Source organism: Antechinus flavipes, chromosome 5, assembly GCF_016432865.1.
Source record: "Antechinus flavipes isolate AdamAnt ecotype Samford, QLD, Australia chromosome 5, AdamAnt_v2, whole genome shotgun sequence".
Classification (NCBI taxonomy): Eukaryota; Metazoa; Chordata; class Mammalia; order Dasyuromorphia; family Dasyuridae; genus Antechinus; species Antechinus flavipes.
Window position 1 is genome coordinate 228,054,719 of NC_067402.1, and position 72,089 is coordinate 228,126,807.

The 72,089-nt window shown below is 36.6% G+C and overlaps 2 protein-coding genes across 3 annotated transcripts; one reads left to right on the top strand and one right to left on the bottom strand.

Annotated features, from left to right (window-relative positions):
* The first annotated feature begins 5,587 nt into the window (after positions 1-5,587).
* Positions 5,588-45,088, top strand: RACGAP1 (Rac GTPase activating protein 1). Of its 2 annotated transcripts, none has more exons than XM_052000744.1 (17): positions 5,588-5,704; positions 15,093-15,181; positions 30,052-30,254; positions 31,145-31,281; positions 32,125-32,194; positions 34,469-34,522; positions 35,215-35,295; positions 35,723-35,840; positions 36,203-36,333; positions 37,115-37,279; positions 38,465-38,560; positions 38,643-38,841; positions 39,244-39,349; positions 39,528-39,660; positions 39,895-40,030; positions 40,489-40,597; positions 43,947-45,088. In XM_052000744.1, exons 2-17 carry the CDS (start codon positions 15,097-15,099, stop codon positions 44,020-44,022), a joined length of 1,899 nt encoding a protein of 632 aa, XP_051856704.1. In that variant the 5' UTR covers positions 5,588-5,704; positions 15,093-15,096; the 3' UTR covers positions 44,023-45,088. The 2 variants fall into 2 exon arrangements, with proteins under 2 accessions (XP_051856704.1, XP_051856705.1); XM_052000745.1 differs by having other exon boundaries at positions 5,589-5,704; positions 15,097-15,181.
* A 17,342-nt stretch (positions 45,089-62,430) lies between these two features.
* On the bottom strand, positions 62,431-68,017 carry AQP6 (aquaporin 6). Its single transcript, XM_052000201.1, has 4 exons — positions 67,407-68,017; positions 65,985-66,143; positions 65,290-65,370; positions 62,431-64,575 (listed from the first exon to the last, which is right to left on the bottom strand). Exons 1-4 carry the CDS (start codon positions 67,767-67,769, stop codon positions 64,381-64,383), a joined length of 798 nt encoding a protein of 265 aa, XP_051856161.1. The 5' UTR covers positions 67,770-68,017; the 3' UTR covers positions 62,431-64,380.
* Between the last annotated feature and the right edge of the window lie 4,072 nt (positions 68,018-72,089).

Here is a 72,089-nt window from a genome sequence, read left to right on the forward strand (position 1 = left end):
CAAATTTCAGAGTTGAGGATTGAAAAGTGGAAGCTGTATATAAGGCTTCCCTCCCTCCCCCATTTTTATAATAGCTTTTTATTTTTCAAAATACATGCAAAGATAGTTTTTTTAATATTCTCCCTCCCTCTACACCTCTCTCTTTCCCTAAATAGCAAGTAATCCAATATAGGTTAAACATGTACAATTCTAGAAGGATTTTTTGAAGAGTTTAGCTGGTCAAGGAAGACAATAATCTGAGGGGATGGTGATGCAGGATCTTTAATTAGTATGGGATAGATTTATGTGTATTTGAAGATAGCCAGAAAGAAATAAGTAGATAGGGAGAGGATGAAGCTTTGAAAGGCTGAGAAATAGAGGTTGGAGAAGGGCATGTTGTGATAAGACAATGAATGAGTTTTGCACTTGGTTAGATTTGAATAGTTAGTAGGATATTCTAATGCAAGCATCTGTCATTTAGTCAGAAATACAAGATTAGAGGTGAAGTTAAAGATTTGAGAGTTATCTACATTAGGTATATTGAAGCCTATTCCACAGCACTAGCACACTGAATAGATTACTTGTTTTCCATTTCCCTAAATTGCTCTTGTAGGACTTATCTGTCTTCATGTAGTAGGCAACCTATGTTATCTCACATTGCTATTTATCTTTTTATGTATCTGCCTTATCTCCTCCAACTGGAACTATGAGTTCTTCTAGGACAGGGTTGTGACCTATATTTTACACTTCTTTGTCTCTTACACACTCTGCCACGTATATAATCATTCAATTCATATTTGTTTTTTGATGATGATAATCAGATTCTAGTCCTGACTATGAGTTTAAGCAGGTCACTTCTCTTTCCTGGGCCTCAGTTTCCATAACTAAGCAATGAAGATATTGAACCAATCTCTACCAAAAATTTTTTTTCTAGCTTTCAAATTCCATTATTTAAAAAGGAGACAACAAAGCCAGAATATTATTCTCTGTACAAAAGCACCTTCTGGATTTTAGGTTCCTTCTACAATCATTTGGCTAAATAAGATTTATTTCCAGTTTATTTTCTGAGATTGAGTTTGAAAGCTCTGCCAAAAATGTTGTTTCAATCTCAGCCTCACTGGATATTCAAGAGTTTAAAGAGGGAGGAAGTTCATAGAATCAAAGGATTTAAAGCTCGATGACATTGTCTGGTTCAACCCTCTCATTTTACAGATGAGGGTACTGTGACTCAGGCAGTTTATACAGGTGTTAAGTAGGAGGGCTGGGATGTAAACCCAGGTCCCCAGCTGCCCAAACTGGTGCTCTTTCCATTACAGCACATGGGAGAGCAAGGGATAACAGGGGGAAGGGCCATCCCTAGGCTGGTGCAGGACCATGACAGATCACATTGTACGGGTCATTATGTATGCAGTTTAGCCTTTTTATTTAGGCTAAGATGAACTTCAAGGATAGCTTTAAATGAATTTCTTCTGAACAAGCAATCAACCAACATTTGCTGCATGTGCCTACTGTGCCATATTTTATTATCAATGAAATACAAACAGACTCCGTTCATTTGGCTCTTACGTTGAAAATATTTCTAGGAGATTCACAGATAGTTTTGCTGGGAGATAGGAAGAACTGGTATCTGAGGCTGAAGAGTGAATGCTATGGTAAATAGAGCATTACGCTTAGAGACAGGAAGCCCTGGATTCAAATTCTGCCTCAGACTCTAATTGTGTGATTCTGGGTAACGAGCTTGTTTTCTTATCTGTAAAATGGAAGAGTTAGGGTTGATGGCCAGTAGAGTCTCTTCCAGCTCTAAATTTATGATCCTATAATCCTGGGAAATGAGGGAAGGCAGGAGAAAGACATAAGAAGCCAGAAAAATATCAACAAAGAAAAGAAAGACAATGAAAGGACAGCAAAAGTCAGTAAGCAAGAAAGAAACTGGAAGACAGAGGAGGAACAGGTGAGTCCACAGAACAAATGAAATTTGACCCCGTTCTGGGCCAGGAAATCTCTGGGTTCTAATTGTCATCTTTTCCTTCAAGGAAGGGGTAGATCCAGTTTGTCATTTCATGTCACAAGGTGAAACCTGAGGCTGCTGGCAAACCAGGAAAACCCAGCAGACTAAGGTTTAGGAGGCCCAGGGAGCAGCCAGGCAGAGCCGCAGCTACTGGCACACTCAAGCAATCACCTGTATCAGCCCTATTAGCATAAATCCCATTAGCAGTTTCCTGGCAGAAGCTCAGAGTCTGGGTAAGGGGGAGGAGATGGGTGGGGGCACGAGTCTGACAAATGATGACTACAATAATGGGACAGAGGCCAACGTCCAAGGTTTTCTCCCCTCATCCTGCCAAGCTCATCCTGGAAATGTTGGGAGATTTGTACCTCTGGATCCCATCCCATCAATCTGGAGGCTTGCAGAAAAAGATTTTTAAAAACCTCCCACCCTTGCTTTTATTATTTCTTTCCTTCAAAGACTGAATGGTTGATATAGAAAGTTAAATGAGACTTGCCTGGGATAGTTGTTTATCAAGAGATCTCCCTTTACTATTCCCATAATTTCCTCCAAAAGAAAGTGTTGGTCTTGCTGGTTTGTTTTTTGGGGGAGACAGAAGGGGATACAGAGTGTTGGTAGAAAATTTCTCTTTGGATTTATTATTAAATTGGCATTTCTAAACTACCCATTCATACAAGTATGCACATACATATGTATATACATTCACCCACTTCATCCCTAATTTCCTGACACTCTACTATCAAATTATGTCTTTACTAGCACCCAACATTTTCCTCAAGATTCATTCCTTCCAGAAAACCCATTATTAGAGGGTTTCTCCTTACTCCATTAATCTTTTATTATAGTAATGTCCACTCTCCTTTACTTCTTTCTTTCCAGTTCCTTTATTTCTGTCCATTTGTAACTTGTGTTTCTAATTTTTGTTTCTTGTATTTCACTGTCAATGTTGGGGTTGTTTTATCTTCTCCTTTAGACTGAGTAATCCCTAGATGAGGAGGCCCCAGAATCTTAGGATGGGATTCTCTGAGATTGGTCTGGAATGGGAACTGAATAAGTGTATGTAGGAATGAATTTCACATTAGACAAGCACTGAAACCTAGAATGTTAAAACTGGGAGGAGACTTAGGGCTGGATGCTTTAATTGAATTTCCTTATTTTTGTTACAGTCATGTTTGTTCAGTCAGGAACAGTTTCAATCATGAACATTCTTGGCAAAGATACTGAAGTGGTTTGCTGTTTCCTTCTCCAGTTAATTTTATAGATGAGAAAACTGAAGCAAATTGGGTTATGTGACTCTCACACACGAAGTGTTAGAGGCTAGATTTGAACATGTCTTCCTGATTATCTAGTTGCCCCTTTCTTTGAGGTCAATTGATCTTACCAAAGTCTGAGCAAGGCAGTATATAGGGAGGATTACTATATCCCTTGGTCTGAACATCATGCTTCTTTTAACACAAGATTAGAGTTTAAAAATTATTTTTTGTTGTTGTTGTTTGTTAGCAACAGTATTATATTTTGACTCATACTGAATTTGCCGTCAACTAAGAATCCTGTTCTTCTTTTTAAATGATCATTGTCAATTTCTTGAAACTAGAGCAGGACTTTGTTTTAGTTTCATTTGGTTAATTTTAGCCCCAGATTTCTGGCCTGTTCGATTCTTGAATTTTGATTTTGTCATTCAACTTAGCTATTCTTTACAGTTTTGTGCCATTCATGAGTATGATGAACATACCTGCTATGTCTTTTTCAAGTTAAACATTTATTAAGTCCTACTATGTAGTAGTCACTCTGCTAAGCTTTGGAGATACAAAGGAAAACAAAGGATAGTGTTGGTATATCTAGTAGTTCACAGCCTAAAGGGGAAGACAACATGAAAACAACAATGTTCAAACAAGTTATATACAGTATGTTGAAGGGAGGTACTAGAATTAAGGGAGATCAGGAAAGGCTTTCTGTAGATAATTGGGACTTCAAGAAAGCTAGAAGGTGGAGATGAGGTGGGAGATCAACAGCCAGTGAAAATTACTGGAGTTGGGAGATGGAGTCTTAAGTGAGGAATATCAAGGAAGACTGTGTCACATGGAATGTAGGGTAACGGAGGGTTTGGAAAGGAAGGCAAAGTATAGGAAGGCTGGAAAGGTGGGGGGACAGTTTATGAAGGGCTTTGAACATCAGACAATTTTATATTTGATCCTGGAAATGATGGGAACCATTGTTATATACTGAATAACATGGTCAGACCTGCACTTTAGGAAGATCATGCTATCCCTGAGTGGCAGACGGACCATCAGGTTATTGCAATAGTGATATTATAAAGGAGAAATTGATAGATTTTGGTAACAGATTGGAAATGAATGAGAGAGAGAAGTTGAAGATAACATCTACATTGGGAGACTGGGTGACTTAAAGGTTGGTCATAGGGAACAGTAATAGGGAAGCCACAAAGTGAGGACTGAGTTTTAGGGGAAAAGATAATGAGTTAAGTTTTGGTCATGTTGAGTTTAAGATGTCTGTGGGATAAGCGAGTTTGAGATGCAATTGTTGATATTGAACTGGAGCTCAGAAGAAAGGTTAAGACTAGATAATAAATCTGAGAATCATCTGAAAAGCCACGATAATTTAATCCATGGGTATTGATGAAGTCACCAAGTGAAATAGCACAGATGGAGAAGAGAAGAGGGCCCAAGGCAGAAACATGGGATATTCATGATTAATGGAAATGATCTGAATGAAGATCTAGCAAAAGAGACTGGGAAGTGTTCAGAGAGGAGGAGAACCAGAAGAACCATGTCTCAAAAACTTAGGGAGAAGAGAATATCAAGAAGAGGATCATCAGTAGTGCCAAAAAGAAAGAGGATTAATAAAAGGTCGCATGTGGCAATTAAAAAATTATTAGTAACTTGGGGGGGGGGAAGGAAAGGGGAGACAGCTAAGAGGTGCAGGGAATAGAGTTCAGTCCTGGAATCAGGCAAGATCTGATGTTCAGATTCACTTATTAGCTGTATTACCTTGGGCAGTTTCCTGATCTGTAAAATGAGCTGGGGAAGGAAATGGCAAACCTCTCTAGTAACATGATGGTGCAGAAGTCCGTGCTGGTGTGTGTCAACGTAGGCAAAACATGCCAGAGGTTGGTTCTTGGCAAGGGAAATAGTTCATGAAATGCAATTTGTGAAGGATGGACCATACTTGTCTTTTCCCCCATTTTATTGATGGAGCAGCCCAACGTGAGTTCGAATCCAGCTTCAGATACGTAACTGCGTAACCTTGAGTAAGTTATTTAATCATTCCAAGCTTCTCTTTCCTCATCTGCAAAACGAAGCTCTGGGAAGTAATGTCTTGTAAAGGACCCTATAGCTTTTAAGTCTATGTTCTACGATCCTCTCAAAACCAGAAGTGCGCAGGTCGGACTTGCCCTTAATCAAGATGGCACCTGGACGGCTTTATAAGGAAAGACCTTAGCCAAAATGGCTGCCAGATTGGCTTCGTAGAAGCATTGTGCGCAGGCTCCACACGATTCTTAGTCACTATGCGTGCGTGCATGCGTACGCACAAGCCAGCAGCGTGTGCGAGGAATATGCCGCCCTCTGATTGGCCGTTAGAGGATTTCAAATCAGAGCGGGTGCTGCGGTGGCCTGCTGCCGTTGGGTGAAGCGCGGGTGGGAAGATAGAAAGACTGCAGACTCGGGGGCCCGCAGACCACCCAGCTGCCTCCGTTTTCAGGTGGGTTGCGGAGTTGTTTGGAAGGGCCGCTCTATGCGGGGTTTGTGATAAGAGGTGGGATTTTTAGAGTTCGACCCACACCCCCCCATATGTGTCTGTATATACACACGAAGGCCGATGTCTGCAGAGGGTGCCACCCCTCTGGGAGATCTGGGCCTGAGGAGCAAGAGGCGAAGGTAACTAGGTGGGATAAGGGAGGACTAAATCACTGGGCAAATGAGGAGGGGTCGACATGAAAGTGAGGGGTAAGGTGAGGTGTATTCTGGAGCAGCCGTACAACAGGGTGGTCAGAAATGGTGGTCCCCACTCACCCCCTGCCCACATATTTCCCTTACCCCCACTAGCTTTAGGAGGCAAACATGCATGCATGCATGACTCCGGGGCGCCTGCGCGGCACACGCTTAGTCGTATTGGTGGGTAGTCCTGGCCCCATTTCACAGATTGGAGCAACTGAGGCCCTGAGAAGTTCAGAGGTTTATATGAGCCTGTACTCTGCCCTAGAAGTGGCAGAGCTGAAATTTAGACACAGGTTTTCGGCTTTCTCGTCTAGGATTCATTCTGCTATGCCATTGCTGCCTTCTTGGTGGAGGGTTGCCTACTGTAGTAATGATAATTATATAGGAATAGTTAGCATTGATATAGCACTCTAAGAAACAAAACGCCTTAAGAATGTGACTCATTTGGTTCTCGAAACAACCTTGAGAGTTGGGTGCATAATAGGTGCAGTAGAATTGCATAATAACATTGTAAATGGGGTAGCAGTGTTGTGTTTGTAGGGAGGTACTGTATCATAGAGGGTTCTGTTGGGGCTTTTAAAGGATGTTTTTCTCTCAACTTGGGGAAAAGGAAAGCTCTCCAAATTACTGAAGGACATTTGGAGAATGCTTAGAACAAAGTCACTTTGATTTCCCAAATGTTCAGACGGTTACATAATTTGATTGCCAACTAATAGCATAGTTCTGAAGAAAGTTGGATTTGAATCCATAGGACACAAATTCAAATTCTGACTCTGCCATTTATTTATTTTCTCTGTGATCCTGAATGTCTAAAAGATTTTGGCAGGGCGGAGAGAGAGTGTAAGACAAATAATACAAGATAGTGGTGGGATGTTAGAAGAAGGATTTTTGTTACTCTTGTGGTCAAGGAAGCTTCACAGAAGAGTTGGGGCTTGGTTGGGACCTTAAGGAGTGGAAGAATAGGAGGAGCTTTCTTTAAAAAAGGGTAATAAGTTTTTCTAAACAATGGTAATTTTGTTCACTTTATCCTTTAATAGACCGAAGTGATTTTCCTCTTGCATATCTGTGCAGCTGATAGCATTGGTATATATTGGGGTCATTGGTTATGGTGGGATGAAATAAGAAATGTGAATTTTGTGGGGAGAAACCATATTTTGAAATGCTTGATTTTCTTTTGGTTATTTTCACCCCAGTCAATTACATTTCATTTCTCAGCCATACCCTCCCCCAATATATACAATATTATTTCCAAGATGTTTATGTGAAAGGAAACAAAAACAAAAATCAGAAAGTTTTGCAAGCATAGTACCTTTGTACTATGAATTATTTTTCTGACTACAGATGGTTCTCCTACGAATCTACTGCCCCCCTTAGCAACACAGGAGCTCTGTCAGTAATTTTTAGAAAAATTTCTAGGGATTTTTAATACTTCTTTTTGTGAGAAGTCTTCTCATATTTATAAACTATCCCTCCCCCACCAATCAAACAAGCAACCAACCTGTATATTGGTATATCTAGTAATATGGCCACCTTATGCATATTAAAAAAAAAAAAACTAATTTATGAGTCTCTTAATAATGTTGGGGCTGGAGGAGGTTAGAAACTGAAAAGGGTGGAGGATAAAAACCTTATCTAGTATACCCTGCAGTTAGATCTATAATAGTCTGTTATTCTGAAGGAGGATGTCTGTCTCTTGGCTGGATGATTGAAATTAAATTGGGACCTCAGAGCAATCACATCAAGCTGATACTCTTGCATCTTGATGCTAAATTGCTCCCTTAGGGACATTCACAGATTGAGAATCTATGAAATAGTGACTTCTGCACTGCTAAGGCCTCCCATCAATAACAGCTGAGATCCTCTAGCAGCATTTTGTGAAAAGTGCTTCACAAACTGATTTTGCAGCTACACAAAGGTATTATTTCATCCACTCTGAAAGGCATCCACATCTATAGTGAAAGGGATGGCTTGTTTTATAGCGACATGATATTGCATTATGATGTGATTTTGTTTTTGTTTCCTTTCACATAAACACCTTGGAAATAATATTGTGTATATTGGTAGGGAATGGCTGAGAAATGAAATACTATTGACTGGGGTGAAAATAATAAGCAACAAGAGAGTGAAGACCATTTCAGCTGATACTGCAGGAAGAAGATAAGTTTGAGTTTTTCTGAGTTAGAATTTGGCTTTAATATCAGGGTTAATGCTGATGCAGAAATAAGCTATAAATAATTCCTGAGTTACTTCTGTAGAATCTTAATTTTAAAGCTGAGAGTTTCTTGACAAAGAGTAAAGAATATTATTTTGCTGGTATAGTTTTGGGATTACTTTAAACCTTTGTGAGATGAAGAGCTAAATTTATTGATGCTTTTCCTCTCAGAGACTTAAGTCTTATCTTGTCCAGCTTGTCTGAGGGCCTTGCCAGGGCAGATGTGACTATCTGTTCCTTTCTTCTAGCACAATGTAGTTTGGGGTTAGTGTAGAATCCTGTTGTTTTTGTTGTGTGTTTCTTCTTTTCAAAAATATTCTGTGGGGATTGAGAGACTTGTATATATTGGGACAGAATGAACTTAGTAGAATCAGAAAAACATTTTTATACAATGGCTATGATAATATAAACAAAAGGAACATCCAAAAGAAGCTCAACACTAATTGTCATAACTTTAGCCCCAAGCTTTACTTGGAGAGTTGTGGGACTGGGTTAAATGATTTAATTTTCTGTCTGAAGTGTATCAGATAGATTAGCTTACCTGTTTTTAATTGTTAACAAAGGGTGGCTCATTGAGTTGGGAGTAGGACATATACAAAAATGAAGTTGATAGTGAAACAAAAGCTATCAATAAAATATTAATCTTTTGTTTTTATATACCCTTCATTCGCAAATCTATATACCATGCTATCTTCCCCCAACAAGTTATTCATTTTTAACAAAGATTCTGGAAAATGTGTAAGGAGTGATTCAATAAAAACCAACCAGTGTGTATAATATGTATTTTATAGACACCTCCCTCCCCCCCCCCCTATAAACAAGCGATGGAGGCATATTTTTCTCAGTTCTTCTCCAGAACTAGACTTGGTTATTTTAATTTATATGTACTAATTTTTTTAAGTGAGTTAAAACTTTACTTGGAAGGTTCTGGTAACTTGACACATCCTCAAAGAGCAGCATAGCATTGACAGTCATTGTTTAAAGTATAAGTACTGTTTGTAAAGATGCAACGTTTATCACATTTACCATTACTAATAAGTAATATGCCACCAAATTAGAAACTGTTAGTGTTAACATGCAAATAAATAATGCACAAATACATTTTGTGGGTCTCTGGCAGATAACATAAAGTTTGTGAGCTTCTTGAGAATTGAAAGATATTGTTAGACAAGATATCCTTGAGACTTTAAAAAGTTAAGTCACACATACACAAAAGATGCAAATAAGAAAGCAAAACAAAATCAAGATTTAGTAAAATTACTTTGATATATGTGCAGGATGGATTAGAATTGGCAGAGACCACAGGTGAGATGATTTTGGCTATATAACAGGAGACAGATAATGAAAAACATTTGAAAAAAATCAAGAAAACTTGGAAGGAACCAGTCAATTTTGAACCTAGAATAATTGTGGCTCCAATTGATTCAGGAGCTACCAATTATATAATGTTTTCACATTTACAATGCATTCTATGAATATTATTTCATTTGATCATGTGAGGTAAGGGCTATTAGTATCCCCATTTTTACACATGAGGTAACTAAAGCTTAGGAAGGTTGAGTGCTTTGCTTAAATATCTAAGGCAGCATTTGATGTCAAGACTTTGAGAATCTAATTATCTAAAATTTCCTCTTGACTTCGAATACTATGATTTTTATTAGAAATGGAGAAGTCAGTAGGGAGACTACTTAGAAATATAGTAGTGAGGAAGGGATGCTTCAAACTAGATTAAGATTGACTTGGAAATGACAGCTGAACATCAAATGGAAATACTTAGTGTCCCTTTAGAAATTGGAAGTTGAACACAGACTGGAAGTGATTTGCAAAGAAGGGACAGCTGAACATAACAGTTGAATGAGTTCATTAAGGGGGTAGAGGTAGTAGAGAATAATTATAGCTCATATCTGTGTGGGTTTAGAGAGTGCTTTGCAAGTACAGTTATATCATTTGACTTTCTCAACAACCCTGTGAGATAGAAGCTATTATCCTTATTTTAGAGGTTAGAAACTGAACTTTAGAGATTACATGATTTTCCCAGGGACACACTGGTAGTATTTGAGATGAAGTTTTGAACCTATCTTGACTACTACATCCATTCAAACCAGAAGCTTGTGTTTGAACCTTTGAGAACATCTTATGTTGGGGGAGTATCAATAGAAAGAAAGAGCAATAAGTCAATCTCTTGTGTTTATGACCTATGTGCGCTATACTTTCAAGAATGATTTGAATGTTGTAGCTTAACAAAGCTGGGGGTTCCATCTTTGTCTTCTTTTGAAAGAGCATTATGGACATGAGTTGATAATAGAAATAGATAATAGAAAAAATATGGACAGTTTTGGCTGTGAATAGTTTGATCTCTTATTTTGTGGATGAGAGGATGCCCTGGAGAAAGAGAGATACATAAAGAAAATATGTAAGGAAGAAGAAATGATGGGATAGAAGAGGAATTTTAAATTTAATTTTATTGATGCCTTTTACTGTACCACTCCCTTACCTAGTGAACCATTATTTGGAATAAAGATTTTAAAAGAGAGAAAAGATGCAGTTCAGCAAAACCAACAATTCTGGCACATAGTAAACATTTAAATGCTTACTGACTTGACATATGAGAATACACAACCTTCCATATCTGTAATGTAGAAGAATCCCCCACCTGTGGTAGTAGTTGGACCATATGGGGAAACATAGTTACTCACCACTGCAGTGAATGGAGGTGCAGTTTTTCCCCCAGCTTCTCCAGGACCAAACTTACTATAATTATGCAGTATTCAATATGTTTTTGTTTGTTTATTCCATTTACTTTTTGTAGTTATTGTCTATATATTTTTTCCTAGTTCTTTTCATTTACCACAACTTGGTTAATCATTTCCTTAGTCAGTAGGCAAAAACTTTTGTTTCTCATCGTTTGCTTCTTCAAAAAGTCCTGGAATGAATATTTTTATGTAAGTATATATTAGATTGTATGTGAGTGTGTGTGTGTGTGCGCGCGTGCGTGCGTGCACACTACTAGACATAGGAATCTTTAGGATCAAAGAATGGAGAGTTTTTAGGAACTCTTAGCAATATTCCAAATTGCATTTCAGAAAAGTTGGACTAATTCACAATTTGACTAAGAGTGGGCTAATATGCCTGTCTTCTTGTAGTCAAGAAGGGGGTATTTGAAAAGTGATGAAGAATCAAGTAATTTTATTGTCAATTAAAAAATTTGTCATAAGAAAGAAGTATTGTAAACCAATTGGGAGATTGCTTCTCCCACTTAAAATGATATACTAAGTCAATAACCCTTGTCTTTAATATAAAATTTATTTTTTTGTAAATTGGGTTCTCACTGCCTTATGTCCTTAGTACTCAAAATGATAGACTTTCATATTTCACATCAAAGCTACTGAGCAATGATTTCCATTTTTAGTGGGACCCAAAAGAAATCTAATGATTTGAATTTGCTGCTGAGCTTCATGCCTATGTTTATGCTACATTTTACATTATCTTGCTCTGTCTTGTCATATTGGGGATTGTAGGATTGTTTATTGATTTAACAAAATTACCACTTGTAATGCTATTCTGCTTTTAGTTTTGTTTTTTATAACGAATATCTTTATAATCTGTTAGCTTAGTTGCTCAGTAGTTTGTTGTCAACATACAGCACAAAATGGGTAGTTTTCCATTTGAAAAATCTCAGTTGCTGACCCTGAATTACATAGATTACTAAATATACATTTAAAATAGCTACTTCTTCTGTATTAGAATAATCATTGTGCAAGTACAAGTGAATACTTTTATTGCATTTACTGGACCACATCTTCTATTTAGTGGAGTTCCCTATCATTCCCACTGCCAAATCTTTTTCGTCCCTGTCCTTGCCAAGATGTTGGAAATACCTATCAAACCAGTAGACTTTCATTACTTTAAGAGAGTCTTTAAGAGTAACTACATATTGTTTCTGTTGTTTTTCCTTTATTTTCCTTGTAAGTACATTTGTTGAAAATGGGGCTTCAGTTTATTGTTTCTCCATTTGAGGATTTTCAGTAGCCAGTTGAAATCTTTGTTGTTTGTTAAACAAATTTTTTTAGTGCAATTCTCTTTGGCTAAGACTTATTTGAAGCAGAACTACTTATAAAAACAATGTTTTTAATGTGGTATCAGCAGGTCTTTGAGGAAAATAGAAAGCCTGAGATTCTTTATATAGAACACAGTAGCAAATGATTTTTCCTTTGCCCTTCTCACTGTGAAGGTGGTGTATTGTCTCTCTGATGCCAGGATGTGGTACAACATAATCCTTTGCCTATACTTAGTATAAATTTATTAACCATAGTCCCCATATGCAGTCCAGCAGAGAGACCTGCATTACAGAAATAATTCTTGCACTGCTGAGATGGCAATTTCCCATTTAAACACTCCTGTGACGTCATTGGCACTGTTGGTAGGAAATATGCTGACCATGTCCTGTATTTTAAAAGCTAGTTACTACAGGGGCACTAACTAAAAAGAAATTTAAAGCTTTCAGAGAATGTTAAAGGTCTCCAAAGTCTAGAAAGATAAAATAGTAAATATATATAACATATATGAAAGACCTGATTTTAAAAACTACATTTTGAAGCTACCAATCAACTAGTACAGTATCTCTGATTATGTTCTGAGGTCTGGGAGTCTGGTGTATGATTGTTTGTCAAAAGGTTTTCTGATAATTATTAAGTCACTCTTGAAAATATATAATAAATCATGTATTAGTTTCATAACTGTCCTGTTTGTTTCCCTTTGAACTTTTGTGTTCTATGTATGTTAAAAAATATTTCATTGGTTCTTTTTATTTTTTGACATCACTATGAACAGCCTCTCTATCATAAATCTCTACCTAACCTTCCAAGAAAACATCAGCCTTTCCTTGTAACAAAGTTAAACAAATACATGATTGATCTTATATGAAATACGTACACACATCTTTCCATACCTCTACTCTTCCTCTCCAACAATAGATGGAATGTAAAACTTCATCAGTTTTTTGGAGTTGTGTGATTGGTTATTAAATTGATGAAATTGATGAATGTTGTCCATTCAACAAGCATTTTTAAATCCTCTGTTATGTGCTAGAATGTGCCAACAAAGAACAAAGGCAAAAACAGAGTATTCTTTGAAGTAGTTCATAGTCAGATGTTAACTATCAAGTACAAACAAGCTATATATACAGGATAAATTACAGATAATCTCAGAGAGAAGGCAAAGTATTAATGGGGAAAAGGAAAGACTTCTTGCAGAAAGAAGGTGGGGTTTTAGCTGAGACTTGAAGGAAGCAGAGATGAGGAATGAGAATTCTATACATGAGGAATAGCCAGTGATTGGAGATTCAGTATTTTGTGGGTGGAATAAATAGGTCAGTGTCACTGAACTGTAGAATATATGGAGGGGGAATAAGAAACCTGAAAAGGTATAAAGTAGCAAAGTGGACCTCAAAAATCAAACAGAAGATTTCATATTTAATTCTACTGGCAATAGGGAGCCTTTGGAGTTTTATCTAATAGGTAGGAGGGTTGACATGGTCAGACCTACACTTTAGGAAGATCAATTTTGACAGCTCATTGGAAAATGGATTGGAGTATGAAGATAACTTGACACAGAGAGATCACTGTTATGTAATAACTATGCCAAGAAGTGTTGAGAGCCATCACCACCAAGATGGTGGCAGTGTCAGAGGAGAGAAGAGGACATAATTTATGAGCGACGTTACGGAGATAGAAATGATAAGCTTTGGAAGCTGATTGGATATGGGGAGACGGCAATAGTGAAGATTTGAGAATGTGTCATACTAAGACTTGTTGAGTCAGTGGGCAATCTGATTAGTTTTCAGTTCTTTGATACAACAGAAAGTGCTACTTTAAACATTTTTACACATACAGGAGTCCTTTCCCTCCTTTTTTGATTCCTTTGTGGTAAATGTCTCATTCAGACAATAAGCATCTATTAACTATTTACATATGCTAAGCATGGGGACACTAGAAAGAATAGAATAGTTTCTTACCTCACATTGAAATGGGAGGGACAAAAGATGAAAATGACTGCATATAAAATATATACAGAATAGATGGAAGATAATCTCAGAAAGGGAAGGTACTAACATGTGAGCAGACAAGGAAGTGGCTTCCTATTATAGTTGGGCTTTGAGCTGAAACAGGGAGAGCATTCCATGCATGGAGTTCAGGTAGAGCAAAGGCAGGGAGTTTGGAGATTGAGTGTTATGTTTAAGGAACAGCAAGTGTGACATGATTGCAGAGTGGGTTTGCACAATCTTCTTATCCCTCAACCCCCTTTCAGATAGGATGGTTAGCCTCTTTTTTTGATTCTAATTTCAGTTTCTAGGTTTTTGGTGCTGGCATTTTTCTGCCTTCCCTCTTGCCATTTCCTGGATTAGGACACTACAGTTTCAGGATCTCCCTTGGTGTATCTTCAGTCAGAGGGCTACTAGCTTTTGAACTTCTCTCCTGTACCACGCAGTTTTACAGTTACACTTATAAGTCTTTTGGTTAGAGGGGCTGGGCTATTGTGCTTGTCTTGTCTGGTGGGATCCCTTTCTTTATACCTGAATGCATATTTGTGGCTGGCCCTTTTTTGCAATCTTGGACTGATGGAGATGCTTTTTTTTGAATTATTGATCATCATTCAGTCTAATATCCTTTTTAGCTCTTTGATAGAGTTTATATGAGTACTGAATTTTTCTCAGATTTTTTTTTCTGACATATTTGCCATCTTTGCTGTCAAGTACCTCTAGTTTTTTGATTTTATATATAAGGATCATGTAAAGTACTACTTGTATTCTTGGGATTCTTGTAGTTCTGGCTTCACCAGGTATATCTAGATGTTTGAGCCACTGGAAACTGTCCAGGGCTACCACTGAATTCATGTGTGAGAATGAAGCAAGACCTCTAACATATTTTTTATTTCTTGGCAGAAAGATGGAGACTGTGATGCTGAATCTGCGGAATCCATTTGAGCAGATTGTACGCCAGGCGGAGATTCTCAATGAAGGAAATGAACTCCGTAAGTCATTCTGAGCTGGTCTGTGTAAAGAGGAAAACAGATTTTTAGAATTGGTTTTTTGACAGAGCTAAAATGTGTTCTAGTCCTAGAACAGTTTTTAATAGAGTAGCCTAAAAGAACTAGATTTTTTCCTCTTTTTTCCATGTTTAAAGCTTAACATGAATGTGCTTATTCTGAGCTTCACATTCTTTTCTTTAAAATGGATTTTCTTATGGTAGTTCAGTTCTGTTAAGAACTTGGTTTAAGTTGCTAGTTCTATATTCACAATATGGATTGAAAAAGACCTACAGAATTTCTAAGAAGGATGCTACCTGCTTAGAGCTTAGAATAGTGTGTCTTTAATATTTCATTTTGGACATACCCATGTAATACTTCTACTCCAAAAAATAATGTGATAGAATTTTTCTATCTTTGAGAAAAAGGAATGCTTATTTTCTTTATTTCAAGTTGGATAGAAGGGCTAGGGATGTCATTAGGAAGATGTAAGAAGACAAGGTGCTAAGATAAAAGATAAGAGGACATAGATTAGTAAGAAAGGAATAAAGGTTTAGTAGCATTAATGTATTAAAAGGAAATTGTCCTAAATCAGTCATATACTTTCATTATCTTTACTGTTTTATTTACTATTTTCTATCTTACTTTCCCCCCTTCCCCCCCCATTATTCCAGCAGTATACAATTTTGTAAGTTATACTCTGAAGGCACATATATAAGTATCCCATTTTGTTCAGTTCAACATGCAAAGGTAAGTAAAGATAGTGTATTCAGCTTCTACTTTTAAATATTTCATCTTGAACTTCTTTTCTAGGCTTTTGAAAACAACCATACCTGCCTTGGAGGTATGCTCTAAATCCATCTTTTTTTTTCTAAGCACAATTTTTTTTTCCTTGGTTCAACCAAGACAAGGGTGGAATTTTTCTGTTTTTAAAAATAAAATTTTTAAGCATTATCTTTATTTCTTAATAGACCTCTTCTTTTTTCCTACCCAGCAATCCATACCTTATTACAAGGAATAAAAAAGGGGAGAAACTGTTAAGTGAGGTACATCTAGCAAAGCAACAAAAACATATATGCATTGTTTTGAATTCATAGTCTTCCTCCTAGTCAAGCTTGGTCCTTATAAATACATTTAGGGTTTTATTGTTTCCATTCACATTTTTTATTTTGTATATTATTATTCTGGTTCTGCTACTTATCTTTTCATCAGTTCATATAAATTTTCATATGCTTCTGTTTTTGTTGTTGTTGTTTTTTGTTTTGTATTGTTCCTTTTAACACAGTAGTATTCCATCATTTATGTGACATAATTTGTTTGATTATTCCCTATCAGTGAGCATCTACTTTGTTTCTAATTTTTTTCCTTCTTGCAGAAAATGGTACTGAAAATGTTTTGCACTACGTGGGATCTTTCTTTTTATATTTGATCTTGTTAGAGTATACTTAGCAGCATGATGGCTGGGTTAAAAGGACATTTTAAAACATTGCTTCAATATGATTTCAGATTGCCTTCCAGAGTCGTGGGTTTCTTCACTACTACAGCAATAGCGTATGGGTGTGCTCTTTTCTACAAGCCTTTCCCAGCTTTGTCATCTTTGCCAGTTTACTGCGGATGAACATGTATCAAGAACATGTATGAGTAGAAAGAAGCAAGGGTGAATGAAAAGCTTGAGGACTACATGCTACCCTTAAGATAATGAAAGAACCAGGGGATAGGGAGAAGTGTACAAATGGGAAAGTAAAAATGGGTTGTTCTGTGAAGCTTATGGTAAGAGAATCAGTACAAATAGAATCACAGATGCACCTGGACACATAAGTAGATCTTACTTACCTTTACTTTGACTTCAAAAACTTATAAATAATAATTTTTAATATTATAACAATTTTGTTACATAATACATAAAAGGGTTAGGATTCTTACAAGGTGCTAAGTAAGTGGAATTGAGGAGACAGTGGTTAAATCTAGTTTAGCATTGATTTAATTCTACAACTAATAATGGTTTCCTAGTGATGTAATGATTTGTGTATACTTAGTATGGAACATTCTTTTTTTTTTTTATTATAGCTTTTTATTTACAAGATAATATGTATAGGGAATTTTTCAGCATTGGCAGTTGCAAATTTTTTTGTTCCAAATTTTTCCCTCCTTCCCCCAGATGGCAGGTTAACCAATACATGTTAAATATGTTAAAGTGTAAATTAAATGCAATATATGTATACATGTCCAAACAGTTATTTTGCCGTACAAAAAGAGTCGGACTTTGAAATAGTGTACAGTTAGCCTGTGAAGGCAATAAAAAATGCAGGCGGACAAAAATAGAGGTATTGGGAATTCTATGTAATAGTTCATAGTCATCTCCCAGAGTTGTTTCTCTGGGTATAGCTGATTTAGTTTATTACTGCTCTATTGGAATTGATTTGGTTCATCTCATTGTTGAAGATGGCCATGTCCATCAGAATTGATCATCATATAGTATTGTTGTTGAAGTATATAATGATCTCCTGGTCCTGCTCATTTCACTCAGCATTAGTTCGTGTAAGTCTCTCTAGGCTCTTCTGAAATTATCCTGCTGGTCATTTCTTACAGAACAATAATATTCCATAACATTCATATACCACAATTTATTCAGCCATTCTCCAATTGGTGGACATACAGTCAGTTTCCAGTTTCTGGCCACTACAAAGAGGGCTGCCAACAATGTGGAACATATAAGGAGGAGCTGTCAGGGCCAGAAAGGACAAGCACACTAGAAGCTTTCTGAGGCTGAGACAGATTCATTCCATCTTCCACCTTTGTTGTGGCTGGAGGCTGAAGTACAAACCTTTGGATTCAGAGACATTCAGAGGCAGGATAGGCCTCTAAGAAAGCTAACTGGACCCCAGGAAAAAAGGCTTTGAAGGAGACAATAAAGGATTTGGACTTCAATCCCTGGCTGCACTTGTGATTACTGAACTGAAAGGAAGACTGCTTCAGAAGCCCTGCAAGAAATCTGCTCTCAGAGAACATTACATTTTAGAGATGAATATTACATAAAAGCTTTATCGTGTGGTTTTTTTGTTGTTGTTTTTAAAGACTAAGAGGTTATGTTGGACATGTTCAGGGTCCCACAGCCAATATGTCATATGTAGTGTCGGACATCAAAATGGGCTCTATATTTACTACTGCAGGATGTCTTATGAGATTTTTGTTTTTCTCTTGTTATTAGTGATATGGAGCTGTCTTTCATATGGCTGCTAAATGTTTTTCATTCTTCATTTGAGAACTGTTTTTTTCCTTTGATCACTTAGATGTTAGGGAATGGCTCTTGGTCTTATATATTTGTTTGGATTATTTATCTATCTTTGATATCAGACCAAATCATAGAGATTTGATGCAAGTGTTTTTTTCCCCCTCCCGGTTGATTCTCTTATTCTGGTTGATTTTTTGGAGCCTAAATAATTTCTTCTCTGGCCATAGCAGTTAAAAGTATTTGATTTGATCTAGTTAAGATTTTAAAGGTATGATCTTGAATATTCCAGTTGCCTGTACATTTTGACCTGATTATGATATGAGGCATATAATGCTGGTCTAGCTCTTATTCATTCCAACCTACTTTTCCATTTTCTTACCAGTTGTTAAATATCCTTGAGAAGGTGGGTATTTTCTTCAAGAGGAAAAAAAAAAAGAAACAAAGATATAAAAATACATTATATCCATGTTTGCAACTATCCAAGTCTGAATATTATATCTTTCTTGCAATTCCTATGAGAGTGAGTCTTCAGGTCAACCCTTTTGGACATATAGGAGCCTTGCCACTTCTCTCATTAGAGGTGGGGGTTGTTTAAGAGAACAATGAGATTATTTTGTCCCTGGAAATGCATTTGAAGATTTTGAACAGGAGAATAACATGATGCTATATATAGTTCTGCCAAAGGCATTTGGATGGATTGAAGGAGGGAGGAAATCAAGCAGGTCACTTGAGAGTTATTGCTTTGAAATAAAAGGTTATAAAGCTCTAAATGAAATAAAATAATAATGGTGGTAGAAATGGAAAGGAATAAATGCAAGAGATTTTAGAACTGCATACCATTGACACAAAGATTTGGTGAGGAGATCATAATAAAAAGAAAAGCACTACATACACCAAAATATTATGGTAGCAAAAACTGGACACAAAGTAGATGTTAATTGATTGGACAGTGGCCAGCAAATGTAATGCAATATAATTGTACTGTAAGAAATGACAAATATGATGAATATGGATATAAATGGCAACTTATATGAACTGCTTGAGAGTAAAGCATATCCAAGAAAAAATATATAAAAAAAGAACTACCACAAAACAATTGAAAGTGAATGTTTCAAAATTACAAAAAACAACTATGGCCTCAAAAAAGAGAATTAAAAAAATGATGCTTCCCCTATTCCTTTGCCAAAAGTGAGAGGATCACAGGTATAATACATTGTTGTTTTGTTTTTTCAGTTTTTTGTTAAATTCATTCTTTCTGCTGATTTTTCTTCCTTTCTTTTAAAAAATATTTTATTTTTTTGAATGGGATGGCTCACTGGGAAGGAAAGGGGCAATGGGGGAAATTTAGACAATATAAACAAAAGTCAATAATATTTTAAAAATAGAATTTAGTTACAAGGTATAGTAGCTAAGGGAGAAATAACAGTGAAAAATGCCCAGTATGATAAGTTTTGGTTGATACTAACTTGTGTAATTTCTATCTTTTCTGTTAATCAATTTTCCCAGTCTGTAATAACAATACAAAAAGGCCTTTTATTTACTTTTCTAAGGTTCTAGTTTTTAAAACACTTTAGTAACAAATGCAAAGTAGTTTGTCTTCAGAGGCCTCCTTTATTTGAATGTTTATATTACATAAAACAAAGTTAGGCTATAAAATGGAATTTTTGTGAGCCATATAAATTCTATCGATATATTATGTAGTGATTAGAGTGTTTTGAATATGTGGAGATAATGTTTCCTACCCCACCTTAGACGCCAGTTGGGGACCATGGACAAGCAAGTTGATTAATGTCTCTGGACCTTACTTTCATCATCTCTGAAATAAGGGATGGATTTGTTAGAGCTCCTAAGGACCCTTCCAGCTCTATAGCTGTGATAATAGAATTGTATTCTTTAGGAAAAAAATCCCTAGAATTAAAACTTTAAACTCTTGGGGAAGAATTATTGAAGTGAGGTATACCTAGCAGTATTGTGTACTTTGTGTCTTAGGCTGTTCTCCTGACTCCAGTATTTTGGTACTATTAGTACCATCAATCAGTAAACATTTATTAAGCATCAACTATGTACCAGGTACTGTGCTAAATGCTGGAAATAAGAAAAAGCAAGACAGTCATTGCCTTCAAGGAAGCTTACAGCTCATCTGACTTTCTGTTAGAACATAGGAATGTGTTTATGGACATCCCCTCAACTTTATTAGCCATTCCTGAAACTTCAGAAGAATGGATGTTAAATTAGGAGGCAGAAGATCTACGTTTAAATTCCTGTTTTACTATTGACTAACGAGAAGTCATTTGCCAAAGTAACCTAGGTCTTAGTTTCTCTAAAGTGGTAGATAAATCTGGAAGGAACCATAGAGTTTATGAATTGATGAATTTATCATTTCCTTTCTTTGTTAAGAGTATTTACAAGTATAGCTCATCGTGTATTTAAGCTCTTAAAAACACTACACAAGATACTGTGGAATGTACAAAAGTGTGGGACACACTCCCTCCCTCAGGAAGATTATGTGATTAAACAAGACTTATACCTACAAAACAATAGGAAATATTAGTCTGTAAGTATGAATTACATGCTAGTGAGATGTCTGTCAACATTTATTAGCATCTGCTATTGCCAGGCACTGTTTAGGTGCTGGAACTTCAAAGACAAAAAGGGAAAGAAGAGGCATGGGGAAGGTAACAAGAATTTGCATAGTGCCTCCTACGTGCTAAGCACAGCAAAAAAAAAATTTTTTTTGGTATCTCACAACAACCCTGCTAGGTAGGTATCCTCATTTTACAGTAGGCAAAGGTTAAATAATTGGCCCCAAAGTCACATGGCTTAGTAAAATGTCTGAGGGTAGATTTGAATGCAGGTTTTCCCGAGTCCAGGCCCAGTGCTGTATCTGATGTGTCATCAGTCGCCTCACAAAAGTGAGTCTTTCCTCTCAAAGAATGTAAGAAAAATCTACTGAGAAGGAGGCATGTATATGCATAGATATAAACCCAGTAGGTAAATATAATTTGGATAGCTTTCCTAGAGGGTTAGGAAAGGCTTTGAAATGGAAAGAGTACATTGTGGGTTCTTAGTTGGGAAAAAGTTTTGTGAAAGGGATAGAATATGTGACTGGATAGGTAAGGTACATTTCAGAGTTTTCAGAGAAGGGTTGGACAGCAGAGCACAATATGAACACAGTTCTGGAAATAGGAATACATATAGCTTGTTTAGGGAAAACTAAGGAACCTATCTTGACTAAATTAGAGCATTTGAGCAAAGAGAGATATATTAGCTATGAATACCTAAAGTTTTTTTCATTTGAACTGAATAGTGAGATCTGTGATCTCAGTTGTATTTGTCTTTCTTCATTGGTACAGAACAAAATGCATCCATATTTTCTCATCCTTTGTAATTTTTGTTGATGTCTTTCCATAAATGATTAAACTGAACTAAAAACTGGAACTGCTTAGTTTGCTGAAACATATCTATTCAAACAAAGATTTTCTTTGAAAATATGCCTGATACCTAGTAAGTGCTTTAAAAATACTTACTGACTTTTTTTTTGGGGGGCTGGATTTTGTTCACAATGTATATGGAGGAAGATACATATTGCGATTTTCTTAATTGTTCCCTTGAATTCCTTCTTCCCTCCTTCCTTCCCTCCTTTCCTTTCTCTCTTTCTCCCTTCTTTCCTTTCTCCTTTGTTCCTTTCCCTATTTAAATGTCAAGTGTTTGAGGCCAGTTTTTAACTTAGGTCTCCTGACTCCAGGGTTGGTGGTCTATCCATTGCCTTAGCTTCCCCCTTTCTGAACTTTTTAGGTTCATCTCTTAACAGTTCGCTCAGTAGACCATCACTGTATCATTTACAAAAATCAATTATTGTCTCTTCTTTATCTATGCTTATTCCTTGTTTCTTTTTCTTGTTTTCTGTTATTGCTAGAAAATGGTGGTAACAATAGATACTTGACCATTTTCTATTGATGATACTGAAAAAAATCTTTGATTTTCGGCATTATGGATGATATCTTTAATGTTTTTAAGATATAAGTAATGTATTTTGTAAAAACAAAACAAAAAACTTGTACATTGATAGAATAATGTGATTTTTATTACTTTTATTATTCACTAATATCTGTTATGTTTACTCTTTTCCTTATTTTTTGTATAAATCCAACCTGGTTATAATATACAATTTTATAAATATGTTTCTATGGCCTCTTTGCTAATGTATCATTCATTATTTTTGTACTAATGTCCATTAGGAATACTGGTCTATAGTTTTCTTTATTTGTTTTATCTTTCCCTGGTTCATACTCTTTTGGTAGGATCTGTTCATGTCTTTCCCTTGCTCATTAAACTTTAGTGTCTTCCTTTTATCTTCAGGAACAAATACAAAATTCTCTATTCCATATTCATATTCCTAACTTAGCTTTCTCCTAGCTTCCTAGTCTTTTTACACCTTTTCATAGACAGGTCCTCTTCTGTCTAGTGACATTGGCCCGTTGGCTATAAGTTCTCCTCCATGTCTCTTCCCTCTTCTGCCCTACTCTGTTCTTGACTTCCTTTAAGTCCCAACCAAAATTCCAAAAATCAAAAATTATATGGGAAACCTTCCTTTATGCTTCTTTTAATTCTAGTTCTTTTCCTTTTTAATTATTTCTTATTTATCCTATATATAATTCACTTTGAATATGCTTATTTGCATGTTGTCTCATTGGATTGTAAATTCCTTGAGAGCAGATACTGTTTTTTTGCCTCTTTTTGTATTCTCAGCACTTAGCACAGTGCCTAGAATATAGTAGGAATTTTAAAAATGTTTATTGAGTTGAATTGTGTGTTTGCTTTCTTCTGGATTTGCTTCTTAATTTGCTCTTAACTCTTGGTATTTTTTAAACATTGTGTTTGATTTCTTCTCTAGTTTTCAGTGTTAGTATGGACTTGAAGTTTTATATTCAAGTCAATCCCCTCTAGACCTCTTTGATGGGTTCAGTAGGCTTTGTTTGGTCCTGTGTCCTTTGTACCATGGACAGGTTTTCTGGAATTATTCTCCATGTTCTGCCTCAGTTGCTAATTTCTGTATCAGTCTCCTGGTAGTTCACTGCAAATTCTGGCTTGACTAATTTTTTTTATATTTCTTTTTGCATGAGCCTTAGTTATTTGTTGTCTGTTTTCTCCTGTGTTGCCTTAACATTGCTGCTTTTTAGATGTTTGGAATTTTCACTAGTCTCTGGCCTTCTTGTAAAATTCTCCCTGGCACAGGCTCTGAATTGGCTCTGTTTCCTAGTTCACTGAGGGGGTTGGTGCAAGCCAGGCCATCTCTTTTTGTGCAGTATTCTATTCCTGGTTTTTGCTCTCCCAAGATCTGGCATCAAGCCCTACCAGTTCATTAGAGTTGGCATTGGTTTGCCTTATTCCAGCTGAGAGCATAGGCTCGCTTTAGATCTCTTTGGGAGGATAACTTCTCTAACTGTACTCGTCACTGCCTATGAGAACTTGTTTGCCCAAGCTTTCTCTGGTTTCCCTGATGAAACATCCTTTTATCTGCATTTGCTTCAGATATCTTTTGTGAAGTTTTGGATTGGCTGGAGGATTTTATGCTTCTCCCCCTTTCCCCAGATTCCTTTTTCATTCATCTTTTTGTGTCCTTTTGCAGATATTTGATGGAATTTATATAGGAAAGATGGACTTCTCATTTTTTCCAAGTTATCTTAATTGAAAATGTCATGTTTTTTAATTAAAGTAATTGATTGATTTTTTTTCCCTCCCCTTAAAAAACAACATTTTTTAACAGTAATAAACAATATAAAAACTTCAAGACAAGCAACTATAGTGTAATCAAGAAAGAACTAACTGGCTTTGGAGTGAAGACTAGCATAACAATTGTGTAATTGAGCAGGTTTATATATCCTTTTCAGTATTCCCCAAATAACTTTTTGAGAGTTAACTTTCATGGACTTCTTGGTGATCTGGTAATACCTGTGAACTCTCTTTTTAAAAAATTCATAATTAAAAGAAATGATAAATTTTATTTATAGTTTAGTGAAAATAAAGATTTTGGGGGGCAGATAGGTGGTGCAGTGATACAGCAGCAGCTCTGAAGTCAGGAGAACCTGAATTCAAATCTGGCCTCAGACACTTAACATTCATGGCTTTGTCACCCTGGGCAAGTCATTAATCCCAATTGCCTCTGCAAAAGAAAAGAAAAGATTTTCCCCTCTTAATCAAGTTTATAGGATTCCCTGAAAGCTATCTGCTGACCTTGTAGAAATTTGTGAATCCTAAATTCCTTTGCTCTAAAACCTTAAAATTGCAGAGAGATTTTAGTCTATGGTGGCAAACAAAATTTTTAACCAAGTTCCCTTAAATTAAGGAAATCGTAGGTCTGGTTCAGCACTCATTATCCATCCCAAAAGAAAAAAAAAATTTTTTTTTATTCTGGATTCTTGAAGGTCGTACTAGTAAAATAGGGTCTCCTAAATTGGATAGACAATAGAACACAGACCTAGTGATGGCACCATATATATTTGTCCAGAGGATCAGCATAGGTAAAATTCATCATGGGACTGGCAATAGCAGAGTGAGGTTTTAGGATACTATGACCTTTTTTTTAAAGCTTTTACAAAGAAATATTTACTTCAAAAGCTGAAATCAAAAATATGTAATCTTATTTTCCCGATTAGTAGCAGTTATAATCTACCTACTTTATCCTTATATCACTCTAGTCTCGGGGGAGAAGGACCTTAATTTTATTCTGACTCCAAAGTCACTATGACTTCCCAGTCCAACGTGGATCACTTCTGACTGAAAAATAAAAATAATACACAATAGAAACAGAAACCTTGGAGCCAAACAAGGAAAGAGGGGAGGGAACAAAGGAAAGAAGGCATTCCCCCTTTCACCAATTTAGTTCATGAAACTTGTGCAGTGGGTGGATGATGATCTTCATCTGGACAAATCAGGAAATAGTAAAGGGAAAAATGGCCTCCTCAATTCTTGGAGAGGTCTTATCTACAGTAGTGGATAGCCTTACACATTTATCTAAATTACCAATTCCTTGAGATGATAAATAAAGAAGAATATAGGATAGTTTATCTCTCAAACGTGTGGAGGAGGAAGGAATTTGTGACCAAAGAACAAGAGCATTATTGATCACAAAATAGAAAATTTTGATTATATTAAGTTTAAAAGTTTTTGTATAAACAAAACTTATACAGACAAGATTAGAAGGGAAGCAATAAACTGGGGAAACATTTTTACAGCCAAAGGTTCTGATAAAGGCCTCATTTCCAAAATATATAGAAAATTGACTCAAATTTATAAGAAATCAAGCCATTCTCCAATTGGTCAAAGGATATGAACAGACAATTTTTCAGATGAAGAAATTGAAAGTATTTCTAGTCATATGAAAAGGTGCTCCAAATCATTATTGATCAGAAAAATGCAAATTAAGACAACTCTTGAGATACACACTCTCAGATTGGCTAAGATTACAGGAAAAAATGACCAATGTTGGAGGGAATGTGGGAAAATTGGGACACTGATACATTGTTGATGGAATTGTGAACAGATCTAACCATTCTGGAGAGCAATTTGGAACTATGTTCAAAAAGTTATTAAACTGTGCATATACCCTTTGATCCAGCAGTGTTACTACTGGGCTTATATTCCAAAGAGATATTAAAGAAGGGAAAGGGACCCTTATGTGCAAAAATGTTTGTGGAAGCCCTTTTTGTAGTGGCTAGAAACTGGAAATTGAACGGTTGTCCATCAATTGGAGAATGGCTGAATAAATTGTGGTATGTGAATGTTATGGTATATTATTGTTCTGTAAGTGACCAGCAAGATGATTTCAGAGAGGGCTAGAGAGACTTAAGTGAATTGATGCTAAGTGAAATGAGCAGAACCAGGAGATAATTATCCACTTAAACAATAATACTCTATGATGCTCATTTCTGATGCGTGTGGCTCTCTTCAACAATGAGAGGATCTAAACGAGTTCCAGTTGTTCAGTAATGAAGAGAATCAACTACATCCAGAGAGAGAATTTATGGGAAATGAGTGTGGACCACCACATAGCATTTCCACTCTTTCTGTTATTGTTTGCTTGCATTTTTGTTTTCCTTCTCAGGTTTTTTTTAACCTTCTTTCTAGATCCTATCTTTCTTATACAGCAAGATAACTATAAATATGTAAACATATATTTTAACATATTTAACATGTATTGGACTACTTGCCATCTAGGGGAAGGGTGGGAGAAAGTTGGAACAGAAGGTTTCGCAAGAGTCAATGTTGAAAAATTACCCATGCACATATATATATATATATTTTTTTCTTTTCTTTTTGATTTGTTTTTCTTAAAGTTTTTTATTTACAAAACATATGCATGGATAATTTTTCTTTTCTTTTTTTTTTAAATAACTTTTTATTGATAGAATGCATGCCAGGGTAATTTTTTACAGCATTATCCCTTGCATTCACTTCTGTTCCAATTTTTCCCCTCCCTCCCTCCACCCCTTCCCCCAGATGGCAAGCAGTCCTTTATATGTTGAATGGGTTACATTATATCCTAGATACAATATATGTGTGCAGAACCGAACAGTTTTCTTGTTGCACAGGGAGAATTGAATTCAGAAGGTATAAATAACCCGGGAAGAAAAACAAAAATGCAAGCAGTTTATATTCATTTCCCAGTGTTCTTTCTCTGGGTGTAGCTGCTTCTGTCCATCTTTGATCAATTAAAGCTCTCTTTATTGAAGAGATCCACTTCCTTCAGAATACATCCTCAAACAGTATCATTGTTGAGGTAACTAATGATCTCCTGGTTCTGCTCATTTCACTTAGCATCAGTTCATGTAAGTCTTGCCAGTCTTCTCTGTATTCATCCTGCTGGTCATTCCTTACAGAACAATAATATTCCATAACATTCATATACCACAATTTACTCAACCATTCTCCAATTGATGGACATCCTTTCATTTTCCAGCTTCTAGCCACTACAAACAGGGCTGCCACAAACATTTTGGCACATACAGGTCCCTTTCCTTTCTTTAGTATCTCTTTGGGGTATAAGCCCAGTAGAAACACTGCTGGATCAAAGGGTATGCACAGTTTGATAACTTTTTGAGCATAGTTCCAAATTGCTCTCCAGAATGGCTGGATGTGTTCACAATTCTACCAACAATGTATCAGTGTCCCCATGCATATATTTTTGTAAATAAAAAAGTATAATTAAAGAATACCAATTCTTGAAATAAAAATCAAACTTAGTAGATAATTTTTGAATTTAATTTGAATAATTAGTGAAATGACAATAACATAATTTTTCCATTAATTTTTGCTTTTATTCTTGGAATGAATCAAGGACTGAACCTATGATTTTGATTGTATAGAGAACTCAGGTGAGGATTCTCCATTTATGGAGGCAGGTTGACATGTTCTTAGTCTTGAGAGTTGCCTAGAATGCTGAGATTAAATAGACTTGTTCTTTTTATCAGTGGTAGGACTTGAACCTAGGACTTTAATTCCTCTCCCCTCCTTCCCTTTTTTTTTTTTTTTCTTTTTTTAAATTTTTATTTAATAATAACTATATTGACAATCCATGCCAGGGTAATTTTTTCCTCCTTCCCTTTTTTTGAAATTACCTTTCATTTACATTATATGTCTCTGGTATGTAACTAGTTGGTTACATTCCTTTCCATTAGAATGTAAGCTCTTTGAAAGCAAAGACTTTTGTTTGGTTTTTATTCCTTTGTACTTTGCACAAGGCTTGACACAAGTATGCATTGTTGCTGTTATTTGTTTCATCATATCTGACTCTTCACGACTTTATTTGGGGTTTTCTTGGCAAAGATGTTGGAGGATTTGCCATTTTCTTTTCCAGCTCATTTTACAGATGAGGAACTGAGAAAAACAGTGTTTCTTGACTTGCTTAAGGTCACACAGTTAGGAAGTGTTTGAAACTGGATTTGAAATTAATTCTTCTTGAATCCAGGCCCAACACTCATCCTTTGTGTAAATACTTAACAAATACTTAACCTGTTTTCAGGGTTAGATTTCTATCCATTGTCCTAGGGTTTAGAAATGTGCCCTGGTTTGTCATTTTTTTAGAAATTTGACTTTGTGAAATATTGCCAAATGAATGTGTTTAAAATTAAGGGGTTATTTAAATTTCTTTAGGCTTCTTAGATTTAAAAAAAATATTTTGTTAATCCTGCTTTCCCATTTCTGTTACTTTCTAATAATTTATTCAGTACTGTCCTACCAGAATCTTTATAACAATGAAATAATGCAGTTAATCCAAACACACATAACACTGATAACATGAGCTTCATTCTATACCTTTAGTCTACAGTTACAGTACTACTACTTTGCTGAGAGAAGGGAAATATGTTTTACCTTCATTCCTCTGAAGATTAGTCTTTACCTTGATAAGAGTTCTGATGTCCTATATAGCCTGTTTTTCTTTGTTTTTGTGATTATTTTATTCTTGCTTTTGTTTGTCATGCTATCATTAGCATTTTACAAGTCTTCCCAACTTTCTTTTTTGTATAAGTGTGCCATTTGTTATGGGGTGATAATCTGTTATATTCATATACCACATACATATTCATGTAACACAATTTGCTCAGCCATTCTCCAGTTAATGAATAACCATTGTGCCAGGTTTTTTTCTATTACATAAACCTACATACTTTAAGTTCAATTTGGCTTAAAGTGTTTCTGAGAACATGCTATTAGTCTGTAATATGGCTTAATTTCAATCATAAAATTTCACACATTGACAAGTTGACCAATGCCAGAACTGCATGCTTGAATTTTTATCATAAAGTAGTGATTCAATGTAGGTTTGAGATTAACTATATGACAAATATTTCAAGTGAGAAGTATAGATGAATAGTTCTTAACTGTAAAGTAACCAAAAAGTGATGCATTAGTCTTTTGGCCACATAGGTAGTTACTATCGCCTAAATTTAGGTACTTCCTTCTTGCAGGCTTTCAGAGAAACTCCATGTCCTCCCATCCATGATTTACCAAAAATAGGTAGAATCTTCTGTAACTTTGCAATTGACTGTTTATATACCCTTCAGGGTAGTGTTAAACAGCTAAAGCAAATTGGCTTTTACTTACAAATCAATATTTGTATAATTATCTAGCTAAGTGGAATTACAGGTCTAGACATATATAACAATCTATATTTACTGGAGCATATTACAGCAGTTACATTTGAATGTGCTGTTCAGTGTCTGGTGTAGCAATGCATGACTGTAAAAGAGTGTTTTTGTTTTATAGCTGTAACTGTCCTGGTATATGACAGATGCCCCAAAGGTGTTTCTTTTTGATTGCATTCTCTTCAAGAGCTTTAGTGTCACATCTGGAGCCAGATGACTGATGAGTAGCTTATTCTGTAACAGATGTCACTGGCCAAAGAAAAAGTGGCCTATCAAAACAGGAACCTCTCCCTATGAAATATGTAAGACCCTCAAATATGGAAGAGTGTGGAGCAAAGAGTTTCCGTCCAAAATCTATAGTTGGAACTAGATTGTTTTCAGCTGGATTTGCTCATGGTTCAGCTGGTCTTTTAATGATTCATTTAGAATAAATCTAATTGTTGGACTTGTTTATTAGAGTTTATTCTCTTTGAATTATTGATGTTTTTCCTTTTCCTCAGAATTTATCCAGTTGGCAAAGAATTTTGAAGACTTTCGCAAGAAATGGCAAAGGACAGAGCATGAATTGGGAAGATATAAGGATCTTTTAATGAAAGCAGAGACAGAACGTAGTGCTCTGGATGTGAAACTGAAGCATGCACGAAATCAGGTAGATGTGGAGATCAAACGGAGACAACGAGCAGAAGCTGACTGTGAAAAGCTGGTATGTATTGTTTTTGAGTTATAACTCTTACTAGCAACCAAGACAGGATCTTTTCCAATGCATCTTGTGATGGACTGGAAATGTCAGCCTTTTGCATGGGAGGTCTCCAAGCTTTCTGCAAAGGATATTTTCGATTTACATAGTCTGGCATGAGATATTGGCTCTCCCTTGATATGCCTTAAACATTGTAGACGCCTCCTGTGGTTATCTCTCTTTCTAATTATTTGGTCACTGTAATAGAGAAGATTATACTACAAGGCTTTCTGTATCACTATTCTCTGTTCCAGAACAAAGAATTAGGATTATTCAAGCAATTGAACAGTGTGATTGACAGAGCACTAGCATTTTAATATACTAGGATGGGTTATTATACAGTAGTGCAGTGTCAGGTTTCAGGTAGGAAGCCCTAATCCATGTTGGTGCAGTGCTTGAGATGCCTGGGTAAATTTAAATTGTTTGGTTCCACTATGTTACAGGTTAGTATCCATTTTAAATGAATCTTGCTCCACCATTTAGAAAGGTAGATAGGTGCCTGTGTTGACCTGTAGGAAAAAACCAACAATTGTCCCATAAGATGCTGCTGAAATGTTTGCTATGACAAATCTACTTTAAGGCCCTCATTTTAAAATACTTCTTTCATATTAGCAGTGTAATCTAGAAGTCTTGTAGCAGAAACCCCACTATTTTAAATAGAGTTTGTTTTAATACTCAGGAACTGAAAACAATCTAGGCTTGATGTGAATTAATATGCTATTGGTGTAGTAACCTTCCCGAAAGCCTATTTGCATAATGCTGTATTTTAATGTCTTCTGCTCTGCCTGGCCCATAAATCTGAGGTGAAGCTTTCTCCCCTGGCTAGTTATGATGTTTTACTCTGCTGTGGTCTGTAGGAACGACAGATTCAGCTGATTCGGGAGCTGCTCATGTGTGATGCATCTGGCAGTATTCAACTAAGCGAGGAACAAAAATCAGCTCTGGCTTTCCTCAACAGGGGCCAGCAATCCAGCGGCAATGCTGGGAACAAAAGGTGGGGGAACAGCATCTGTTGTTGTTTGATCAGGAACAACACAGCTGTCCGAAGTTCTTATTATCTGAATTTGTGAATATTCTGCTTCTGGAGTGTGTGCTGAATAAAGCAGGAAAAATGAGGAGAAGGAGGGTGGGAAACGAAGGTTTGGGGGCCAGCCTTTTATCTCTTTGTATGACTTTGTCTTGCCACTGATAAGATTTCGATGTTGGGACTAAATTGCACATCAATAAGTAATTCTGCACATTGTTAAGAAGCCTATAGTGGAAGTGGCAATTCAGGAATCCTTTGTGTTTATTCTCCAAAGATTTATTGTAGCTTTTTTGGTTTAGAAAGTGTCTAAGCTGTGAGCTTAAGCCAGGCAATTCTAGTTCAGCTAATTCACCATTTAATTTAACATCCAGTAAAGAAAATGCGAAAGTCAGAGCTTTAGGTACTGTTGTGTTGTAGGGTCCAGTTGTCTTATGGAGAGATAGTTATAACTAAAAACATATGAGTCAATTTCTTAGAAAACTAGTGCTAGAGTAAATCTGTGTTACATTGAACACAGCTTCATTTTAGATCAGTTTAAATTTCATTCTTTCACTTGCCACAGATTTTGAGTTGCCTGTGGTAGAAACACAGCTTGGAAGGTGGAGCATCCTCCTCTTGTCTGCAACTGGGAGCTAGCTATGTAAGCCCTTCAAGGAAAAAAAAATTACAGCCAAGCTTTGCCCTTGTAGTTGTTTCCATATGAAACAGACTGCTGTGTGTATGGTGTGACCTGACCAGTGGAACTCACTGAGCTTAGAATTTACCTTCTGCTGCCTTCTGTGACTAATACTCTGTTGTTTCACTCTTTAGACTGTCAACCATTGACGAGTCGGGTTCCATTTTATCAGATATCAGCTTTGACAAGACTGATGAATCCCTGGTAATGAAGCTTTGATAAAGCTCCGAAAAGTCTCTATTTCTCTTCTCCCTTTAGATTTTTTCCCTCCCTTTCTTCTTCCCTATTTCCTTTCTCTTCCCCCTTTTTCTTCTTTTTTCTCTCTCTCCCCCTTTCTTCTCCTTCCCACCCCACCTCCATTTTCCCTCCACTCTACCCCAAGCACACTGAGGCAACACTCCCTTCCTTTGCTATCTTGTTGTTTCATTGGTTACTATACTCTGAATTTTGACAGAGCAATTAAAAATGTCTTTCTATCACCTGTATTCTCACTCTCAAACATCTATTTAAGAGGCTTTCTTTCTGAAAGAAAGAATGCACAGTTCAGAATTCAGCATTGAAATTAATGATGTCCTAATTAATCAAGGTCTCAACTAGTAAATTTAAAAAGAAACAAAACATTTTTCAAATATAATCTGCTTTCTTGTAATTTGGTGAATGAATGAACAAAATTGTTGACCATTTACTATGTCCCAAACTCTGTGTTAACCACTCAAAATATAACTAGAAAAGGTTAGGTAATTCCTATTCTTGTGGAGCTTATCCTTTTTATTGGGGAGATCTGCATCAGGGTGAATGGAGAAGTCCCAAAGTCATAAGGATTCAGCAAGGGAGGGACTGATGGCGGGACTCATGAGTCCTTAGGTTTTCATAGTAGATCGGATGATTACAAGGAGAGAAAGGGAGAGAAGAATCTGTAGGTTAAATGATAACATCTGATAGTCCTTCTTGTCATAAGAAATGGAATTGGTGACTTATTTCATTCAAACCACATAAACAGTTAAGCAACTTGGATGTGTTGGGGTGAGAATAGAGAGAGGGTGCCCCCATAGGGATAGGTTATCCAATTTTCTGCCCATCCCAGATACATATTTAGATGAGTAGATTTAAACCTTATTTTTCAAGTGCAGGGCTTAAGGAGAAAGTGGTTTATATATATATGTCCCAAGTAGAAGGAAACTACTGATACACAAAAAATAGTTCTAAAGTGTGAGAGGGATTGGCAACTACTATAAGATGCATTTGTACACAGTGTTTTATGATAAGAAAAGGCTTTCTTTCCTACTGGTTTGGGTTTTTCTCCAGGAGGCTATCAAAAAAAAAATTGAGTAATAATGAAATTTCTTTGATAGTCAGTTTTTCTAAGGTACCAAAAATGGTAAAATATTTTAAAATATGATATTAATTGGGAGAGCCTCTTCAAATACAATATACTTCATGGGGGGAAAGAGTTATTTACTTTTCAGGTTCAAAAATTAATTGTTACCTTTTTGAAATGAGGAAAATTAACTAAACCTAGGGTGTTAGTAAAAATTTCAGAGCATTATAAACTCTTAAAATTATAGACATGATTCATTATAAATCAATATTCACAGTAACTCAAACTGAATCAAGTGACCAGTGGCCCAAGTTTTCCTGATTATGAATAGAATTATAATTTTGTTAGACCAAAAATTTCCCAAGACTGAAAAGGTAACTATTGGGTGGAAAATTTTGTAAGCCTCTTTTAATAAAAAGATTCTAAATTCAAATTATTTAATATAAAGCACCATTATCAGGCATAAGGAGGAGACTTAATTCAGTGACTTGTGTAGGCAGTTCTTAAGTAGCAGCATTGACATAATAATCAAAAAAAGAAAAATGCTCTTTGAGGGTAGGAATGGTGTCTCTCTCTTGGTTAGATTAGTGAAGTGTATAAGCTTTCTGCAGATTCTTAAACTCTTGGCAAAATAAAATTAGGAAATAATGAAAACCACAATGTAAAAGCAAGACTTTTAGTAGACTTGATAGACTTTTTGATCTATACTTGAAACCTTTACATGTATGTATGTGTATTATCTCAATCATAGTTTCAGTTATTAAGGATATTATAATGATACTGTAGAGGCAACTAGGTGGATAGAGTGTTGGACCTAGAGTTGGAAAGACTTGAGTTCAAATCCGATTTCAGACATTTAGTAGCTGTGTGATTCTGGCACACAGAGGCAAGTCATTTAGCCTCTCTCTGCCTTAATTCACTGGAGAAGAAAATGGCAAACTACCCCATAGGCAGTACGGTCCATGGAATGATGAAGATTCTGATACAACAATAAAGATATGTAGTGTGTTTTGGCTGTAGAGTTTAATTTGAACTTTGTTCCCTATTAAATCTGGAGGCAAGTTGGGTTGGGACAAAAAGTTTTCTGGAAACTTGGATGTGGGGTCAGTGCAGTCCTAACAAAAAAAAAAATTTTAATATGATAATGCGATTTCCAACAGGATTGGGATTCTTCTATGGTGAAGACCTTAAGGTTGAAGAAGAGAGAAAAGAGGGTATGTTGGGTTCTTTGCTATAACCAAAGGAAGTAGAAAAGTTATGACATGAAATTCAGCTGCAATGCCAAATTCCTAATGTCCTGGTCCTGTTTGGCCTTAAGGGAGCTAGGGGTGGGGATGGTGGGGTATGAAATACAGCATCATTAAATTGTGGTTTGTTCTATGAGTGAATGACCAGGTCCCAGCCCTATTTTCTGGCCTGCGTTTTATCAGTTTCCATTCTTAGAAAACAATATGATTTATGCCTGCTATCAGTTGCCATGTTAATTTTTATATGAAACATTTTGCTGCCCTAAGAAAAGCTCCAAGTAGGGGTGTGTGTGTGTGTGTGTGTGTGTGTGTGTGTGTGTGTGTTTATTTCAATTGGAGCAATTGTTGTTGTCCCAAAATTGTGCCTGACCTTAGATAGGATTGCAAGCCCTTTTTTACTCTGGTTGTCGTTTACATTCTCAAAGCTTACTCAGATAGTTCAGGACACTAAAGCCATTTTATGTGAATATATCTTAAATACAGAAATGAAGATATAAGGTGTGAAGGGCATATTTTGCTTTCTCTTTTGTCTTCTACTTTAATCCTCCTACCCCAAGCTTTAGTCCCTAGTTACTTGATAAAGATTTGCCAGTTTAGTCCTTTTATCTCAAAAGGTTACTACTCCATCCTAACATTATCATTCTTTGTCTCATCTCTAGCGTTCCAATAGTCGACAGTTTATAGAAGGTCCACCAGGACCAGTAAAGAAAACCCGTTCCATTGGTTCTACAATAGACCAGGTGAGAGCAGTACAGCTGAGACAGTTGTGGTTATGAACATCAAGAGATTTTTGTCCTCTAGCACTGAAAATTCCTAGTGTCAGTAATGCAGTGTTATCATTTGAGATCTGGTTGATGGAGGAAAATTTTTCTGTACAATATAATCTGTCACTTCCTTGATGAACTAGATTACTCCACATCTAATTTGAGCAATTTTAGCCTTATAGTTGATTCTAAATGACTTGGGTATGTGTTATTATAACCAAATTTTTCATTTTAAAGTATGAGATTGTAAACATAGAAAAAACCCATTTGGTACCCTAAAACCTAATCAGAATTTAACAGATTATCATGAGCCAAAAAGTTTATGTAGGGAGAAATTTCATTTACTCTGCTGTTTTGTCTCTTGCAGCATATTTGCCCTCTCTCATTGATTCCTTTCTTTTAGGGGAATGAATCCATAGTCGCAAAAACTACAGTCACTGTTCCAAATGATGGTGGTCCTATTGAAGCAATATCCACTATTGAAACTGTGCCCCATTGGACAAGGAATCGGAGGAAAACAGGTCATTTTGGTTTATAGCTAACAATGCTTATGTAAGAAAATAGTAAAATTGGAGTCCTGTTCTTAGAATAAACTTTCCAGGATGTGTTGAAGTTTCTTTCTGATCCATGAAGAAAAATAGAGCATTTTAGATTGATAAAGCACCATACTGACTTCATCATTAGCTATGACATTTCAATCATTAGCTATGACATTTATTATTGACTTCATATCTTTGACTTACCTTGAAGATAGGACCTTTTAATACTTATAGTTGCAAATTAGATTATTAAAACTTTGTTTTCATGCTTCCTGGGTCCCTGTGAATAATTAGAATAGACCAAAAAGCATGAAGTCTGAGTTGTTTATTTTGGTGTATTTTAGGCACTTTACAGCCTTGGAATAGTGACTCTACACTGGCTAGCAGAAATGTGGAGTCCAGGCCAGAGACTGACAGTTCAAGTACTCCACAAAGTAATGGAGGCATGCGCTTACATGAATTTGTTTCTAAGACGGTAAGTCTGTGAATGTCTGTAAAAGAAACTTTTGGTTTTCACTTTAATGATTTTTACTTAATATTTGGGTAATGTTTTCATATGTCCTCTAATTTAATCTTTACTGTAGCTAAACCATTTTATTCAATGGGGTCCAGAAGGTTTACGTCCCAGTATCACACAATTTATTAAGTGGAATAGCTAGTTTTGGGCCCTGCCTTTTTTGCTCTTTAAAATATTTCATTGTATTCTTTCTTAGAGCTTGTACCATATTTTTTATTTTTGTTATCCCTTGTAGTATAGTGAAACAAGAAATTAATATATTGGTTTTGTTTGAAAATGTATGTCTTATTCTGCTTTTTTTGTTAGTATTCCATGTCTCTGATTTAAATAAACAGTGGTTATTGTGTTGATTATAGTTCTTTTTTTATAGTATTTTTATTCTTTCAAGTAAATGGAAAGATAGTTTTCAATATTCATCTTTGCAAAACCTTATGTTCCATATTTTTCTCCCTCTCCTTCCTCCTTCATCTTTCGCAAGACAGCAAGCAATCTGATGTAGGTTAATTGTTCTAGACATGTTTCCATATTCCTCAGGTCATAGTTCATAAGTCTTTTACATACATTTGTTAGCTTTTTAAAAATGGTGTCATTATTATTATTTAAGTTATTCTTCTGGTTCTTACTTGAACTGTTCATGCAAGCCTTTCCAAGTTTTTCTAAATCTGTTCCTTTATATATCAATCCTTCCTGTTTTTTCTTTTAGTTTTCATGATCTTTCTTCTGTGCCTATTCTTTCTAGGTTATTAAACCAGAGTCATGTGTTCCTTGTGGAAAGAGAATAAAGTTTGGAAAATTGTCCCTAAAGTGCCGAGACTGTCGAGTAGTGGCTCACCCAGAATGCCGGGATCGTTGTCCCCTTCCTTGCATTCCAACACTGACAGGCACACCTGTCAGAATAGGAGAGGTACAATTTACTTTGGGAACTGTTCACTGCTTATAGACTCTGTATAGTCATTGAAGCAATTGAGAGATTTCATATAATCATACAGAATTATATGATTATATTGAATTATGTGATTTATCTTCTGAATATACTAATTAGGACTGAAAAAACTTTTAGCAAAATCTTTATTTGGTCTTTATTATATTATTCATTAAAAAGAAAAAATGTTGGAAGGAAGAAACCTTTCAAAAACTCTTGGTTTTGGCATCCCTTGGCATTTTGTAAGGTTTCTTGCCTTTATTCAGAAACTAGGAGTAGAACAATTTTGATATAAGGAGTGATTTTCTGATAATTAAAGCTATCTAAAAGTGGAATGTATTATCACAGAAAGTATTGATTATTCCTCATTATAGGTCTCTAATTAAAGACTGAAAGACTACTTGATAGTAATATAATAGAGAATATTTTATACAGGTAAAGGTTTGACCTCAGAGGTCCCTTCCAACTCTTGAAAATTGTCATTGTTTAAAATTGGGGGAGGGAGGGAAGGGAGGCTCAGTAATATGAGGCCATGTTGGAGTTTGAAGCTATTGGTTCTAAGAATTTCTCTCAAGATGCTGAGCAAATGTGCATCTGTCAGAGCGTCTCATTTATAGATTCACTAGATTTCTTAGTTCCTTGGTGTTGATTAGTTCTTTGCAATCTTATTAAGCTTAATTAGTTTTAATTGTTATATAGAAACTCCATAGTCAGGAATGTTTGGTAGAATTGCTCCTTCTTTGCTAGAATACTCTTTCTTTGCATTGACCCTTTTCAGCACTCTTATCTTCCTGTTGACTATTAACAAAACATTTACCTGTTTTTGACCAATAAATATCACTAGAAGGATATGAAATAGATAGGTCTCTTTGGGAAGTATATATGTGTATACACACACACACACACACACACACACACCCACACACCCACACACACCTATATACCATGCAGTATGCAAACAGATCCACATGTAAAATATAATATATAGATATGTACATACATACCTAGTAATACATACTTTTGGACATGTAATACACAATAATTTAGCCTAAGTCAGGATCTTTTAAAGATGATTAAGTGTGCAAAATTTTCAGGCTATACCTACTAGTCTGAATGCTGTGAAGCATAATTGTAAGTTTTCTTTTTTCTTTTTCTTTTTTTTTTAAGGGAACTCTGGCAGATTTTGTGTCCCTGACTTCACCAATGATCCCCTCCATTATTGTTCATTGTGTAAATGAGATTGAACAACGGGGGTTGAATGAGGTAAGATTTAGAGGCAGGAGTCAGGATTGTGGTTGCATTTTGCAAATAGAACTTTATTCAATCGAGGGTCTTCTGATTATAGGCAGGTCTCTATAGGATCTCAGGTTGTGACCGGACAGTGAAAGAATTGAAAGAGAAGTTCCTTCGATCAAAAACTGTGCCTCTTCTCAGTAAAGTAGATGACATCCATGCTATATGTGGCCTTCTTAAAGACTTTCTTCGGAACCTCAAGGAACCCCTTCTGACTTTTCGGTTAAATAAGACTTTTATGGAAGCAGCAGGTAAGGACTGATGTGAGGGGAAAATTGTTTTTTGTGATGGCTTTTGTTTCAGGTATTATCTTTAATATTATTTGGAGGAAAAAAGAATCTGCAAATGTTTAGTTCTTAAAGCTTTTTTTGAGTACCTTCATAGTTGACATCATTGCAATAATATGTGTGGTCTTAGATCATGAGCAAAGTACTTTCTTAACTAAAGAGCTGATTTTTTTTTTTTTAAGTTCTGACTTCTAATATTGAGCTGCTGGTCAGGATCCTGCTTGTTAATGGAACTTGAGGCTGATGTAGCCATGAACCTAATAAAAAATGTACTATATAGATGAGCCTTTTTAGTCAATAACCCAAATACCTGCTGTCAGGGGAAAGGAGCCTTTAGGCTTTTGAATATTTTCTTTTCATTTATAGAACTCACAGATGAAGACAACAGCATAGCTGCCATGTACCAGGCTATTGGTGAACTCCCCCAGGCCAACAGAGACACATTAGCTTTCCTCATGATACACTTGCAGAGGTCAGTATAAATGTTTCTTTGATAACATCTATCTCTGGAGGTTATAGAATTTACAATTGGAAAGATTCTAGACTGACTGATGTGGGGAGTTCTAATTTATTTTTAGTTGGGATCTATATTTTGCTATTTCTATAAGAGATATAGCATACTTTCCGACTTAACATTCTCTTTGGTCTAGAGTTGCTCAGAGCTCCAGCACTAAAATGGATGTTGCCAATTTGGCCAAAGTCTTTGGTCCTACAATAGTTGCTCATGCAGTACCTAATCCTGATCCTATGACACTACTACAGGATACCAAACGCCAGCCCAAGGTAATCGGGAACATGATGATCCTAAAAATCTGTATCACATGATAAACTAGGTATGGGTGGGTTTTGCCATATAGTTCTCAAAGGATATACAACAAATTATCTGAATTTTCACAGGCATATGTGAATTTCAGATGTCTTAACTATCCAACAGAGATTCCTCATCACATATAATAACACTGTGTCATGACTTTAAAAGGTGTTTAGGAAATGATCTCTAGGTGTTGGCATTTTCAGGTGGTAGAATGCTTGCTTTCTCTGCCACTGGAATATTGGAGTCGGTTCATGATGGTAGAACAGGAGAACATTGACCCAATGCATGGCATTGGAAACTCCAATGCTTTTTCTACACCACAGACGCCAGATGTTAAAGGTAAAGAGCTCTAGACAGATCTTGTTAAATAAGTGTTCTTCTTGAAGAAGTAACATCTAATTGGATTAAGGCCCGTCATTAGCTTTGGTAATATTATCTTCCTTGTTTTCCTTAAAGCTATCTTTTTCATTGTCAGCGCTTTTTAGGGGACAATAGATCTTTTAATCAAACATGGGAAAGATAAATAATGCAGATAAACATCTGTGCAAGGTTACTAGAGATGGTAAGTCATTTGTTAAGGTTTTGCATATATATATATATATATATGACAAAAAGTATATATTTTCTAAGATTATGATCTAGAAATGTCTGGGTTTTTGAGTTTAGCTCTTTTGATAGTATCCCCAGTGAGACTTTTTTTTAAATGAAATTGAACATGGATAAATTTTAGCTCTTTTCTAGAATGCTTTTTTTCCCCCCACATGTTGATATTTTTGTTGTTGTTGTTGTTGTTGAAGTGAGTGTATTAGGGCCTCTGACTACTCCTGAACAGCAGCTCATCAAGACTCCTTCATCCAGTTCACTGTCCCAGAGAGTCCGTTCTACTATCAGTAAGAATACTCCTAAGTAAGTAGGCTTTGACTTCTCAGGGTTTTTAAATGGCTTTTCTACTGTTGATTAGTCCCTAAGCAAAAGAGAACTTTTGAAATTAAAAAAAAATTAGAGGAAAAAAAGAGATAATTTTTCGGACATATCCATATGATAACAGAAGACAAAACTGACCATTTTGATTATATAAAATTCAAGATTTTGTTTGAACAAAATCAGTAGAAAGATATGAAAGAAAAGAAAAACTGTTTCTAGAATATGGTAAATCTGATACCCAAGGTAAACATAGAAAACTAATTTACCAAACTGCAGATTGTCACCTTCTTTAAACTCCTAGTCTTCATTGTCTAGAACATTGAGAAATTAAATGACTTGGCAAGCTTCATACAAACCAATATCTATCATAGACAGTACTTAAACTTGGTTCTGGAGCTACATCTCATACATATTTTAAAAATTCTCCATTAGATAACTGGTCAATGAACTTAAAAAATTATTTTTAAAATTTTTATTGATGCCTTTTGTTGTAATAACACATTTCTTTCTTAATACAGCCCTTTATCTTTCCCTATACTAACCGCCATTCTTTATAACAAAGATTTTAAAAGAAGGAAAAAAGTTAAGCAACATTTTACTAGCACACTGATCGTGTCTACAGTCTGCTATACCTATGTTTGGTTGGTTGATTGTCCATCATTCTCAAAAAGGACAAAAATGACATCGCTTTCTTAGAAGTCAAGTTAGTATGTCCGACTGTGGCTGATCAGAACAATTCTTTGCCATAGGCTGGACATAGATGCTCCCTATGAACATTTGGGGTGGTTTCTTTTAACTTGGCACATCTCATGTTTCTTATGAGCTAATTCAATTCAACCTTGCTCATAGAGCACAGCACCTTCTTTGATGAGGGTATACCATGCTAGGCAGTCCTAGTTCATTATCTCCCATGTCATATAATCTGTTCTAAAGTTCTTAAAGAAATAGTTTGAGAATATCCTCGTATTGCTCTTTCCTGCATAAGTTCCCTATAAAATAGTGTTTTTGACAGTTTTAACAATATTGCCAACTATTCTTCAGTAGAGTTTAAATGTTTAGCACTTTAGTTTGAGAAAGGACTTCAGTGTCTGATATTTTATCTTGCCATCTGATCTTAAAGAATTTTCCTAAGAGAATTCAAATGGTAAATGGTTTATTACCTCTGAAAATGAAGAAAGAGGGGAACATTTTTCCAAATCTTTTCCAAAATCAAGCTGGTCATTATAATTGCTCAACCTTCAGAGGTTTTTTGAAGGGAGAAAGGGAAGTCGTTATTATTCTTTTTCTGTTTACATTGTTCTAATAAATATTGTCTAAGTTGCTTTCCTGGCTCAGCTTACTTCACCAGGCATCCTTTTGTCTGTCTTAAATGTTTTCCTGAATTCTTCATATCCATTATTTGTTATAGTAGTATTCCATCATATTCACATTCATTTTGTTTAGCCATTCTTTGATTGATGGGCACATCAAAAGTGCTTCTATGAATATTTTGGAATATTTGGAATCTTTGTTTGATCTATTTAAGGTATATGCCTAGCAATGGAATCTCTAGGGCAAAGGATACAGACGTTTTAGTTTTTCTCTTGTCATAGTCCCAAATTCCAGCAAGCATTTACCTAGTACTTGCTCAATCTTAGCCTTCTTAGGACACAGACAAAAACGAAGTAGTTCTTGCCATTAAGAAACTTACATTCATTCTGTTGAGATTCTACTTTGATATAGAGGTTATTTCAAAAATCTTATTGAACTAAGATTTTTGGCATTTTTGATATTATATGTAGAGTAATTTGGGGGAGGAAGGACTAGTACCTGAGGATATAAGGGAAGACTATGCAAGACATGGGTTTTAGAGGAAGAAATTTTCAAAAGAAGAAATGAAAACTACTAATAATCATATGAAGAAATGCCCCAAATCATTGAAATAGAAAAATAGTAAAGCAAAATACATAACATTCCATCTAAAAATCCATAGGAGTTCTTTGCCACCAGCAACTACTCACCTATATGTCTTTCTTTATATACATTTATTAGAATAATACATATACATTTAGGATATTCTTGATGATCTTAATTAAAGTATCCTCAGGCTCCTTTTCTCCCCTCTCCCTCCTTTTCACCTTAAAAAAAAAGACAAGTCAAATTCCATAATAGAACCCACATATTGATCATCATGCAGTTGATTAAAAGGTGTAGAGAGTAAAGGATCCCACTGTATTTTTTTAAAGTTTTTTTATTTGATTGGGGGAGAGGGGGCAACAGTGCCTTAAAGGTTCTCCTAAAACATTAGAAGTTATATAAGATTTCTTGAAAGATATGCCAGAAACCTGTTCAAACCTTTTATCATCATCATCATCATCATTATTATTATTATTATCTTGCTGTAGATATTTTGCCTAGAGTGTCATGGAGCAGAGATTCAGTGTAGAGTCCAAATTATAGAGGGCCTCTCTAAAGATGATGAGATCTTCCACCTGTTTCTGTTTGTGGATGATATTGTATTGGTTGTAGCATGCCCCAGAATGCTGCAGCACCTTCCAGAGAATCATGATAGAACATTGAATTTGGAATCAGAAAAACTTGTATTTGAATTGATGCAATCATGGGTTCATTTGAATGTATTTTAAATTTTGGTGTTTCTTAGTACTTTATTTTTGCGTTGTAGTCATCTTGTAATTGTTCTGGTTCTGTAACAGCATGTTTTGTGGTAATAAGACTTGAACTAAATAAGTACTTGATAATTGGGTTATGGTTGAGCAAATTGTGGCATGTGGATGTTATTGAATGTTACTGTATCATAATTGCATGAATGAAGAGGAATTTATTAAGCATTTATTATGTTCAAGACACTATAAAATACAGGAAGCAAATTCTTCTTTGGAAAAAGTATACGAAGATTTGTTTGGACTGATGTAAAATGAAGGAAATGGCATACACAGTGACTGTAATTATGCAAAAGAAAACAATACTAAAAAACTATAAAATGAAGAATAAATTCAATGGCCAGGCTTGGTGGGTGAGGGGTGGGGAGGAAAATCCTCATTTTCCTCCTCTTGATAAAAAAGTAAGTGGGCGTGGTCTACATGTGTGGAAGTGTTGCACACCCTTTTAGACTCAGTCTTTATGGCTATAGGTTTTTTGTCTTTAACTGTTGTGTTAATATTCTATGCCAGGAGGTGTCCCCACACTGAATGGGACTGAGCTCAGTATGGTATAGCAATGTTGATGTTTTCAGGATTTCTTTAAACATGAAATGAAAACAATCAAGAGGTGAATATATTGTTCATGTTCTTTTGTTGTATATTCTCTAAATATAATTCCCATTTTATTTTAGGTTTGGAAGCAAGAGCAAATCTGCTACCACCCTGGGACGGCAAGGCAACTTTTTTGCCTCTCCAATGCTCAAGTGAAGTCTCTCTACTTCTGTTTCTTCCCTGGAATTTACGCTCTACAAGAAAGCCCACACCTGTACACTCTGTTTTGTGGCCTTCTATACCTTCTATTACTTTTGTCATTCTCTAGGCTTTTGATTAAATTTAATTGTGCATGGAGTTTTTATTAAAATTTATATACATAGATATTCTCAGTTCAAATAGAAATATCTAATATTGGTAGTTTTTGTTAACTTTTAAGTGAAAGATCTATTCAGAGATGGGAATTAGATGAATTCTTTAGAAAATACTAGGTGGTAGTGGTTGCTTTTGGTAAGTTTCCTTTTAGCTTGGAGTGTAAATGCTGCCTATGAAATGACCCAGCTGTCCCAAAGATTTTTTTTTTAAGAGCTATTTCCTTGTGGTAGTGGCAAGAATCCCATCTCTGGCAAAACTCGCATGTCTTACAGGAGAGTAAAGCAGGAGAGTGGGGAAGGAAAAGATAAAGGACTATAGGATGCCAGCTTTAGTCAGCGAACATAAAATTTCCTTTACCACTGTATCTGACTCTATTCTGAACATGGTAGTTTGATGTGCCAGTTAGAAATATAGTATGCTTGGCTTAACATGAATTAATTAGCTCTTGATATTAAGTAAGCATAGCCTTGTAAATATACTAAAGCTTATATTTATGTGTGGTACATGACTGGAAGTTTCCATTAGTTGGAGTCAAAGCCAGTCTTTTTAAAAATAAATTTCTGCTGATATTTGACCCTCATCTTTATCTAGAGAAATCTCATTTCTGGAGGTTGATAAATTTTCTGTTGGGTGTCCTGCCTGATGGTCAGGAGAGTAGAATTTAAAATTAGTATTAGCATAGCTTTATATGACAGAGTAAGCACTGGTCATTTTTTTCTTTGCACTTTGGATGCTGGGATTTGCCCCTGGAACATGATTATATCCCTAGGGTTTTTCTTTAAAAGACTTATCCCAATATTTGTAAGAATGGTTTCTTTTGTATCCGTATCTCAGAAATTGTACTGATTTTGTCAAATTCGGATATTTTGGTAATTTTGAAAAAAGTAAACTGCTTTTTCATAAAGAACATGGAGTTCGTTTGATTTCCTGGTTCAATTAAAAATTGTAATCTTATTTTTAGTAAATACCTTCTTATTTTTACATTGAATATATTTCCAAATATATTCCTCCGTTTCCCCTCCTTTATCAATGAACCAACCTTTGTAACAGACTAAAAAAAAGGTTGTTCAACACAATTAACCTTAATTAACATAACAATATTCCACACTTTTCCGGTGACCAGTTGGTCATAATTGCGTAACCTTTGATTTGTATTTTTTCCTTAAAGTGTTGTTTTTTGCTAATTACACCATGATGTTCTTTGTGTTTTTGTTTACAATTCCTCAATTCTATCAAGTCTCAACATGAATTCTCCATGTTATTTTTTAGAGGGCAGTGATACTATACTTGTTTACTACTTGTTTAATCATTCTCTAGTTGGACAATTGTTTTGATTCCAATTCTTTGTTACCATAAATACTGCTTCTCTAAATTCTAGTAGATGTTAGCCCTCCTTTCTCTTCCCCCTCCCTTTTTTTCCCCCTTCTAAAAGCTTTTTTCTGTAAAAAGGTCTCTTGTTCTAAATCTGTTGATGAAATCCAATTTTGTTGTTGCTTCCTAACCCTCCTCCCATTTCCACCATTTAAGTTGTTCATATTTACTTCACTATTTGACCACAGTTAATTCAAATTTGACCTCTAGATTTGTTCCATGATTGAATTCAGTTTTGCCTTGCTCTTTGGAGGAACACCTTTCATTTTGAAAAGAACAGAAACCTTTGAGCAAATCTTTAGGGGCTGGAATGGTGCAGATCAAAAAAAAGTCTACAATCTTGATGCCTGGAACATCTTATCTGCTAGAAGTGACTATGGAGTAAGTTGGGATGATTAACTGAGTGCACCTGCACTTGGAACTCTGGACCAGTGAACAGAATGTATCTGAGATTGAACATAAACAGTTTCAGACTTAATATGTAGCTGTGGAGAAAAGAAACAGCCTTCTGACTCTTTTTCCCAGGAGGTGGTAACTCTCACAGCATGAGAGGCATCTGGTTTAGTGAATTGATAACAGACGTGCCCCAGCTCCCCCTTTTAACTCTACTAGTAGTTCTCCTCCCCCTTCTCATCCCACGTGCTGTCTTTTTTTCTTTTGTCTTAGCTAGCAAAGAGATTTGGCAAGGGTCCATATTTGATGTTCTTGTAGTATCTCCCCAAGGTGCATTTTAAGTCACTAATGTAGAAGGAGTAAATGGATTGTGTAATGTTAGTGAAGGCAAGTCTACCCTATCTAGAAACTGATGGCTCATTAACCCAAAGGGAAATGGACCTGTGTGTCAAATGTTGGCAGCCAGTTGCTCAACTTTTGAATTGGGCAGCAGCCTTAGGTAGAAAAATATTTTTTCTCAGCAGAGTTAGAGTTAGAAATACAGCAGAAATAGAACAGTTAGAAATACAAATATGTGTTCTGGTACTGGATAAGACTTGGCAAATATGGGGTGACAGGTATGGAATATTGTTTATACTGTCAGACTTGGTTGATATACTATTTAGCTTTGCTGAATTGCCTTTTTAATTTTTATGTGAACGAGTGTGCTATAACATGATGTCCGGGTTAGCACCCTAGTTGCCTTAGAATCAGCCAGAGTCAGGATAAGCAAAAGTTCTTGGTCTTTAGGGGGAGAAGTGAATGGGGTGGACCCTATCCAAATGATGCTGGCTTGTCTTATTCCACTCCCTAATCCCTCCTATAGTTATTTGTATACACAGAAAGATAGAGCCAGCATGGAATAGTGGAAAGGGCCATTTTCCAAGCATATGCTAATAGAGTATTGTCCAATTGGTAATTAGCCTTAAGTGCTCCCTTGTCTGATTCCAGTGCACCTAGTTTTAGCCCTTTACAATATAAAGACAAGAAAAATAAGTTTAAACAATTTTTACATAATATGGAACAGATAGGCTTTTAAGGGTTTGCTTGACTAAAAATTATGCATTCTTCATATAAGATCATTATGAGGGGAGTCCAGCTTTGTTTTTTCTTTTTATTTAGATTTCTATAATATCCATACCCTGTTGATGCCTCCTCTTACCATAACTTTATTGCAAGTTTGCTTTTCTGTTATACTTTGTTAATAGTATCTTGTAAGCATTGCTGCCTATTTCCTCTGTACTTTGGTAGCAGTCTAAGTTTGATGTTCACTTAGCTGAATAGATATTAGTTGTTTGATTCAGCAGTGGGATCTGTTTTCATGATTGTTGTTTACTTTGCTTCTTGGAGAATCTAGACTTACTGGGGCCTGTTATTTATAGTATAGTTCCTAAAGCCTTTTACTAAAAAAGAGATAGAAAAAAAACTGGAAATTGCTGTGGGATTTTGTTCTCTTGGGCAGCAGTCTTAGTTTTAGAGTCAGTGATGTCAAACAACTATACAGTACCCTGCCTAATTTGCTATGGATTGGGTCAGTTTCAACCAAAGGCTAAGCTCCAAACCCCTGAGAGGAGTCTTTGTTATTGTAGAGCTATGTCCTCAAGTTGTTAGAATGTGAAGTGAGTTGATTATGTAACTCCCATTGCCAAATGAGTACAAATTGTCAGGTTGGAGATTTGTATTTCTTTACTTGAGTGTAGTTCCAGTTTCAACCTTTATGTGCTTTTTCCTGTTGGAGAGGCATTTTGAAAATCCAAATTTGCTATAATTGCAATAGAGAGGAGGTTTTCTTAGTCATAACTGATTAGAATGTAATAGTCTAGGTTTAAGAAATTTGATTGGTACAAAGTTTAATGCCTATATTATAAATGTGCACCATAGTAGGTTCTTGATAAATATGATTTTATTAATAATGGTATGATGACTCAAACCCCAGGCACTGAAGCAAGAAGCTTTTAAGCAACCAAAGTTTAGGGACATTATTCATTGTGCTTTTAGTATAAATAGGACTTGTAGAAAAACACTTAATCTAAGAATTTGGTGTTTAGCTGAAATGAGGAGTGGGGGCTTAAAAAAATTGTTCTTATAGCTATGTTTTGTAAATAAATGGGAATAGCCTAATTTATCTAATTAAATACTTATACTTCATTGCTGTATTTGTTGATGGTTTCTATTCATTTAACCAAGCAAAATGCAAACTTGATAATTGGAATAACCTTGTAGTCTATGACAGTTTTGTCCTTTCTGTACAGTCACAAGGTCTGAAAGAAGTTGAAAAGCTTTTCAGAGACTGAGAATTTTTTTTCTCTTATACGTTTTTCACCACCCCTCTCCTCTGACCAATTTCTGATGCAAATTTCATGACATTTTTTCTTCCTTACCTCCCACAGTTAACTGTAAAGACGTAATTATTACATTTCTAAGAATTATTGAGTTGTGCTTCAATCTTTGGACCATCAAGTAAAAACCATACACTCTCGTCTGTATCTTGATCAATGAATTTAATGTTTGTTTTTAGGATATACTTGCCCTAAAACCTTCTTGAAAAAGTTGCTTCAGAACATTGAGTACTAAGTGTAAAGGCCTATATCAGGGGTCCTCAAACTACGGCCAGTGGGCAAGATGCGGCAGCTGAGGACATTTATCCTCCTCACCCAGGGCTATGAAGTGTCTTTATTTAAAGGCCCACAAAACAAAGTTTTTGTTTTTACTATAGTCCGGCCCTCCAACAGTCTGAGGGACAGTGAACTGGCCCCCTATTTAAAAAGTTTGAGGACCCCTGGAATATCATCTGTAATATTGAATATTCATATGGTGGAAGGAGTTACAGCTAATGCTACTCATTTTCCACACCAACGATGTTTATAATTTTGCAGAAAGTAATCTAAAACAAGCCAAGAGTATTAGGAAATAGTAAACCTGGTTGTTATTCTTGTTCACTACATAAATTTTGTGTCTTCTTATTCCTTCTTAGGGACATACTCCATGCCAAAGAGCACTAACTTAGAGGTATTGGACGAAGTGGGTGGGAAGGAGCAGAGAAAGCCAGCTGTGCTTTATTTGTTAGTAAATTAGCACATGTCTAAGAAAAAAAGAGTTATTTAAGGTCTGGCATTATTATATTTTCCCTGATAGTCAAATGCTTAACCTATCTTAGCTCCCATTCATTTAAAACTTGTGTTGTTAGGTGTTTTCCTGCTGTGGTTGGCACTGTGGGGTTAATACAAAAAGATAGTAGAAAATAGTGCTTACACACTATTTTCATAACACATACAGAAAAGATCCCATCTAGGGCAAGAGCCAGAACTATTATACTTGACTTACTATTTATCGCCTGTTAACCCTTAACTATGCAGGTGTTTGATAGGTCAAAGGAGCATAGATTTAGAGAAAGAAGGGACCTTACAGGTCATCTAAACTACCCTTCTCTGCACAAATAAAGAGGCAGAGTGATTTGTCTGAAACCCTGAACTCTAGGGCATTCTCACTGTGGTGGGGGTGGGAGGGAAGGGAGAATAAAGGGACGGTATATAACCTCTGTTTTCCACTTAATTCACTAGTTTGTTTTTCAAACTTCAGTTGAACAGCCATTTAAGTTAGTTACTAGGTAGAGGGGATATTATGTTGGATCTGTGATCTTAATGATTTAGGTACTCCCTCCAACGGTGTAGATCACAGCATAGCCATACCACTTCATTATATTCCTTTTGTGTTTGCCCTCCTGTAAATCCAATATGCTGAGTGCCTTTCTATCAGTTGACATTGTATACATCTGCTTTTCAACTATCCCTTCTTCACCATTATGACTATTCTATCTTTTCTGGACATAATCTCTCTGATATCTTTTATACTTATTCTTTTATATAATTTTTAAATTGAACTTCTGGGTGACCCTCAATATTAATTCTGTGGTGTTCAACATTTCCCAAGCATATAGTATTCATATAGGAAGACAGGTGTGGGGAGGTGAATGTGTATGCTTCAAGGATCTCTTATTTCAGGGAGAAGTCTGAGATGATTAAAAGGTAGTGCTATTTCCTAGAGATAATCCAGCTTTCCTCTTGTTCATTTTTAGCCATAGTGATAGTCCAAGATATATATGCTGTGGATCTGTTCTGTAGGAGTACAAAGACAGAAGTGAGACTAACCCCTATAGCTTATTTTTTATGACAAGAGAAGAGAGGGAGGGATTAGATGTATATTAACAACTTGGGGGGAAAGGGAAGGGGAAGAGATGGATGGGGATTAGGGAGGTAGTAGGCACCTGATCTCAACCTTCAAAGAATTGAGGAGGTAAAAGAGGTTAAAGAAGACCTTATTAAGTTTTTATCCAATGTCTTCTGATCATCACTTCCCACCTCCTCCCAACAATCATTAGAAGGCGTCTGGGGAGCAGAGGTAAAGGAAGAAGTCAGCTTCGGGGGAGAGAAAATGATTATTAGTATTCTTGGAAAACAAAATGAAGAGGGAGTACTTTCTGGGCATGGGACACTGCTTGTGCCAACACAGAGGTAAGAGATGGAATACCAAGTTTAGGGAATGTACCAGCCAAACTGGAACTACTTAAGGCATTATTAATGTGAAATAAGGCTAAAGTGGAGCCAGGTTGTAAAAGGCTTTAAAAACCAGGCTGAAGTGTTTGCATTTTATTTTATAAACGAGCTTTTATTGGCAATTAAAGGACCAAACAACACATAGAAATGGCAGGTCTTATCCTAAGAAATCCCTAATGTAACTAACTTTAGAGATCTTGAATTTGCTTTTCAGAAGGAAATTGTGGTTGACCATGTGTGGAAAGATTTGGTCAACATTTAGAGGGTAGGAATAGTTAGTTCTAAGGTGAAACAGCACCTGAGTTATGGTGGTATAAATCTTGGCAGAAATTTTGATGTATCCTAACATCAATTGTATTTGACCAGAATTTTGCTGACTTTATTCTTGACTTTGTTTACAGTGTTTGTAATGAGAAACATTTTACTTTGTTCACTTTATGTCATTTCATAGTTTTGTCATGTTTTCATGAATTCATCTCACTTGTCTTTTCTTATGGTCACAGTTCATTCCCTATAGAGAATTTATTTTTAGATTTTTATCATAAATGTTACTGTCCTTGAATATTTTTGTACATATGGGTTTTTTCTTGCTGTCATTGATATGGGTTTTTTCTTGCTGTCATTGACCTCATTTAGGTATACATCTATTAATGTATGAAATGCTATGAATGATTTAATGACTTTTTAAACATTTTTTAAATTACATGTAAAAACAATTTTTAACATTCTTTTTTAAAATTTTGAGTTCTAAATTCTTGTCTTCTTCTCTTTTCCCCCTCATTGAGAAGGCAATTTATAGTAAGACATATATACATAGTCATGGAAAACATTTTCATATTAGTCATATTGTGAAAGAAAACAAAAGACCTAAAAACAACAAAACAAAAGAAATGAAAAAATTTTTTTTTAAAAAGTGTTTCTATCTATATTCAGATTCCATCCATTCTTAGGAGATGGACAGCATTTTTTTAATAACAATCTTCAGAATTGTCTTGGATTTTTGTATTGTTTTCGAAAATGGCCAAAACAATTCTCAACTTCACCAACAGTGAATAACAGTCTTCCATCAATGAGTTTTCCTGATTTTTATCATCTTTATTAAAAAAGTGTGAGATATTTGATTTTTTTTCTTTTTAAAAATACACTTGTATTTGATCTTTTGGCTTTGTAGTACCAGTAATTCCTTCTTTATTCATCCTTCTTATAAACAAAGAATTTTTAAAAAGAAGAGGAAAAAATTCAACAAAATCAACACATCTAAAAATATCCAATACTATGTGCATTGCCTCTGCACAGAAAGATATCTTCTTAAATCTCTTTGAGAACAAAGCTTGGTCGTTAAAATTTTGTAACTTTTTTTTTCTTTGAATTAATGACTTTTAGGTTTGTTTTTTTTTACACTTCCCCATTATTTCTAAGAACCATTTCATATAATGACATTTGTTTTGGGTTTTTTTTAATTAACTTAAAATTTTTTTTAAGGCTTTTTATTTTCAAAACATATGCATGGATAATTTTTCAACATTGACTTTTGCATAGCCTTGTGTTTCAGATTTTCCCCTCCTTCCCCTCGCCCCCTCCCCTAGATGGTAAAGAATCCAATATATGTTATACATGTTAAAATATATGTTAAGTCCAATATGTGTAAACATATTTATACAATTCTATCAAAAAGGAAAAGAAATGAGTAAGACAACAAAATGCAAGCAAACAACATCAAAAAAATGAGAATGTTATGTTGTGATCCACATTCAGTTCCTATAGTCTTCTCTCTGGGTGTAGATGACTTTGTTCATCACAAAATCATTGGAACTGTCATCAATAATCTCATTGTTGCAAAGATTCGTGTTCATTAGAATTGATTGTTGTATAATATTGATGCTGTGTACAATGATCTCCTGGTTCTCACTGCATTGTTCATGTAAGTCTCTCAAATCATTTCTTATAGAACACTATAAACTAACTTTTAAAAATTTTAAACTTATATACAAAATGTGTGTAGGGGAACCAACATTGCCATATACACAGCAGACCATAAGAGAGGATTCAATATAAAACTTTTTTTTTTTAAAATATAAAACATTTTTTCAAGAAAACCTATATAATAAATACTACATATTGTTTTCAAAGCTGCCCAGCTTTTCTTTGTTATCTTGTTGATTTTCTTTTCTTCTCTGCTGTGTACTTTTTGATTTTTTCCACTCCCCTCCCCCATCCTTAAGAAGGCTATAAATTAAATGTGGCTACAAATACTTAGATGTCTATAAACGTGTGTGTATGTGTATATACAAACACATACGCACACATATGTAAAACAGTACTGTGCTTATTTCCACCTGTGATCTGTTTCCCTGAAAGTGGAAAGCATCTTCCTAGGTCCAAATCTTTTCATGTTTTTCTAAATCTACCAGTTCCTCATTTTCTAAGACCTATCACAGCAGTATTTCAACCCAATCACATCTTATCTGAGATTGTCTATGAAAATCCCAGTTTATGCATTCCTTTTTTACTATATAGGTTTTATTTACACAAAAAATTTTAATTCAAAATAATCAGAATTGCTTTTCTTACACTTAAGTGCTCTCCTTTATAACATAGTTTATAGTCTATTGACCTGAATCTACTTTTTTTCTTTCAAGTTCCTGACTTTATTTTTTCAAATGAACTGTTTTTCTCCTAACTTAATAAAATATTTTTTTTCAGTAATTGGGGAGACATTGAATAAATAGATTGGTTAGGCCAAAATTATCATTTTAAAACTTAACTTTACCTAGCCATGAACAATATTTCAATTATTTTTTTCAATAGTATTTTCCAAATAGATGTAAAGATAATTTTCAAAATTCATCTTTGTAAGACTTTGTGTTCCAAATTTTTCTCCCTCTCATCTCCCCATTCTATAAAACAGCAAATAACCTCATATAGGTTAAATATGTGCAATTCTTTTAAACATATTTTCACATATTTGTTGTGTTGTGGGAAAAAAAATCAGACCAAAAGGGAAAAACCCACAAAGAAGGAAAAAAACAAAAAAGTGAAAATATTAAAATTTGATCCACATTCAATCTCCACAAGTTTTCTGTCTGCCTGCAGATGGCTTTTTCCATCACAAGTCTATTGGAATTGCCTTGAATCTTCGCATTATTGAGAAGAGCCAGATTCATCACATTTGATCATTATATTTTGTGGTTACTATGTATCACAGTTCTTGGTTTTGCTGTGTGTGTGTGTGTTCATGGAACAGAAACAAAACCAGGCTTTCCTGATCCCTTCACCTTCTTTTTAATTCAGGCTGCCTCTTTTTAGATAACATTAAACTCTAAGGTTGATGGAGACAGCTCAGTAGTCCTCAGAAAGCCCTGGCACAGAGTAAGCTACTGAAGAGAGATCACTCAAAAACTTCTTACTCAAAGCCAGATGGTGAGCATGAGACAGGGTAAGAGCTAATGCCACTCAGGGGGAAAGCCAATAAGCTAATCCGCTGATACGTTCTAGAAGCAGCCTGACAGCTTTGGCTTAGAGACTCCTCTGGACTTGGCTTTAGCCTGTGTGGCATACAGCGTGTACAGAAATGACCACAGGATCTTACTGCCAAGCAAAGACAATAAACACTATGTAGTCCATCTCCCAATCTTCATCAAAGCCATACTTAAATCACCTCAGATAGGGACATCATCTAACCAGTACTATTACAGTAAAGGACCTTAGGTCTTGTATACTATATTCTGTAGAGCAAAAGAGTGGGGGGTTATGACAAAGGCTAACTGACTCAGCTTGAGTTAAATATTAATCTAAATGGGGAAAAAATGGACATTGGAGGAATGGAAAGACTTAGGTTTTTGTGACAATCAGAGGAATATTTTAATAGAAGAAGGCAGGGAACCAAGGGAAAGGAAAAAGCCAGCTTTAAAAGGAAAGAAGTATGAATAGAGGAGGTTGGGTTAGTGAGTGAAAAGTCTGTTGCTATGTAAGCTTCTAACAAACTGTCAATAGACAACAGACAAAAAACAGATTTTTAAGATGAACCAGCTCCTAACAGAGAGCTATAACTCTGTGTGGATGATGTTTGCTCAATTTTTGTTTAAGAAGAGGAGAGGAGGGTAAGTGAGTTAGGATTATTTTTCCTCCCTCCAAAGCAAAGCCTAGGGGTGGAGATGACGTAAATGAAAATTCTCCATTCTCCAAAAGGGCTGGCTGCTCTCTCCTCCCAGGTTAATACGTGTTGACTGGGGCTAAATGCCTGATGCTGCTGGACAGAGTCCAGCCTCTCAGCAGAGCATCCACACTGTAGTGATACAGCTGCTGGCATTAAAGGGCTAAGCCTTTTCCAGCGGCTTGCTTTAACAGGCATTGCCTGCAGCCAGCAGCTTAACGGAGCTGTCTAAACCCGATTAGCAAGAAATAACTAATCTTTTCATCTTCTGACAACGTTGCTGGAGGTCCTTGGGAAGATGACTTTTGAGGGGTGGGAAGAAGCAGGTCTTTTCGCTCTCACAAAGAGGAAGTTTTCTCAGAAGCTGAGAATTGTGGTCCCTAGCTTGGCTGGTTTTCTTACCTTTTGTCCTGGAAAGCAGGATTATGTGTTGTCTCTTCTAAACTGAGCACTGCAGCAGATGGATTCCACATTAGGAAAGAGTATGCTGAGCCAGCAACGAAAGGCTGAGAAAAAAATCTGGCTAAAGTAAGATATGGCCCAGGTAATAGGAAACTCTTGACAGCTAAGGTGCCTGAGAAGTAAAGACTGTATAGTTTGGGGATACTGGCATCTTCTGTTCATTTTTTAAAAGAAAAAAGACTGGAGCCCAAAGACCCTTGGTCTAACCTCAAGTGAAATATATTAAAGTTTAATTATTGTCCTCCCTCTATCTTTTTTTTCCCCTTCAGTCCAGACGAGTAATTGTCTATTTTTTGATTGGAAATCTCCATTGTTGGGGAAACTCACTAACATGACAAAGCAGCCCATTCCATTTTTGGACACCTTTAATTAGAAAATTCTTCCACTAAATCTCTAAGTTTAAATCTCCCACTATGACTTCTATCTTTTGGTTCTCATTTTTCCCTTGGAGGTGAGGCAGAAAATTCTGTCTTTTTTCCATTTAACAGTCTTTTAGATATTCAAAAGATAAGGTTTTTCCTCTCTCTTTCTCCAAAAAAACCCCGAAATTTTCTAGACAAAGCATCCCTAGTTTCTTTCATCTGTCTTCATGAAACATTGGTTTTCACTGGTCTCTTTTGCTCTGAATTCCTCTTTTACACAAAACCTGAGCACGAATTTAGGATAAGATCTAAGTATGATCTGATTAATACAGAGTACAATGGGACAGTCTCACTTCCCACCTTTCTTGTTTTGAACATTGTATTAAACCTAAGATTGTTAATCTTTTTGACAAACTACAGAACTGGTGTGACACAGTCAATTGAAATGCTGAAATCATTTTTAAATGATTTGACACTACTTGCACAGTTGATCTTTTTAAAACCTGTTTGGGTTTTTTTGGACCAGATCTTTGATTTTCTTTTCAGAGGAAAATTCAAGTGAAAAAAAGCTCCCTTTATCAATGCAGATTAGTACTAGCTTTAGAATATAACAGCCTTTTACAAGTGAAGAACTACTCTGCTTACCCTTGTTCTGGCATGAATTAGAATCAGGGGAGAGGCAGAGAAGTCCAGAGAAAACTTCCCACCCTTCAGAAATGTCTCTCCATCTAAACTTCACTTGCATTGCAATTTTGCTCCTAGACTTTGTGGAAAATATCCTCCTGAATTGCCTTTGTCATAGGTTGTCAACTCCTGATATGGAAGACTTCAAATTAGAATTTAAAACTTGTCATTAAATAATAGAATGAAGGTTACCATTTAAAGCACTTTTTTTGAATAACAAGCTATAAACTTGCATTCTGAGAATAAACATTGGGTCTAAAAGAATAAAGATGGAAATATTCATTCAGGAGCAATAGAGATCAATGTATCTATATTTGATCATACAAGTTGATAGTAGCATGAGCAGTCCAAACTAAATATCTGAGGGGACATATCTATCCTTTTCAAAGCTGATATCATGCTCTCCATCACCATTCTGCCATACTACTGTTGTAGCACTATTATATTATTTGACTCCATATAATAATCCAAGGAGAAGATGATGGATTAAAGGTGGTATTTCCACAGTGTAATATATGCTGCTCAATCTTATTTATTCAAGGGTGCCTTTGTTAATGTCAGTTTGTTTTTGGAGGAGCTCACGCCATCAGGGTACTGTCCTATCCTATCCTAATTGCCAAGTATCCCACTTACCACTTTGGCTTTATCCTCATCCATTGCCTATTTGATATTATCACCACCATTATTTTCTTCTGAAAGAAATGTATTTGGTTGTATCCAAGGGCCTTAGTTGATTAGAAGGCTCCAGTTATGGAGAAAAGAAATAACTCATAGTTTTTTAATGGCTATCTCAACTCTTTATAGGAAAACGAATATTTTCTATATAGTCTAGTGCCACCATCTATTCAGCTCTTTGGCCTGTCCTTCCACTTAGAAGACATAAATAAGTTTTGTTTAGGTCACAGTGTCAGTCCAGTTAGGAAATCTCTTTTTTTGTCTCTTCTAAGGACATAGGCTCATTGATTTGAGTTACTTGACCTCCCCCATTTCAGTGTCTCTCAGAGCTCCAAAACTTTGTTTCATTCTCTTCCTATTTACAGCCTGTTAATTAAAGCTGTTGGACTCCCAACTCTCACCAACCCTCCCTTTTTCCCCTCCCCCCAGATCTTTTGACAAATGCCTGTGGCTGCACCTCAACACAAATGCCTCTTGCTGGGAAGTGATTAGAAGCCTCTACTATGCTGACCCCCTGCAGCCTAAGGCAAGCATGACTTGAGCTACTGCTTAATCTTGATTAGCCCCTGACTTTTTCCTTCTCATTACTAAGCGCTAGAAGCAAACTGGCTTAAGCTCATCCTTCTGTTCAATGAGGTCAACTCACTTGGCCTCATGTCCCTAAACTCTCTCAAGCTGCTCTAGCTTTGAAATCTGAGGGACTAGAACATGTCCTCCCAACTCCCTATCTTCTCTAGCATCTGTCTTACAGTTTACAGCTCTGACCAGTTAGCCCAGTTTGTTTGGATAGTTGTCAAATAGTTTCAGCGGGAGTTTGTTTTGTTTTGTTTTGGTCTGTACTGTTCAGACTGTCAGATCTAAAGGGGCCCAAGAGTGATATTTGTTATATTTTCCTTAAAAATGATTGAAACAGCATTCTAGCATTAATTGACTCAGAGGACTAAGCTCAGGCCATTGATATAGCTTGGTGTACAGGTGGCCTGGGTACAAAGAGCCAGAAATATCAGGGCCAGGAGAGTTATATCCAGGCCCCAGCAGTGGGAGTGTTTGACCCAGCTCTGGGGGTGGGTAATGGAGAGAGACATTTTTCAGGCCCCAGTAGAATGAACAGTACAGACAAAGCAGAATGGGTACTTGATGGGTAAAGGAACCTTTTGTTTAATATAATCTGGAACTGATGGTATCCCTCCACATTACAGCCTACTGGCATAACTAGTGGTCATTGAGCAATTTCTTAACAAGTGGTTGGAGGGCCAAGGGATGCTGCATTGTTGGGATGTGGCTTGCCTTCTGACAGGAAAGGAAAAATGAACTATTTACCCAGCTATTTCAGAAGAAAGGTGTTGGACATCATCCTTCAACAAGGGTTTCTAAAAAGGAAAAGATTTTATTTTCTACCCTCTTCCATGCCCGTGTTCCCATAGTCACTTTGCCAGTGGACTGAGTGATGTTAGTGGGTCATGGGTCACTTCTTAGTATCCACTTTGCCAGTGCAAGAGGGTAATGACATCATAACCTTTTTACAGATGACCTTGAGAATCAATGACTGCTAGAAATGTCAACTATGTTGTACCTCTGGTATTTCTGATTCTGCTTCTCAGTCACCAACTTACATATTGAGGCCCATTGTGAACATCAAAGTTGGTATCATCTACCACGTGAACCTAGAACCTCTCCTGAGAGGGATTGGGAATAGGGTAGATGGTCTAAGCCCAGAATTCTTGGTCTTTTGGTTCGCTCAACATTCATTCCAGGAGCTAGGTAGGGGAACCTTTGTTTCAATTTTTCTTTTCCAGTGGTGCCCATACCAGGCTGGGCATTCCTAAATTAGGGTTGTCTATTGATAACCATATAAAATGATGATCCATATAAATGATGGAAGATCTTTTAAAACAGAAATAGCAAACATGCAGTCTGAAACACTCATAGAGTGCAGCTTGAACCATATTAAAATGTAATTGGAAAATATTTGACAAAATAAAAATAAAAATAATATGACATTTTTAAGCAGATTATGAATTAGGAAATTCGAGTTTTTCAAACCTCTATTGTTGGGGATTGGGGGCTTGGTTTTTGTTTTTTTTCCAGCCAGTTCCTTGGTTTTAGTCAAGCTCTTTTGGCCTCAGACCTCACTGTGACTTGTCTAAATTCTAATTCAGCTCCATTCCTTCTTTCCATAGCTCTACTGGTAGTTTCCTCTTAAAGAAAATTCTCAAATCTTATCTTAACTGTGATTACGCCATCTCTGCCCTAATATTCCCTTGTTTAGATATGTCTTGTCTCTGCCTCTGAGCTGAGGATGATAAGAAAAGATAATGGTAACTGTACCATCTTTTTTGTATTATCACAATTCTAAGGAATTAGAGATTACTCAGGACCATAGCTCTCCTTGCCTTCAGGTTTACCTCCTCCAGGAAACCTCAATTCCTTTTTTGTCATGTCTACTCTGGATCCCAATTCCCTTTTGAAAGTAAAATTGTCATTGCTTTGATTCTTCATTTACTTAACTCTGGTGAGGACTCTCATTTCAAGATCTCTATGGCCACATCTACTTTTCTCTAATGTCCTCTGTGTTGTAGGCATGGTCACTTTATGCTAAGAGAAGGTTAAAGTTGTGTTTATATCTAGCAACTGGAAAAAAAAACAATTGGGATTTTGGAACCATATTTGGGCCAAGCTGCTTTATATTTTCTTTTTTTTTTTGGGGGGGGGGGGCTTAGTTTATACTGAAATATATAAAATAAAGGAGTCGGGCAAGATGATCTCTTGAGACCCCTTTCAGCCCTGAATATGCAGTCATTTGCCTGTACTACAGAAATCAATATAGAAAACTAATTGTATAAATCATCATGGCACCCATTCCAATTCCTTTCTCTCCCTCTTACCAGGTGAGTTATGAATTGCAATTGCAGATGGTTTTTCTGATTGAAGGCAAAACTCAGCAGGGAGAAGGAGCATATCAGAGTACACACCATTAATTTAAAAACTTCCCCTGATGAAAGAAAGGAGAGAGTGAAGACAATGGGACCTCTATATCCAGGGAGCTTAGTCTGGCACCACTTTTCTAGGAATGCTTGTTAAATCGGTCCTTTTCCTTCAACAATGGTTATGGAATATTGAGATGAGAAAAGACTTTAGAGTTGAATCACCCATACCTTTGCTTCTCAAAAGACCTATATTTCCCTCAATAGCTCAAGCAGATAGTTTGGTCTCCAGAAAAGATAGATCCTTCCTTAAAATCTATAGCAAGTGAAATTGATGAAAAAGTCTAACCTACATCCTGTTATAGTTTGTCACTTCTTTCTTTTGGAGAATCAGAAAATTTTGAAGAAAAAAATACTGGAAAAATAACTTTTGAATAAGAAAAGTATATTCTATTCTTACCTCCCATCCTTTTCCAAACTCCAATATGAAATTCATAGCTCTCACTTTGACCTCATGTGGATTGGCAATTCCCCAATTATCTTTAAGATATTTTTACATTAAGCTGTAGGATATGATTGTAATGGAATATTATTGTTATGGCAATCAAGATGATTTCAGAGTAACCGTGAAAGACTTAGATGAACTGATGCATTGTGAAGTATACAGAACCAGGAGAATGTACACAGTAACAATAGTGTTTGATGAAGAGCTGTGAATGATTTAACTATTCTCAGCAGTATAATGATCCAAGAAAATCCCAAAAGACTAATGATGAAGTATGTTATGTCTGCCTCCAAAGAGGGGAAAAAAGATATTGTTTGAATATAAACTGCAACATACTATTTTTCACTTATATTTTTTTCTTTTGTTCAGATCTATTATAAAATGACTAATATGGAAATGTCTTACATTATTGTTTGTATAACATCTGATTGCTTAACATCTCAGAAAGGTGAGAGGGGAGGGATAGAACTTAGAACTCAAAACTTTAAAGGTTTTTTTTTTTTAATTTTTTAAAGATTTTTTTTTTTCCATGTCTCTAGATTCTCCTACAAAGCTAAACTTATCCTCATGGCCTTTTCTTGCCTCTATGGTCTTCCATATTTCCCAACCTCTCTTGAGCCAACCCCTAGCAGCTCCACTTAGGAGAATTCTGAGCTATGAACAAGGGATAGTTAGAGACTACCCTTGAAAATATGACTTTTATGAAGTTGTTAATATTTTGGTATCCCCCTTCTGCACTCCCAATAGAAATGGAAGAGGGAACAGGCCTTCTGGGGATTAGGGAGTTGTAAAGATGGAAAAGAATAAGCTTGGTTAAATCACCCATCCTGTTGATTCTTTCTAATGTTAAATTCTGTGAAAATTAGCAATTAACAGTTAGTTATTGGTTACTGTTTACTTCACTGCAATTTTTAGATATGTACAAATTTACACTTAAAAGCCTATGAGCTATCTGCTGGTAATGATAAGGATTACAATTTTAAATATGTATTAGATGCCTGGGCACTTAGATGGTTATGTCATCATTACTGCCCTTTGATAACTTACTTTTTCCTCAAACTCCCTTCCAAGTGAAGGATTTGGCTACCAGTGTTCAGTTGCAGGATGCCATGATGATGGGCACCATAGAAATGATGATGTGTGAGCCTCAGAAAACAGTTTATGGATTTATCTACTAATCCCTTTTCAACGACCTTTTAAGGTCAGGAGTGAAGAAAGGAACAAGATCCTATGGGAAGTAAAGACCATTATTTGCCAAGAATTCTTTTGCAAAATAGGGAAGACTTGCTAAGAAATCACAAGAGAAAAAAAAAAACTATTAGCAAAGTAACTTCACTAAGTGGTTGTTACTGAGTATGAATGCAATTATAGTTGATAATAGATAGGAGCAAAAGAGAGATAGAGCTTCTAACTGAAAAGGGTGAGGGGAGAGAAGTTTCCTCCTCTCTCAGCAAATAGTGGTCTTGTACACCCAAAGAAAGAACACTGGGAGATGAATATAAACTGCATTTTTGTTTTTCTTCCCGGATTATTTATACCTTCTGAATTCAATTCTCCCTGTGCAACAAGAAAACTGTTCGATTCTGCACACATATATTGTATCCAGGATTCACTGTAACCTATTCAACATGTAAAGGATTGTTTGCCATCTGGGGGAGGGAGTGGAGGGAGGGAGGGGAAAAATCGGAACAGAAGTGAATACAAGGGATAATGTTGTAAAAAATTACCCTGGCATGAGTTCTATCAATAAAAAGTTATTAAAAACAAAACAAAACAAAAAACACTGTTTCATTGCCAACCCATAGTCTTATACCTCTACTGAAGTAGGAAAAATAATTCCATTCCACATTTGTAGAGCTGTTCAAAGCCTGTGTGTGTGCATGTGGTGTGTGTGTGTGTGTGTGTGTTTGTGAGAGAGAGAGAGAGATAAAATCAGCCTTGATTTCACCTCCAAGTTCTAAATAATTTGCAATTGCCTATTGAACTTCTCTTATTGAATATTCTGTAAGAAACTGAAACTCAGTATATTTGAGACAGATTTAGAATGAAAGATGTTAGATAGCAAAAGTACAACACAATGAGGGGAAGGGTTGCACAAGGAGGGATTTTTAAAAAATATAAATGGCCATTTTCTTTATGGCAGCAAATTTCACTTTATGGCATGAAATATTTGTTTTTCTGACAAAGCCATGAAAGATTGAGAACATACCATTTTACAGTGTTGCCCAAAGTGTCACAAATAGTTTGTTTTGCCTGGCCCCAACCCAGACTTACTTTCTGACTTCATCAATGTATTCCATAACTCAAGAGATTTATTTTTAGCTAGATTCTAATAAGGGAGATCAGTGACATGCTGTCTTCTTTTTTTTTCCCTACCCTCTCAAATCCCACTGCCCTTCCTTGAAATTCACTTCTACATCAGGGCAGAACAGAAGCCCCTCTCTCTGAATAAGTCTTCCCTGCCCCCCTCCCAGATTCTGTAGCCTGGGACTCATGCTTTTGATACATTGTCATTGGTCTCAGTTATATTTCAAATGTCCATCTCTTAGCTCTTAATAATGAGCCAGTTACCAGATCCTATCTATATCCAAAATAGCTAACATGAGTTTCTATTCTCATTGCCACTGACTTAGTACAATCTCTCATTACCACTTGGATCATGGCAATATCAGCCTAACTGATCTCCATGGCTCCCATTCTCTTTCTTTTCCAATTTGTTTTGTACATAGCTTTTTGCCATTTTTCTTCCTTCCCTAACTCCTGACCTTAGAGTAGGTACAACTCTATCTAGTTCTAGCCCTGGGGCCTTGGGCTTCTGATTGGATAGAGTTTGTCATAAATAGTTTGCCCCAGTCTCACACCATGGCTCCCAACTTGCTAAACAAACTCATATATTCCTGCTCTCTTCTCCCCATAGTTCTGAGAATAGTAATCAAACCAGTACTGTCATTTCTGGAAAGAATTGTCAAACAAATAGCCCTTTAACTATAGTTACCATCTCTACTTTCCCAAACCAAATCACCCCTTTCTTGCCATTAACTTCCCTGTATATGTTATTTTCCTCTCTTAGAATGGAAGCTTTGAGAGTAGAAACTTGTCTTGTTTTTGTATCTGTATCCAGCAGTGCTAAGGCCCATGCCCTTACCTGCTTGGCAAGTAGTAAGCCTTAAATGCTTTTTCTTTCATTCATTCATAGCTGCCTCAGGAATCTTGCCACAATTTTGCTCAAAACCTTTGCTATGTTTGAAGTTGTCTCAGATTGTTTTTTCAAGGTGTTAAGCCACACAACTTTTTTAGCCTGATTTTATGCCATTCACCAAGATATTTACTGTGCTTCAGATAAATTAGATTATTTGCTATTCCCTATACATAGGTCCACGCTTTTTTGGCATCAACCTTTATGATTTATAATTATTTTTGAAAAATCATCTCTATCTCTGATTTCTACATCCTCTGAACTCCAGTTCATATACCAACTTTTCCACAAATGTTTTTCTGATTCCTTTCCAAAACTGGGAAGTGATCCATCCTTCAATGGTCCTAATACCTCTCCTATACTTTGGGCTTATACTAGTCGGTATTATGATTACCTCTATTTTTTTAATTACCTCTACTAGACTAAGCTTTTTTGAGATTAGGAACTGTATTGTTGACCTTTTTAACTTCCCCATTGACTAACACAAATTCTGTACCAGTGAAGGCTTAATACACTTTGCTACATTGAATTAATTCAGAAGTCTGGACTTTGTTCTAGGTCAGGTGATAGAGGTAAGCCGAGTTCCCTAACTTCTCCCAGTGACTAAGCGATAAAGGCTATCCAGATCCACTCTGGGATTTTATTCTGGCTAGAATTTTCTAGGAGACAACCTATCTTCTCTTTTCCCTCTCTTCCCTCAACCCCCCATGAAACCCACTTCCACATCAGGGCAGGACATAAGCCCTCTCTCTGACCAAGGTGCTCCAGATTTCTTTGGCCATTTGATCACTGCATTTGACATGCTGCCACTAGTCCCAAGTATCTTGACTGATACTTCATACTCTTGTTCTGCCCACCACCACAGGATGGATCTTAAGTACTCTATACCAAATTGGGTATTTCAGTGCCCCCTGAAATGGGCTCTGGGTCATTCTTTTGAGGTACCATCTCCTCAGCTTCCATGGTGCCTACTAAAATGGCTATCCTCTGAGCCAGAGTCTTAGTGTCTGGAAACAAGATGAAGTTGTAGATCAGAGATGCCAGGACAGCTCCTGTCAATGGTCCTACCCAGAAGATCTGTAGGCAGAGAGAAAAATGGATCCATAAGCCTGTGAGCCATCCGGGGAATAGGAATGACTCTGAGCTCCCATCTCTTTTATTGTTGACCTGCTTCTAAGTTCCCAACAATCTTCAAGCAATCCTGTGGGTGCAGACAGATGAGATATCCCTGCAGAGATCCAGAGTAGAAAATTCAAGTGCCCCAGTCCCTAATCTAGTGAACTTTCTCCAAAGCCTCACTTACCACATGGATGTGGAAGAGCCTTCCCTTCAAGAGTAATAATGGAGAAGGCACAGAACGTTTTAAGTGATTGGATTTGGTGGTATCATTTTCCCTCCTGGTTCTTTCATCCCTCCAAGTCTACAGCCAATAATTTTTTGATTATCTGGCTCTGGTTCTTTTTAAGTTTAGAAACCCGCCTGGCTAGAAAAGCTGGATAAGGAAATAGCTAAGTGTTTGAAGCTATAAAAACAGGATCACCTATTGTTCATCTTGTCTATTTCCTAGTAGGCCCAGCCTAGGTCAGGAACCAAAGACCTAGGAGTGGCGCACCAGGAAAACCTGCCCCACTTTGCTTTGGCTTTCTCCTTCTAGGACCAAAGAAGGAAGACAAAGCCTTCATGTGCTTTGTTTTCCCTGTCCATTTCCAGTAAACTCCTGGGCTGGCTGAACTCCCCATCTCTTTTACCTCCCTTCTTTGGGTCATTTGCTTCCCAGTCCCAGGACCTCACCCAATGGACAGAGAACTTGCCAACGATGACAGCTGGACCAAAGGAGCGAGCTGGGTTCATGGAACAGCCAGTGAAGTAGACCTGGGAGAAGACAAGGTTGGTGGGGAGGGCAGTGAAGTGGAGTTGAAGTGAGAAGTAAGATTTATAGGAGGCCAGACTGTCATCATCCCACACCATCTCCTTTCTTCACTGGGCAAGTGAGCCAGCATGTGGTTGCTGTTGATTTCATCCCATTCCCCAAAAGCTATCAGAAATACAAAAGCAGGGCAGCTAATGGGCACAGTGGATAGAGCAGTTAGGAAAACCTGAGTTCACATCCAGCTTCAGGCACCTAATACTGGCTGTGTGACCTTGGGCAAGTCACTTAACCCCAATTAGAAAGAAATAAAAAGGAAGAAAGGAGGAAAGGGAGGTAGGAAGGAAGGAAATGAGGGAGGAAGGGAAGGAGGAAGGAAGGAAGGAAGGAAGAAAAGAAAAGAAAAAAGAGGGAGGAAGGAATCTAAGTGTAGGAGACCAGCTTGAGGAAGGGTTTATTCCTGAGACTTAGAGGGGATTTTCCTGGATCACTCTAGTTTTCTGTCTAATCTTCCCCCCTTCCTCCCCCCCCCCCCAGCCAAGGAAAACTAGTATCAGACAAGGCTCAACAGTCTTTCTCTCCCCTTCCTCTTTCCCTGTCCCCTTGTGAATTATCTTACCCCAATTAAGTGGCCCAAAGCCACAGAGATTCCAATTATGGCAGCAGGAGAGCCTGGGGTCTGGCGGCTGTCGGTAGAAGCCAGGACACAGAGCACCAGCTGTAGGGTCAGCACCAACTCCACAATAACAGCCTGGCCTGAGGAAACACTGCCCCGGACCTAAGGAACAAGGTGTCCAGTGCTCTTGTAGACACACATACTCCCCTAGCTGTGTGTCAGTACTCGTATTTGTATGCAATGTACATGTGCAAATCCAAAGAGATATTACTATTAATCCTAGCTCTGTTCCTTATTTCATTGTGTAACATTGGGCAAATCAGATAATTTCTCAGCCTCAGTTTCCTCATTTCTACAATGGAGAGAATACTCTTAAAGTAGAAGGATTAAAGGTGAATGGGGCTTTATCCTTCTAAGGGAAGGTATAAAATAGTCATCCACCAGTCATCTTCCCCTCTTTCCTACCACTTCCCCTCACCCCAATCTGTCCACCAGGAGCACTGACCTTACAGAAATGGTAACTGAGACCCAGACAGAAGTAATGATTTGTTCAAAGTTATACAATTGATTTTTGTTGGAATTGGATCTAGAACTCTGCCTGTCTCACAAACTTGTTTTTAGAATTAACTAAATAAACTGAAAAAGTTTATTCACTGTATAAAAAAGTGAATTTATTCTCATCTCCATCCCCAATATACTCTGAGCCGCTATTCTGGGCCCAAAAGGTCCTAGTTTGGGTTTGGAAAAGCAGGTTTAGGAAGAAAAATAGGTTCCAAATAAGTTGGGGATCTGAGTTTAAAGAGGTCATTAAGGGAAATTATAGTAGACAAAAGTAGACAGTTTGGAGAAAGGAAAGGAGAGAGGTTTATACTGGGAAGAATATTTGGGCAGACAAGCCATAAGAATTGGGAAAATAAGATGGAGGGGGAAGAGAAAGATTAGGCAGGAAAGCAGATTTGAAGAATGGAAAAGCACAACACTAACAAGACTAACTAATGGGGGAAGGTCTCCAACACTCCCAATCTTCTTTCCATATCCCTGGTCTTTTTGTTCCTTTTGTCTTCCCTTGTATCCTTCTCTTCCATGTTTCTCTTTAAGAGAAATTCTCCCAACCTCCTGTCCCACCCCATTTCTTCATTTGTGTCTTTCCCAAGGCTGACTTAGCTTAGGATCTCAAATAAACTATCCACTTAGCAAATATTTACCTCTCTAGGTCTCAAGTTTCATTATCTGTAAAGAGATTTGTGTTGACTTCTAAAATCCCTTTTATAGCTTAAATTCTTTTATTTTATAATCACATGATTGGCTGTAATGATCATATTTCCATGAAATTTCTTGGATTGTGCCCACTCCCCCATCTCCTTCATTTTTGTCTCAGTTCCCTCTATATTCTTTATTCCCCCATTCCATTCATTAAGCACCTACCACGTTTACTCCGAGGCTTCCTCGTATGTCTCCTGGGGTGACTCCATAAAGCAGACCAGCTCCTGCAATGGCCCCAGCCAGTTGCGCCACTATGTAGGCAATGGCTCTTGGCAGAGAAATATTGGAACCCACCAAGAAAGCCAGGGTCACAGCTGGGTTGACGTGGGCCCCACTCACCTTCCAAGTGACTTGGATGGCCATGGCTGTGGCCAGATTGAAAGTAATAGCCACTTGTAGCACAGAGGGCATTGCTGAGGGCCATCTCAAGGCAGAACCCACACCAAAGAATACATAGAGCCCTGTGGCTAAGAACTCAGCAAATAATGCCCGGCTAATCACTGTCCAGAACCGACAGACCAACATCCTCACTTTGAGAGGTAATCTCTGCCTCACCTCCCTTTCCTTTTCCCCACCTTAATCCCTCTGTCTCACTTTCTGCGTGTCTTCCTTCTCTTGACTGTATAACTCTACTTCTCTTCTGCCTTCATCTAGTATTTCTCTAGTTCTTTTCCTGCTTGCTTTCTGTTCGGCTTGGCTTCTGATTTAGCCTTCTTTGTCTTCCTTGTTCTCTGTGTCTCACTGTGTGTCTCCCTTTGGAGGAATGTTGTGGTCAGCTGGCTGAGAGCTGGGTGATTATAGTCTTTTTGAGTGTGGGAAGTCAAGGGTGGTATTCCCATAACTGCCCCTCCCCAATATGCTCACCTGATCTGAGGCCTGTCAGAAGTACAGGTCAGATCTAGAATATCAGGTCTAGAATACTGAGGGCAAAGTCAGCTCAAGGTTTTAAGAGCTGGCTTAATTGAATTCAGCTTGTTTTGGGGTCCTGCAGAGCAGGAAAGTCAGCTGCTAGAAGAGTAGGATATAGAAGCTGGGTATAGGTAAATCTGAGCATGCTATGTCTACACAAATTATTATGTAAATTAATACAATGTTTTCTGAGCCAACCTTGAAGAACTAAAGGACTGAAGTGGGATGAGTAGAAGGTTGGGTGGGCTGTAGGATTATATTTAAAAGGATAAAGGACATGATTCTGAAGGCTGACCCAGCAAAGTTTTGAAGCTCCTTCCTTGATTTTTCTCTCTTGTGCCTGAATAGAAGGAGAGATCCAGAAGGGGTCCATTCATTTACTCTGGGACAGTGCTAGGAATACATATAGGAGCAAGAGAAGTTCCTTATCTCTAACTTTTGGTTTCCTTAGCGTCCTTCAAATCCCAGCTAAAATATAGTGCCTGGCACATTGTGTAGGTGATTATTAAATGTTTATTGATGAAGTTTGGAGGGGAAATTGAAAGTCATGAGTGCTTCAAATCAAGTACTTTGCTCTATCTAATCTCCCTTCTTCCTAGCATCCCAGTCATGTCCAAAAAAGGATTATTGTGGGTTTTTATCCTATTGGCAATGAGACAGGGTCTTTCATCTGCCAAGGTTAAGTGGGCAACTGACTGCTCTTTATCCCACTTCAGTCAGCCCCACTTTTATTACCTCTAGATTTTAACCAACCCCAGCACTCTCTGCAAGGTCCAGAGTCTACTTGTTGCCTATAAGATAATAGCTAAGATGTCATTCTTAGGGGCCCCCACATACTTTTCTCCCTCAACAGAATGATAAGTTGTACAATTGTTGAGTCTACACAGAGATGTGTTTCCCAGCCCCTCTCTTGATTAGTTGAGTAAGTGAGAGAGCCTGAGTAAGACAGTATGGGCTCAGAAAGTGGGAGATAGAAAATAATAGGAGGGTGAATTGAGGATCTCATCTTTGTCTTTCATGTATAGATCTTGTTAGGAAAGTGGAGACTTTGGAATTATCTTGGATCATCATCTCGATCAGAATAGCTAATTCTTAGCCTTCCTGACCTCTCCAGCATTTGACACTGTTTACCACCCTCTCCTGTATCTCTTTCCTTGGGGTTGTTGTGACACTAGTCTTCTCTCCCTGTTTGATCATCTATGTCATGCCTTAGGGTCCTATTGTTCTGATCAATGTCTGTCCCACCTAACCCACTATTTCTGGCAGATTTCAGACATACTTTACTTAATTTTCTTCTTCCAAGCCATTTTCTCTCCAATCTCACCCTCTCCTCCTCTCTTATACTTCTCTACTCTCCAGTGGTGGAATCATCTTCCATTCAACTCAGCCATTGTTCCTAGAAGGAATTCATGAATCTACCCTTTTATTGCTGTACTCATTATCCCTTTGATTTTCAAGACTAAAATGCCCCCTCTTATCTGTGAAATCTTTCACTGTTACTTGAAACAGTGCTTAATGCATAGTAAGTGCTTAATATATGCTTTTAAAAATTCACTCATTGATCCATTAAATATGAGTATACTTTAAACTTCTATTCTGAGCCCCCCTCTCTTTTCTCTGTGTTTTCTCACTGGGGATACCAACAGCTTTAGTGGTTTCAATAATCATTTGTGGGCTGAATCTATTAAGATAAAAAAATCAATAGGGATAAATGAAAAGTCTTAATCTTAAGTACAAAAAAATCTTTTTTAAACTTCACAAATATAAAATGGATTCAGAATGAATAGATAGCAGTTGTTGTGAAAAAGATCTGAGGGTCTTAAAGGACTAAAACACAGTAGACAGCAGTATCATGGGTCAGCCAAAAAAAAAAAAAACCAACTCGTGTAATCTTCAGCTGCATTAGGAGGAGCATAGCTTTGAGGATCATAGAAGTGATAATCTCATAGTTCTTTTCTGCACTCGTCTGATGTATTACATTCAGTTTCCAGCACCATGGGTTAAGAAAAATTTAAGGGCCACACTGATGGTGAAGGATCTTGTATGTATGACTTGAGAATCAGCTGAAAGAATTAAGCATGTTTAGAAAAGAAGACTTAGATAGGATGTTACAACTGTATTAAAGTATTTGAAGAGCTGTCATGCAGAAGACAAAATCAGGAGCAATATGTGGAAGTTGCAGAAAAGCAAATTTAAGCTTGATGTCAATAAAAACTCTGACAATTAAAGCTGTCCCAGAATGGAATGTCTTGCCTCTAGAGGTAGGATTTCCTCTCCACAAGACATAACTTATAATTACTATTAGAGCCTCTTAGGAGATTGATTTTTTTTTTTCTTTTTGGAGACAATTGGATGGAATTAAGTGATTTACCCAGGGTCATACAGCTAATAAGTGTCTGGGGTCAGATTCGAACTCAGGTTCTCCTAACTCTAGGGCCAGTGATCTAACCATTATATCACCTAGCTGTTCCAGGGTAGCTAAATGAATGGTTTAGCCTAGGTGGCTGCTAAGTCTCTTCTAATTCTAAAATTCTATGATTTTGTGCATGCACTAGCCTTGCTACTGAACTCTAGCTCTTTGTCACAAACCAATTTAGATGTTTCTGGCCTGAAATATATTTGAATATATCTGAAACTCAACATGTCCCAAACAGAACTCATTATCTTTCTTCTCAAATCCACTTATCTTCTAAATTTCCTTCCAGCTATTGAAGATACTGATTCCTTCTCCATCTGTAGAAATAAAAGCAAACCCTCTTTCCCAAGCAGTTAACCTGTCTGGTCCCTTCCATTCACCACTTTCTGGGTCTCTCCACATCACCTGGTGATTATCTAAAGATAGTGGAGCTGCTCACACTGAATACTGCCCTTCCACTGGGTTAGAAAATCTGTCTGCCAGAGCCAGTGCATCTTTATCAAAAATTTAAAAATTAATGGTATAGAGAACTAAATTTAGAAGTTCTCTAAGGTTACCCATGGCTCCCCCTTTCTTTTGTTTTTGGAGGAGTATCTTAATGTCTCTATTTCTTCTCTCTACTCTTGCCTGACCTTGAGGATTAAAAGGTATGCCAGTGGTGTGTAAAATCTTATACTGTGCACAAAAGTATGCAAAATGTTTAGACGTATATGCGGGTCCATTATCTGTTTTTATTGCTTGTGACACACCCATAACTGCAAATGCTTGGATGAGAAATTCAGTGACCACAGGGGTTATTTCTTTTGCTGATGGTATCGCAAAAGTGAATCCTGAAAAGGTGTCTACTACAACGTGGATAAAAGACAGATGGCCAAAAGATTTATAATAGATCACATCCATTTGCCAGATTTCATTGGGTTTCAAACCACGAGGGTTCTTCCCTGGAGGCAGCGTAGGAAGGTGGAAAGAAGACAAGCTACACAGCTTTTTACTATGCTCCTAGCTTCCTCTTTTGTTACCCAAATTGTAAATGTAAAGCTTGAACAGTCTGATGGTATTTAGAATGAGATTCCCTGGGCTTCCTGAAATAAAGGCATACTGGCTAACATAGTTAAAAGGCTATCTGCCTTTGAATTTCCATGAAAAATAGGACCTGAAAGTCCACTATGAGAATGGACATGCAAGATATTAATCTTAACTGGATGCTTTCTCACTTGTTCTTGAAGTTCCTTAAAGAGCTGATTTATATTAGAAACTGCAAATTTTATATGGCCTGTGGCAATTCTTTGTACCACACCTACTGAATAGGCTGAATCAGATATTATATTTATATCTCCTGGATAATAAGTAAGAGCTAGCATGATTGCATATAATTCATTCTGCTGAGTGGACTGAAAAGGAGTTCTGACTACTCTCTTTATGGTTAAATCATGAGAGTATACAACACAAATATTTTGTTTGGATGCATCTGTAAAGATAGTTGGTCCTTTAAGAGGAACCTTAGAAACCTTTTCTTCAAA

Coding starts and splice junctions, on each gene's coding strand:
- AQP6 (XM_052000201.1), bottom strand. CDS start 67,769: ATGTTGGTCTGTCGGTTCTGGACAGTGATTAGCCGGGCATTATTTGCT. Junction 66,144..67,406: donor GAAGCCTCGGAGTAAACGTG/GTAGGTGCTTAA, acceptor CTTGTTCCTTAG/GTCCGGGGCAGTGTTTCCTC. Junction 64,576..65,289: donor GCAAGTTCTCTGTCCATTGG/GTGAGGTCCTGG, acceptor CTCTGCCTACAG/ATCTTCTGGGTAGGACCATT.
- RACGAP1 (XM_052000744.1), top strand. CDS start 15,097: ATGGAGACTGTGATGCTGAATCTGCGGAATCCATTTGAGCAGATTGTA. Junction 31,282..32,124: donor GGCAATGCTGGGAACAAAAG/GTGGGGGAACAG, acceptor TTCACTCTTTAG/ACTGTCAACCATTGACGAGT. Junction 36,334..37,114: donor ATGAATTTGTTTCTAAGACG/GTAAGTCTGTGA, acceptor TATTCTTTCTAG/GTTATTAAACCAGAGTCATG.